Source organism: Nomascus leucogenys, chromosome 6 (assembly GCF_006542625.1).
Source record: "Nomascus leucogenys isolate Asia chromosome 6, Asia_NLE_v1, whole genome shotgun sequence".
NCBI classification, from domain to species: Eukaryota; Metazoa; Chordata; class Mammalia; order Primates; family Hylobatidae; genus Nomascus; species Nomascus leucogenys.
The window spans coordinates 50,282,719-50,354,807 of NC_044386.1; the positions used below are offsets into that span (position 1 = coordinate 50,282,719).

Consider the following 72,089-nt stretch of genomic DNA (forward strand, 5'->3'; position numbering starts at 1 on the left):
CATCCTCTATGCAATCACCTATACATACTATATCTTGCAATAAAGACTTTGATAAGAATTGAGCAGACCTTCGGTCCTTAAAGGGTATCATTTTGGTGTCAAACACTAGATGAATAATCTAAATAGGTATACAGCACATTTGAGAGTCACTGTGACTGTAAACTAAATGGCTCAACAGAATCTGGGTCCTCAAATATATTAGCATGCTCAGGCTGCCATCACAAAATACCATAGGCTAGGTAGCTTAAACAACAAAAACTAATTTTCTTGCCATTCTGGAGCCTGAAAGTCTAAGATTAGGGTGCCAGTATGATTGGTTTCTGGTGAGGCTTTACCCTTGGGTAGCAGGTGAGCACCTTCTGGCTGTGTACTCAGCTGACCTTTCTTGTGAGCAGAGAGAGAGAGTTCTTGTGTCTCTTCTTATAAGGGAATTAATTCCATTACAAGGGTCCCACCCTAGTGACTTCATCTAACCCTAATTACCTCCCAAAGGCCTGCTCTTCAAATACTATCACACAGAAGCTAGGCCTCTACATGTGAGTTTGGAATGGACACAAACATCCAGGAATAACACCATGGTGGTGGAAAATGGCATCAATCCCTGAATATTTCCAAATATCTGGAGTCTTTAATCAAGTGGACAATTTACCCATACACATGAATTTTTCACTTTCTTTCAACTTAGTCTTATAGCTAAAATTCAAGCCAGAAACTATGACATGGATATAAATAGACCCAGAGAATCATTATATATAATTTGGAAAGGGTGTCACTGGCATACATCTGTAAGCAGTTCAGGAACACTTTCAAGCTGTGTTTACATGATATCAAACATCTGGATGAAAACTGAAAAAAAAATAATCAATTTGGATTGGAAACAAAGCAGAAGTATAAATTTCAGTGCACTGCACTAGCCTTTGGAATACTGAATGCAGAGCTGATCCTCTTACCTCAGGAATGAGATAATGGTGCTCAAGAAAGGACACTGAAATGACCAAGAAGGAAAGGGGGCTTCTGTGGGAAGGCAGATTTAAAAAAAAAAAAAACAAACTAATTCCATTATGCAAAAGGAGATGAGAAGGGACAACATCAAAGACTGAAAAACATAAAGAAAATGAATCTTAAAGCACCAAAAGCACCAAACTGCTAGAACTGGGAGCTTTGAGGCTTAACAGCAACGAATTTTATTCAACTAAAAATCCGATAAATCCTGGTCGTCAGGGAAAGGGGCATTCGGAAACTCAAGATTCTAGATAGCCAACAAATCATTCCTTTAAGTATCACAACCTATGTTTGCTTTTCATGTAGAACCTTTTCTCAAATATCATACTTATTCCTGGGGCCTCTTAAAAAGAATACACTCCACCCACATCACAACACTTCAGCCCTCAGTGTGTAGAGAAACTATGCCACATATCTTTGTGTCCCAATGGTCCTTGTTAAAGGTCTCCAGGACCCCAAAATACTTTAGTTGTTGTGTGTATTTTTTCAGAGTTCTGCTATTTTCTCTTTCCATCATTTCTTGGCTTTTCGTTCTTGCAGGATGCCTTGGGATAAGTTTCTCCAGAAGCTGACCCTGAATTAAGGACTTGAGAGCTAGTTGTTTGGGAGGCGATCTCAGGAAGTACCAGGAAGCCCATCCAGGTGCATTCCTGAGAGGTTATTTATTTAACCCCTGTGGACAGCTGGGCTTCAGTCCTGCCGGAACTTCTATAAGACTATGCAGAACTGTCCCACACAAGGGGCAGGAACCCAGATTTCATCTCCAAATCTTGCCCATCTTTCTCTAAGAACCACTCCCTTTAACTCCCAGGAACTATCAAAAGCCTTCAGGCGTTTGCAGTAGGAAGCCATCAGGTGAGTAAGAGGTAAAGTGGGTGTGGACAGGAGCACCTCTCTACACTGCCCTCCTGTTCCCATACCTGATAGAATTTTGGCGTAAAGAAAGAAAACTAGACTATGAGTGAGAGCCTGCAGGACCCTCTCCTGAGTAAAAGATACCTTTTCTGATAGCTTAGGGATCTTTACTTTCTGATTTCTCCCTAGTTCTTGATCATATTTTTTAAAGGTGTTATAACGCAACTGGTAGTTAAAAAATTTTTTTTAGTCATTCAGAAAGTCCAATCTAATTAATTTCTGAAGCAAAGTAAGAGTCCACTAAATGGCAGGTAGTGTTAGGTAAACTCCCTAGAGATGAAAACTGACTTGCTAGTGTTACCTCAAGTAATGGGAAATGACCAGACCTCCTAAAGAGTCAGTGTGCAAGTTAGGGCTACTGTCCCAAGAAGGACACCTGAGTCCAAATGGGGAAACCACGGCAAAACCCAAGCACACTGGTTTCCACACTCTGTGAGGCAGAGCCAAAGGGGAAACTGTGGGTCAATTGATATGCAGGGACCCAAAGCACAAGGGATGCCACGTTACAAACAAGACTCATCCCCTTATCTTTTCATCTTCAGAGGGGAAAGGGACTTGGTCAGCTCTGGCTCAGGAACTGGCAGAGAAGGGAGTATAGGGGCGGGGAGGCATGTGCAAAGCATGCAAGATGGTGAGCTAAGGATGCACAGAGCTGGCATCTGAAGAGGGCCAGCACAGGCAGCCCATCTCTTATTTAGTGCCCCACATCAAATTCATGAACAGCCAGAACAAAAATCCAGGTGTCTTCACTCCAACACAGCAGAAATTACTCAACATTGATTCACTTAGAGGCAAAGCTAAGAGGATATGGGTTCCAGGAACACAAGGGCACGCTGGCCAGAAGGTCCCATGAGGATAATTCAGAGAGAAGGGCCCAAGGCCAGGTCAGAGAGCCAAGACCTCCAGCCATCACAGCAAAGCATCCACTGGCAGGGAGGAGACAGGCTTAAGCTGGGGGAAGGAGGGGCCAGGAGTGTACTCACCAGAGACGAGGCTGCAGCAGACAGAGAGTCAGAGGAAAGACACGCAGGAGCAGGGCAGAGAGCAGAAACAGACTGACATGGCGCAGATGCAGGACATGGCTGGGCTATGACAAACTCCTTGCTGTGTGGACTCCGGGTAGTTCTTTGTTTTGGTGTATATTCAAGACTCTCCTGTGAGTGGGGAGCATAGCAGGATAGTAAAGAGGCTGGCTCTAGGATGGCTGAGAAAGCTCGAACTCTGGCTTGGGTGTAGCTGGATTTGGGCAAGGCTGGATAAGGGGAGACAGCCAAGAGACTGCTGTTGCAGCAATCAAGACACAGGAAAGAGCTGGGAGGAGGGAGCCCGTGGAGATGGAAAGGAAAGGGTAAAATCAAGAGACTCATGCTAGAAATAGCATCAGATGTTGATAGGACTTTGGATGGCAGCATGGAAGCAAGGAAGACAGAAATAAGGGCACTAATTTGGAGACTACGAGCCTGGGGAACTGGGAGGCTATTGGCATTTGGTACAATGGAGACGTGATTGTTGGAAAGATGTGAGGTGAGAATGGTTGCACTGACCTCACCCTCCACTCTATACTAGCAGAGGAGAGCATGTTGGGAAGTGATTCCTGGTTTCAGAGGCTCTCCTCTTTCCTGCCAGTAACTCCTCATTCCTCTTAACTCTTGCAGCAATATCACCTATACTAAGGAAGAAGGCACAAGTCCCACATGCTTATTTCCTTCGACAGAACCCAAATATTTGATCCTTGGACTTATGAATTTCATCAAGAGAAGTTAAAGTATGAGTTACAGGAATGTGGAGGATGAACCGAGTTCCTGGGTTTTCGACAACTATGTGACTGAGACAAAATACATATTAGAAGAAAGTAACACGGAGTTTGGAAGGACAGAAGACCACAGTTCACAGTTCAACTAACTGGAAATATGGTGTCAATGTGTCTGTTTCAGAGGAGAACCAGTCCACTTGAATGAGGTCACTGTGACTCAAACATTATGCTGTAATGTTATCCTGAAAGAGCTTCAATAAATCTAACCACTCATGAATGTCTAGATAACACAAATTTGGCAAGATCTAAAAATTAGCTAAGATTGATAGTGACAGTCAAAGGAGAAAGTTGTTGAAACATTGGAAACTCTCATGGGATGATGTCTGTTAATGATTTGAAATAAAATAAATTTGATATCCTTAGCCATGGAAGGAATTCCCTTCTCTGCAATAGTGTTTGAGGTGTTAAGATGCCCACAGCCACAGTCAAGAGGCCAGAGAAGTAATGGAGAGAGGCCCAGGTGTCTTACTAAGGGATAACATTAACTTATGCCTCCTCAGAGAATGAGCAAAGGCTTATGACAACCAGGCATGGAAGATTGCTCTTTTAGAAGCGTTGATAGCTTCAACCAGGCAGATCCCTCCGAAGGGAGGGATCCGTTTAAGGACAATGCCAAGAAAAGACTTGGTGGGAAAGAAAATGTTGGATAGATAGAAGAGAGGAATGGAAAGTTTGAAAACCCAGAAAAGAAGAAAAGGGAAGGGAAAGGGAGGGAGACGGAGGGAGGCGGAGGGAAGAGGAGGGGAGGAGAGGGGAGAGAGTCTTTGATGAGATGAAGAAATTGAAAAGAGGCATTGGTCAAGTCCTGATTTTGTTAATTCCATTCCAGATGTATATGGTCTAGTAGAACACTTGTGTACAGGAGGTAAAAGGAGAGGAAAGATCAGTACTGGGGAGAGAGATTTGGGAAGTGAGGGTGGAAACCAAATGAAAACTGGATGTAGTAAAGGAAGTAGCAGGAAGTCACTGCTGTCCCGGGCTGGAGTAGAAGGGCTATAAAGGAGCATGGTAATATGATGGGAAATCCTGAAATAGGGCCAGAGACATGGGTCCTGGTCCCAGTTGTTCCTAACTCTGGGCAAACCACTCCATCTTTCTAGATTTATTTCTTCATATCTAAAGTGATGGGGTTAGACTAGGTGACCTTGAACATTTCTTCCCTCTTCTACAGCCCTAGACTGGGCGTAGATGTTATGAAATCAGAGACTTACATAAATGGAACCTTCCAGATTGGAACATGTATTTAGCTTTTCTAAGTAGAAAATGCTTTGAAGGGAGGAACAAAAGGTTTCCACTCAACACTTGGCGAGCGATATTTGTTCTGTAAAATAATTAGTGAGTAAGCATTATTGAACTGGGTTGTCACATAAACACGAGAGAATTAAAAGAAAAAAACAAACTTAGGAGACTCAGTTTTCTCTTCCATAGATCAGAAGGATGACTAACATAAACCACGTCAGGATACTTTTAAAGACATGCATAGGAGGAGAGTCAGCATCAGATGAAAGCATGCCTGTCTGGGGAGTAGGAGCCTTGAGTTCTAGTCGCAGCTCTGCCACTCCCAGGACTTGGACACATCATTTCCTTTCCATGTCTCAATTTCCAAAGGAATCCTAAAAGTCGTGGACTCCAGCCTCCCACAATACCCCTACCCATGGTCATGCAGTTGTAATCATTAAAAAACACTTTCTTATTCCAGTACCACTGGTACATGTCTGTATTAATGAGGTCTAACTAGGAAAATATTTTACATATTTTCTTTTCTTTTTATTTATTTCTTTTTTTTTTTTTTTTTTTTTGAGACGGAATCTTGCTCTGTTGCCCAGGCTGGAGTGCAGTGGCGCGATCTCAGCTCACTGCAAGCTCCGCCTCCCAGGTTCACGCCATTCTCCTGCCTCCTGAGTAGCTAGGACTACAGGCGCCAGCCATCACGCCCGGCTAATTTTTTGTATCTTTAGTAGAGACAGGGTTTCACCATGTTAGCCAGGAAGGTCTCGATCTCCTGACCTCATGATCTGCCCACCTCGGCCTCCCAAAGTGCTGGGATTACAGGCTTCAGCCACCGTGCCCAGCCTACATATATTCTTTTCTTTTCTTTCTTTTTTTTTTTTTTGAGACGGAGTTTTGCTCTTGCTGCCCAGGCTGGAGGGCAATGGTGGGATCTCGGCTAACTGCAACCTCAGCCTCCCAGGTTCAAATGATTCTCCTGCCTCAGCCTCCCGAGTAGCTGGGATTATAGGTATGCACCACCATGCTGGGCTAATTTTGTATATTTAGTAAAGACGGGGTTTCTCCATGTTGATCAGGCTGGCCTCGAACTCTTGACCACAGGTGATCCGCTTGCCTCAGCCTCCCAAACTGCTGGGATTACAGGCGAGAGCCACCGCGCCCCGCACTATTTTACATATTTTCAAAGGAGATCATGCAATGAAGGGAACTGGCTACACGGGTTTGAGAAGCCAAACAGAGGATAGTGAGGTAACCTAGACATTAGCAGCAGCAGGAAGTCACTGCCACCCTGGGCTGCAGGACAAAAGGGAGGAGGTGCTGTTACTGGAGCCAAGGGGTTGGGATCACCTCGTGAAACCTGGAACCACAGCAGGTCCATTTGGTAGGAGCTGGAGTCACAAAGGAGATATAGCAAATGTCAAAGGTGCCAGGATTGAGGGATAGAGGATAGGGTAGAATATTCCTTCCCTGACCTGCCCATCTTCTGCCAGTGCCCCCCACTGGCTGTATCCAGCTAGAAACCAGCTAGTACAGGGGCCCGGCAAATGCAGCCTGTAGGGGTCAGCCCCTTTTCCATACAGAGGATGGAAAGGGCAAGGACAGGCAGGCCAGGACTGGCACAAGATCCAAATTCTCCCTTCTTATAACTTTTATCCATTAGTCCCACATCAGCCTAGAATCTAAGTCTCTACACATTTAAGGACATCCATCCAGTCATGCCTTGTTTGTTTCTTTTTCCTTCTCCAGCCTGACATTCAAACTTTCTCATACAGAATGGTTTCCAAACCTCTTTCATCATCTTGATTCCCCCACCTTGGGGAGATTCCTGATATGCCTCCTTAAAATGTGACACCAGATGTTCATAAGACCCCAGGTGTCTGTAAGACTAGCTCCAATACAGAAGAACTATTCCTGCCCTTATTGTAGCAATAGAGCTATTATCCCACTGTTGACTTATGTTGCTCTTATGGACAACTAAGACCCACATGTCTTTCCCATATGATTTTGTCTTCTCTGACCTGTGTTAGTATGGTAATCTATACCATTGATAAGCACAAGCATCAAATTCTTTCTCTAAATCACTACTCTTGTTGTTGTCTTTAAAAAAAAAAATAAGTAGAATAAACTAGAGCCAAGGGCAGAGCTCTGTGTCACTCCACTGGATACCTCCCTCCTAGGTAACTCAAAGCCATGAATCAAAGCTCACTGGGTAGGATTGTTCAACCTACTCCAGATCCACCTAGCAGCAAGGAAACTGTGTAAGACCTCCTCAAAACTTAAATCACAACATGTGGTATCTGTGACAGTCACTTCCCTTCATTTTGCACCTGAAACACAGAGGGTACTCAACAAATACTTGATACATCCCAAGTCAAATTAAAATTATCTTGATTTATACATTTCATGACTCTGTTTAAAGAAAGTTAACATGGTTATTTTAGCAGGACATGGTAAGGAACCCATGTTGGCTGCTGGTGATCACCATTCTCTTCTTTAACCATTTATAAACCTGTTTGTTTCAGACTTTTGCCAGACAGCAACAAAAAAGTCACCAATTGGTTATTTCCAGAATCAACTCCTTTCTTCCCTTTGAAAACTGGGGTAACATTGCCCCACCCAGTCTTTGGGTACTTTCCTATCATCCTGAAAACCATAAAGACTCTAGCTGCCGCTGAAGCCTTATGGGTCTTGATTCCGTCTTCTCCCCTGTGGGAATAATACTGACCTTTTCTATGCCACAAAGCTGTGTAAGGATCCAGGAAGATGGGAAGGCACTGGGCAGAGTTCAACAGTTACTTAGGGTACCCACATACAAGCTGTGTAGATGCTTGTAAGAACAGCTCTCATACAGCAGTGGAGTCACATCCCACAGCCAAAATGAATGCCACAAGTGAGATCACACACCAAATGTGATCAGGGAGGCTCCCAGTGAACCTAAGATCCTGGTGCTGCTGTTTAAAGGGCTTATAAATAACCCCATAGGGTTGGGCTAGGGCACAACAGAGGTTGGGCCCATAGAGTTTTCTTCTCTCTCTCTCTTTCTCTTCTCCCTTTCTCCTTCTCAATTTCCCTCTCCCTTTGGATCAGTGCTTTTGAGTCACTATAATTGCATTAACCACCAAGAAAGCTATCCTGCCGGCAGCTCAGGAAGCAGAAGCTAAGAACCCAGGAGAACAGCTGAATGCCAAAGTTGCCAGCCTCATCCACCCTCTGCCTCCTACAAGGGGTCTGGACTTGGATGGGGCTGTGTAGAAGACACATTGAACACAAAGAAAGTGTGGAAGGAAACTTTGCATTCTTCTCCTAGACCTATAGAAATCCCCTCTGGGCTCAACTGATGCTGGACAAATGCAAGAATGAACTCAAATAACCCACCCGCTGCCTAGTGGAGATTATACCCATGAAAATTCTTGATAACCTTAAAGTCTTGGGATATATACAGCAATTATTTTGTTAGTTGCAATTTTCTTTCTTGTTTCTCTCTCCCAAGGTAAACCAAGGAGGCTGCTGAAAGTTCACAGGCATTGATTAATGATGTGTGCAAAGATTTAGACACGAGGATATTGATTGATGCTAATATAGCAGAAAATTGGAAACAACTTAACTGCTCAACAATAGAGGATTGTTTAAATACATATGGTGTACTCATCCAGTAGAATATTGTACAGCTACTAAAAATCATGTTATCAAAGAGTAGATGAAATGATGTTCACAACATATTGTTAAAAGGAAAAAGCAATTTACAAAAGCAGAATACTGTACACACACAGAAGGAAACTTCTCAAAAGATATGTTAAACGTGATTGCAATTAGTAAAATTATGAATTAATTTATATTCTTCTTTTTTGTTTATATGTATTTTCCAATTTTTCTAGTAATCTGCATTACTTTTTAAATAAGGGGGGGACTAATAAAAGCTTATTTTTACTGGCGAGAAAGAAATAGGAAAAGCTCCCTTTTTCAAGGCTGTCTTCTAGCATCTTGTTCTGTTAGATGGATATCAAGCTAGCTTGGACCCTGCTCTCCAGCTTACCTACAGTCCCATGGAGGGCCCCTCAGCTCTGGGTAGAAGCTTCCTTGGGACCAAAGTCTACCTTGAGACAAATTATTAAAAATAGGGCCAACCTTTCACCTCTAAGGACCAAAGGCCACTTCAGCCTAGAGAAAACAGCAGTTCTAGAGCTGGTGGGTTTTCAAAGCAGAACAGCAGTCCTAGCATGTGAAAAGTATCTCCTTCCCTCCTCCCACTGCTGAAGGTTTGCAGACAGCTCCCTTTCCATCCCACAAGAGGAGACAGGCAGATGAGTCATAGCACTGGCTCAGATTAAAGGAGTATTATTGTGTTAGCAGAAATGGATCTATTTTATTATCTGTTTCTTGACACCTTACAAATAGATACGCTTTACCCACCAGACAGGCAATTCCCTTAAAAAGCCAACAATTTTGTTCACTCGAGTTAAGAAATGACCAATGAGTGGTAGAAACTCATATGTCTGAAGAGCTGCCAGGCTGAAAAGATGTAGTGGAAACACTGAGGAAGGTGGTTTATAACCCTCAGACTCTAGATTCAAGTCTGCAAAGTGATGCCATTTTTCTAAAAATATACAGAGGAACTACAGAAACCCTTTCCCTTTTTCTCTTTCTTAAGAGTTTCCCCCTGCCCCCAAGAAATATATCAGAACTGGTTTGTAAAAGGAGATTCACCACCTCAGATTTCACTGTTTTAGTGGGGGTGATGGTCATAGGATACTATTTTAAGGACTTCCTTCTCTTACACAGATTTTTCCAAACTGGGAGGAGAGATAAGGTATGTTCCACTAATGTTCCTCATTAAACTCACACACGTGCCAGTAGTCATTTCCCTTTGTCTTGCTGTCCCATGACAACAGATTGCACATCATAGGAAATTGGAATCGAGACCTTATTTAGTTTGGATCTCTCTTCCCCATTGTCTAATTCCACATTCAATTCAATTTTTCATTCTATGTCTGCCTCCTTTCACAGAAATATACTATGAATGAATACAGGAGCAGGTAAATGAACAGGCATTATCTAAGAATGTCACTCAAAGACTTTTCAGGATACCTTGACCAGTTCTTTCTCCCCTCCATGCCTCAAGCATTTATCTCTGGGTCAAAATGTACTAGATACTTAGTGAAGACTTGATGACTGATAAGCATACATGTGTTGTAAATGTGTGTTCTCAGTACATTGTTTACTGTTGATCAAATTCCAGTAGCTTCTCTGTTTCCTTTTTGCTGTTATTCATACATGTCTCTGTGGTCTGTCTCCCTCACACTGCAACCCAGGCTACCTGTCCATTAAAACACAAACAAAACCAAAAAAGCTTCCATGAAGTGCAAGGAAAGGAGGTCTAAGGAAACAGGGAAAGTTTCACATTTCCTGTTATTGAATCTAGGCACAACCTTTAGAGGAAGCTGAATGCCTTTTGAATCCCATATGCTCTGTTCTGTGAAGCTATCATTGTTGTTTTACCTTATAACTGAAAAGCTATTATGGCAAACTTTTTAAATGATCCCAGCTATTTGTTTTTTGAGTATCATCTTGTATCCAAATTTTGCCATTACTTTTTTCTTTTTTTTTTTTGTTGAGACAGTGTTTCGCTCTTGTTGCCCAGGCTGGAGTGCGATGGCACGATCTCGGCTCACTGCAACCTCCGCCTCCCGGGTTCAAGCGATTCTCCTGCCTCAGCCTCCTGAGTAGCGATGATTACAGGCATGCACCACCACACCTGGCTAATTTTGTGTATTTAGTCGAGACAGAGTTTCTCTATGTTGGTCAGGCTGGTCTTGAACTCCCGACCTCAGGTGATCCGCCCGCCTCAGTTTCCCAAAGTGCTGGGATTACAGGTGTGAGCCGCCGCGCCCGGCCACCACTTTTTTCATTAAAAAAAATGCAATTCTAAAATATTTTGTTTTTCTAAATGGGATCCATTCGATCTAAAAATTAGTGTTCTTTCCAGTTATCAAACATTCACTGTGTGCCAGGCATTGGGTAATAGCTTTCACACTCATTATTTCATTTATTTACAAACACCCTATGAAGGAGACACCAATACTTGAGGAAACCGAGGGAGGTTTAGCCATTTGCCCAAGATAACACATCGACTATGGGGCTCTTTTGACCATTTCATTAATATCCATCCAACTTTTATCACTAGAGTCCATGAGCTTGGCCATCCTTTGTTTTCTGAAAACACAAAGTAGAGTGGTATTTGCACTCTGTTAAGCCCACACTTCACTAAAGACGTCAGCCTTCAGGTAGACCAGAAGCCGAAATTCACTTATGACACTGTACCATAGCAGGCAGGAGCAGATCTGGACATCAGAAAGTCCTGATTTCAAGTCCCAGCTCACCCAACTACCGGACGACCCGAGACCACAGGGACATCATCTGCTGTCTCTGAGACTTTTCCCATCTGTAAAATGGGAATGAAAATAAGTTGAATTCTATGAACTTGCCAACTTCCAGCCATATTCTACTTCCAAAAAGTATTTTCAAATGGCGCAACCAAAATTCTTCACTGGGTCATTGTACAGATTAGATGAGGACACAAAGGGAAACGTTCAGTAAGTGGCGCTTTTTAGCAGACTTTTTCTTCTTGATTTTCTTTTGCTCTGGCCAATAGTTTGCATTCTCTGGGCAGACTTTACATGCAGAGAACCCAGCTTGAGGCTTTGTGAGTGTAGAAGCCTATAACAGGGAGGCAATAAGAGCATACAGATAACCAAGAATTAACAACAACAAAAAAAGGCCTCGGTGCTCCATGCACTTCCCCCCTCGTTTGGCTCTTAATTAGTAAATAGGTTTACAAATGTTTTTTTTTTTTTTTCCTTTCGGAAAGGAGGGTGTTACGGAAGTTTAGCACTCTGTGTTTAATCCCATCAACAAAGAAAAGCTTTTAAAATTAATTCTGGCCCCTCTAGTCGCGGGCGCGAAATAGCACGGCTTTGCAGGGTGGCTCCAGCCTTGAGGCGAGCCAGTGTTCAGACTCACCGAGCCCCCGGAAGCCGCTTCACCACCGCTTGCCCCACCTGCCCTGCCCTCGCCGGGAGAAGACTCAAACAGCCAGAGTTAGCATTACCCGCCTGTGTGTTTACTTCGTCAGTAGGTGCCAGGTCCTGCGCTCGGTCCCGCACATGCCTTGTCTTACTACTTTCCACAACAGTCCAACTGTCATCTCCCCCCACCCCGTCCCTTTCCGTTATTCCCCGACCCTCTTCCCTCATCTTCCTAGTGAGAAAACAAATACAGGTCTCGTCCAAGGTCTCTGAGCGGTGGAGTTGGACTCGAACCCTGGCAGCCCCATAACTCGGAACACTCGGAACCTCTCCTTTCCTGCGCGAGTTGAAGCCCTTTTTCACCTAGGAATTTTACAAACTTGGCCTCACCCTAGGGAAGGGGCTCGGCCTTGCAGACCAGCACAACCTCGCTGCGCGAGGCAAGTCCAAGGGCTCCGACGCAGGGCGCGGGTAGGGAGGTGCGGCACCGCCCCCGGAATATTTAACCCCAGCCTGGAACCCGCGGGGCGCCGGACGCTCGGGCTCCTCGGCGCTCGCGCCTCCCCTCCCTCCTCCCGGCTCTCTCCCGGCGCGCCCCACCCTCCGCCCTGCGCTCGCCTCGCGCGCAGGCACCGGCCGGCGGGCGCGGGGAGCGGGGTGCGGGCGGCGCTCGCCTCTGCGGAGCCGCCCCCTGGCCGCTGCCGCCGCGCACCGCCCAGCCCGCGCCGCCTGGGCTCCAGCCGCCCCGCTGTCCGCCCTGAGTGCGCCGCGGCTGCCCGAGCGCCCCGCAGACGGGCGGGTGGCCGTGGACGCCCAGCCAGCAGCCCGCAGCATGGATTCGGATTCCGGGGAGCAGAGCGAGGGCGAGCCCGTGACCGCCGCAGGTACCGACGGGCCGCGACGGCCCAGCCGGGTGGGCTGGGGCTGGGGAGGACGGGAGGCTGGGGCATGAAATCGGGAAGCCGATCCTCAGCAGCCCGACCCCTTTCTCAGGCCAAGACTGAGGATTGCTCCGCGCTGTGAGTTTGCTTTGGGGCTTCCCCCAACCCCATTGCACTTGGGCGTGCGGGAGGGAGGGAAGGTGCATTTAGGGGTGGCTCTTCTTGCTGCCAGTCTCCGGCGGCAGGCTCTGGTCGCCCGGGCTGGGTGGGGGCGGGGAAGGGTTCGGGAATCCGCGTACTGTAGTTTGCTGCAGAGAGGGTTGCAACACATCTGCCTTTTGAAATAACTTTCCGAGCGCGGGCCGGGTCCTCGAGCCTGGGGCGCTGGGACTGCGCTGCGGAGCAGGTGACTGGGTCCAAGAACGTGACTGGGGGCTCTGAACAGAAAAGGCCTCGCGAGTGGTTGGGGCAGGGGTCAAATCACAGCTTGCGGCTGCGGTTCCCGAGGCTGCTAGGAGAGCCCATGCACAGGCGCTGGTCCATCGCTGCCGCGCAGCCGGCGGAGAAGGTCCAGAAGGTCCCCGCAGACTGGTCCCCGAACACGGACGCGGGGGCGCGCGCCTCCAGGCTTCGCCTTTAAGAGGCCCCGCCGGCTTTTCACAATCGATAGTTATTAAAGCAATAGGTGGATGCTTACTTAGGGAAGAAAAGAAAATGAATGTCCTCCCCCGCCTCTCCCTGATACTGAGCAACAGGAGGAAGCCACCCACAGCCGTGGGTCGACTTGCCGCCGGGCTCTGCCCACCTCCACCGGCCCGCTCCGCCCCCCACCCACGGGTCCACGCACCTGGGACCCGCTCGCCCTCCGCACGTGCCGACGGCTCCCAGCGCTCGTGCACCTCTGAAGGTTAGCTGTGGGCCTGCAGACCCGTGACCTGCGGGTTGGGACCCTCCTGTACAGACCGCGGCCCTGGCTAAGCCCCCACTCTTCCCAGTGTCACACTAGAGTACTGACGGTGGGGACCAAGTGACAGAAGGTACCATCAGTCCAGCCGTGGGTGTAGGAAAGGGAGGTTCGGGAACCAAGCAGGACAGCGCCCTGCGTATATTATTAATATCCTTTCATCCTCACAGCCCCTGGCCAGGCAGTTATTTTCATTTTACAGAGATTCCCATAGAGTAAAGGGCTTGCCCACTTCTCACAGCCAGGGAGTAGCCAGGACCCAGTGACGCCCTTCACCCTGCATCAGACCCCACAGAGGGTGGCTGTGGCCCGCACCTTTGGGTGGGTGGGAAGGGCCGAAGCTGGTGGAAAGGAAATGCCAAGATGTGTGTATTTAAGGATTCCTGTGTGTGTGCAAGTGCCACCTGCTTTGCGTAGGTATGTGTGGATATAATTCATAAACATGAGCCCTTTGCATGCCTGTATGTTTCTGTGACTATAAAGTGCTGAGATTTTGCTTCACGGGTGGCTTGTGGATCTCCTCTCATCATTTAAAAGTTCCAGTAGGTGTTTTGTGTGTATCTATTTTGAGAGCGCAAGCGGGAAGGGGACATTGATACTGACACTCAACTCTCGCAAAATCCCAGGAACAACATTCTCTGTGCTACCCTGCCCAACCCTCCATCTCTTCTTCTGGTTGAAGTTAAGGGGTTGAGGGAGAAGGGGGAGGAGGATAAGGAGGCTTAGAGAAAGAGGAAGGAAGAGAAGCCGAGGGAAGGGAGGAGAACCTTCAGAATCCCTGGTACTTGGGTGAAAGGAAAGGAAAAGAATTCTTATGCACCCTGTTGTTTTCTCTCTCCAGCCTGCCCCAGTGTTTAATATCCCTGTTATATTCACGGTCAGTTTGTGTCAGAAGGCCTCTGCGTAGCTGACAGCAAACATCACTAAGGTCAGATGGGCCCCATGAAGAACAGGGCAGCCAGCTGTCGTGAGCTGTCACTATTTGTTTGCACCTTGCTGTTTTCTGCAGTCGTTTCTTCTTTCTGCGTGTGCTTGAAACTCACAAGTTGAACATGTATTTTAATGTCACAAGCCATTCGCTAAATGGCAGTCAGTCTCACTCATTATATTCCATCTTAAAGTATTCTCCTGTATGACAGTGCTTCAAAGCTGGATGTTAATTCACCACCTTGCTAGGGCTGCATCCTGTCAAATGGAAACCATTGTTGCAGATTCAGATACAGGTTAGATGACAGGTGTGTTCTCCTTAGAGATTGACCTTTGTCCCTACAAGAAACTTGACATTCATCCAGGGACCTGTATCTATGAAAGCTGAATGGGTGTAACTGAGAAGTACAGCAGAATGAGTGGGACCTCTTGGAGTACTTATATGTGTGTGTGTACCTGCCTCACAGGGAGTTGAGACGTAAGGGCTGCTTCCTCGTCCATGCCTTTCCATTTCCTGAATTTGTGAAAAAGCCCTGCCATAAGATGGACATTGTAAGGGTAAAAGGCTGGACTCTGGAATTGAACAGAGCTGAGTTTCAGTCTCCACTTCATGAGCAAGTTATTTAACATCCTCAACCTCAGTTTCCCACTCTGTAAAATGAGGATAACAATAGTACCACAGGGGTTTATGAAGATTCAGTATAATAACACATGAGAGGTGTTCCTGGTAATCATTTAGTAAATGGTAGCTGTTATTTTGATTATTACCTGATTGGATTATTTGTTGTAAGAATACTGCTAAGTAATGAACTCCAGTGTTTTAAAATATAACTGCATGTTTAAAACAATTAATGTTGCTGTTGTTATTATCACATTAATATAACTGCCTAAAGAGATTTGTTTTGAATTTTCTCCTTTTCAGTCTCTTGTTCATTATCTCTGGTGTGTACACGTGTGTGTGTGTGTGTGTGTGTGTGTGTGTGTGTGTGTGTGTGTATGCTTGAGGAGGTCTTTTTAGTTTACCTCTTCTCATCTTCATCCATCTTCCAGAGCAAGGCATGAAGATGGGGATATTCCAACCTGCTGCTTTCACCAGCTTCTCCTACACCTCTAGGGAAAGTTATAAAAAAAAGCAGAGAACCCCTTACTCAATCCACCTGCTAATGTGGGGATGAAAGCGTTTCTTCTTTCATGGTGCTTCAAGTGGAAGAGAAGGAGGCAATCCCATGCCCTCCACCTCCCCCATTCCATTGGTAAACCTTTTCCCTTCAAGGTGGCAGGAAGCATAGGAGGTGTGCACCTTCCTCCCTGCCAGTTTTGCCCATCATGGTCACCTTTCTAGTCACCTATTGGCAGAGGACAAAGACAACTCACTTTTTACTCTACCACTTTCAAGAGACTCTTACAAAGTTCCCCCCACTTTGTGCGTGCAGAGCAGATCTCTCATAGAGCAACACGCTGCAGTGGAGGGTGGGGCGGAGGATGAAATTTGTCTCCATCTGCATTTTCTGTTTTTTAGGAAGCACAGAATGATGCTTCTATGTCATTGTGCTGCCTGCATTCTCCTCTACCTTTCTGTCATTTTATGGATCTTTCTATGATTAGGGAAGAGGCAAGGTTTATGGAACACTGGATTCTTTCCAGAGACCCAACTTGGCCCTCTTTCCTTTGGCAAACCCACCATCCATCTCAGAAATCCTAGAGCTTGGTGTATTCACTTGGGAGTGGTTAAGTCTTTCCTAAGAAGCAACAGGGGAGTAAACAGCGACATCAGTTTTTTCCCCTTTCTGGCTTGGAAGATCAAGACAGCCTACCCAGCTGAGGGCAGATAAGCTCCTTCCTCCCACAAATAGATGGTCCAGGGCAATCAAGCTGATGGTGCCCTTGTGCCTGGGTCGGTGCTGCAGAAAAGCATTTCCATGTGATGCAGTCAGAATGTGGTAGGCGAACCACAGGAGAAAAACAGGACTGGGAAAACACCAGGCCCCTAACTCTGCCATTCCTCTCTCTCCCCTCCCCTACATGCTCAGCTTGGTCCATGTGAACCAACTGAAGGAATGGATAGGATTCAATAGGATCCTGTTGAGGAGGTGGCAGGTGAGAGGGAAAGACATTCCAGAAGTCATACAGCTTGAGAAAAGACACAAATAAACAGGAAGGCAGCTAAAATCGAGGGCACATACTGGGGAGTTCTGGGAGATAAAGCTAGGCGAGTACAGGGAGTAAGTTGGTCTTGGCAGGGCCTCTGGAGCCCCCATGATTCTTGAGCAGAGACGTGACCAAATGAAAGCTGAGTTTTCAGAATGTACATCTGGCAGAGATGGAGAGATGCAAGGTTTGCCTGGACTTGGCACCTCAACTCCCAGGGTATGGCCACAACATCAGAGAAGGTAGTGGCACTAAGGCGAGACGGAAAACGGAGGGTGCAAATGGCATTTCAGAGAAATCAGCAACAGAAGTTGGTGACAGATTGTACAAAAGCAGTGAAAGGAGAGGGAGAGTTGAAGGAGACAGTGGCATGTTGTGTTGGGTAACATTCTCTGGAGGCAGGGAAGTGCAGGAGACAGGCTCCCCCACCCCACAGACGCTGCCTCTTCCTTCAGGCACTTAGCAGTGGTGTTTGGGGTAAAGGTTCTTTTCCCCTTTGACATTAAGTTTCGCAGGTGCATTGGTTTTGAGGCACTGTGAGGTTTGAGGGTTTGTTGATTCTCATTGCTAGGTTCCTTGCAGAGGCTGTTTAGTAATCTGTCTACTGACAAATTGAAGATAAATGGGCTGGCCTTCTAAGGGCAAGGACAGCCTGGGAATGATGTGCCATTTGGTTATTAGTCATATTCCCATTTCTTGTTCCTGTTTGTTGAAATTTGCATGGATCTCTGCCTCATCCACAGAGTAAGCTGTAGCTGCTTTGGGAGTCAGGACCTTGTCTTGTGCTTCTTCATGTTCCTGAGATTTTATGGACATAGTAAGTGAATGAGCATCTTGAGGAACCTCCTGAGAACTTTGTCCTAAAAGGCCAGACCAGCAGCCAGAAACCTGTCCTATAAAGTAGACAGGATGCCAAGGCTTTCCCTCAGTGTTTTGTTTTGTTTTGTTTTAGTGTTTCAAGATTTCTGTACTGTCTGGGATTCTGTGTTAGGAATTATGGGAAATGCAAAGAGAGATAAGGACACAGTTCACCCTGTCCTCCAGGGCTTGACATTGGATGAGGAGACAGGGTATGTCTACACAGCCTAAGCCAGTGCATGAAGACTCCTCACCTCCCTTACCTGGCATCATATCCGCAGCCACATATCCCTTGAGACCAGCCCTTCCTATTGCATACTTTATGGTTATTCCTGTGCTGGACTGTTAGTTAACTTCCTAAGGACAAGGACTGGGTCTTTTTCATCTGTATCAGCCCCATGCCACCCATGTCCCCTAAGCATAGTGGCTGGTTGCTGGCTGGATAGGTGGGTGGGTGGGTGGATGGATAGATGGATGAATGGATGGTGTTCTGGGTTGGTTTGCTAGGAAGCAGACTCTGAGATGGAGGTCAGCAGCATGCACAAGGTTTATTTGGAACTTCTGTTAGAATTAATACCTGTAGAAGGCAAGGGAAAAAAGGAGGAAGGGAAGGGAGCAGGACTGGGCAGAGAAGCTGAGCTACCATGTAGACCCAATAGCCTCAGTTGAGCCCATGGGAACTCTGGAGCTAGAATGGCTGGCTCATCAGAACTATTCTGAGTTGGGGTGAGAGGCCAGGTCTTTATACTTTTACACCCCCAAAATAAGCAGTCATTAAAGGCAAGCCATTTCAAGGAACTAGGTATGACCTTGGGTGAGGCTGTTCCCTCCAGCTGAGGGCTTCTGCAGGTAGCACTACCAGCCACTTGTGGAGCAAGTCCTTCATTCCTGAAGGGGAGTCCGTGCAGCACATGGCAGTGGTCACCACAGGTGGCCTCCGCAGATCTTTAGGTCTGTTTACTAGGGGTGGCAGGCCTGTCTACCAGCAGAATTCAGGGGATAGTTGTTGAACTGCAAACTTTGTCTAGACCTCTTTGGGGCAGTTTCAGTTGCCAGATTAAAGTGGCCATTCTAGACCTCATAGCTCTGAATCCAACTATTCAATCCACACAGTTCAGTAGATGCCGGCTGATCAGTTGTTTTGTGTTCAGAGTGGTGCCAGGTGCTGTGATAATATACAGAAATGCACTTAGATGTGCTTCTGCTTTCCAGAGGTTTGTAGCCATAATGGGGAGAGAAAACCCACCTCAAACTGGGTTTGTAAAACTGGGCAGCACCAGCAGTAATTGGTGCAGGTTTTGGAGCATAGGGCAATGTGATTTGAAATTCTAGTGGGAAGGCTTCTTGAGGTGAAGACTGAGTGTATATGAATATATACATGGAAAGCTATATTTCCTGTGTTATTTTTCTCATAAAAAATACAATACTTGCCTTTTTATTTGTCAACAAAGCTAAATTATAGTCACACTTTCCATTAGCATAGTTCCCGAACTGGTTCATTTCCCTCCAGCTATTACCCTTGGCTCCCATTCGAATTCACATGTAAATCTCTATAAAGACACTACATAAATAACTTTGTTTTGTTTTTCAGTCACTTGGCTTCCAACTCTTTATGTAAAATGCCTGTGTAGGTGGATGTTTGGGCTGTATTCTATACAAATATAGAAATAAAAGGATAGAGAAGAAGAATTTAAAAGACAAGTTTCCTCTAAAAATCCAGTCCAAAAAATCATATAAGGAGAGCAAATATCCCCCCGCTTCGTATATATATATTATATATATTTTATATATATTATATATAAAATGCTAGAAAATTATATATATAAAATTATATATATAAAATGCTAGAAAAAATTTATTTTATTACATATCAGAAATGCTCTTTTTAGGCAATGGCATGGGACAAATTCTGAGTCTGCTTTAGAACAATCTTCACGTTCATATTGGATTTCCTAAGCATCATTGCCTGGGAATAAATTTGAGCCTGTTCATGGAAAATCTACAAATGTGCAGACTATAAAAATGGAAGGCTTGGCAGCACAGAAAGTGCTAGACACACCCTAATAGAAACCAGTATTTTGTAACTTAGTTCTCCGGGAAAAAAAGGAGACACTTGGTGGTGTCCAATATTGCTTTAAACTGTTGAAAAACCACAGGGGCAGCCACTGGCTTCTAGGTTGTGTTTCAGAAGTAAAATGTGCTTTCTGGGAAAATATTCTGGCCATGAAAGGAAGCATGTTAGCCATACGTAGCTTCATGGAGACTCCTGGTTTATATTTTTGTAGTAGAAGCATCCAGTTTCACATGAGGGAGGAGATTCTGGAAGGAGCTGTTGCTAGTGAGCACACACGTCCCACGCTCCTGATTTGGAGCCTGTGGGTTATGCTGGGAAGGTGGGCAAATACGAAGTCAAATACGGGAGGTAGGTGAGGGGGGGCATCTGCCCAGCAGGCCTCTGTGGCAGCTCTTTCCTGCCACAATTGAGTCGTGGCTCCTTGGTTTCCTTTGGATAAGACTGAGAAAGTGAGGGTGGGAAGACTGGGATTGGGGGTTACAGGATAAGAGAAACCAGGGTTTAAGAAGTTGTGAGCCGGGTGCAGTGGCTCACGCCTGTAATCCCAGCACTTTGGGAGGCTGAGGCAGGTGGATCACCTGAGGTCAGAAGTTCGAGACCAGCCGTCTCTACTAAAAATACAAAAATTAGTTGGGCATGGTGCTGCATGCCTGCAATCCTAGCTACTCAGGAGGCTGAGGCAGGAGAATCGCTTGAACTCGGGAGGCAGAAGTTGCAGTGAGCCTAGATCGTGCCACTGCACTCCAGCCTGGGCAAAAGAGAGACTCTGACTCCAAAAAAAAAAAGAAGTTGTAGCAAAACAAGATGAGAAATAAGATGGCATGATCCTTGCCAGCCCAAGGTCAGCCCCAGAGGGCTGTTACTGAACATAAAAGTATAATGATGTTTTACTTTTTATTTATCCTATATTAATTAAGCACTTACAATGTATTCGGGACTGGGTTAATTGTTTATATGGTAGTTGATCCTTATACCAGCCTCTGGGCTATGTACTATAAATAGCCCCAATTTATAGAACAGAAAACCAAACACAGAGAGGTTAAGTAACCTGCTCAGGATTGCACAGCTTGTCAGTAGAAATGAAGCCAGTCTAACTCCAGAGACTCTTCTCTTGCACCAGGTAGACTACGTAATTAGATTCATGGATGCCACCAGGCTGTCTTGCATCCCCCACACAGCTCCCACGGTTCCCAGAACCCTGACCGTTAGGCTTCCTCTGTTAGGTGAGGGCATTCTGCCTCCACAAAGGCCTGCTTTAAGCTGCAGACATTCCCTGCATTAGCCCAGTAACAACATGGAGAAGGACTGGCTGACTCCAGATCCAGATCAGGGGATGGTAAAGGGCGATCTGTGAGGGAAGATGGGAGAGTTGGCACAAAGCCACTGCTAGGGGGAAGGCCCTAGAAGGACCCTGCAGCCGTGGGCTTCTTCTGGATCACATGGGCCTGGTGAGAGAGAGAAGAAGGTTTGAAAAGCAGAGTTAAGAGAGATACCAAAGTCAAATACACCCTTTTTCAAAGTGTACTTAAGCTGGGTCCTAAGCCCTTTTTTTCACCCCAGCATTTAGAATCATTTCAGATTTACAATCCCCAGGACATGGTGACCAGCAGGACTTGAGGAGAGAAAATTCAAAAGGTGAGAGTGCAACATAGTGAAAAGAACTTGACATTCAGAGCTGGATGACTTAGGTTTGTGTTTCAAGCATTGTCGCTTAGTTATTGCTTGTCAGTAACATTATTTTCTGACCAAAAAAGTGTAAGCTCATGGTAGAATATGTGAAAACAGTACAAGGAAGAAAATTAGATTGAGCCCTAAGAGAAGACTGCACTATTCCAAGAAGGTGGTCCAAAAGCAATTTGAAAAAGATGTGAGAGCTTTATTTAGGGATAGAGGAGGGTTTAAAAAGAATGAGAGTCCCGTTTCTGAAATGTTGACCTGGGATGCTAAAAACATTTTGTACCACTCTCAGGCAGTGTTAGAACCAGAACTGGAGGCCAGATACCGTGGCTTCTTTGTGTTTACCCAAAAACATGTAATAAAAAAAAAAAAAGAATCAGAGCTATTCCAGGTATTGAGATATCAAAAGGACTTTTGCTGTTTTTCCTTCTGACACCTTCTACTGTGTTCTTGCCATTCCCTCCCATCTGCTGCATTTCCTTTCTTAGGTTTCTCCATCCTGGGCCCATTTGCCACAGGTCAGACCAGTACAGGCCCACGCTAGCACGTTGCCCAGAGGCCTCCTTCCCTTGGGTCAGGCCCACTTCTCTTTCTTAGTCAGAAGAGCCCTCCACAAAGCCCTCAGAAGATTAACGCATTTTTTTTTTTAATACTTGAGAGGCATTTGGTAGGTTTTACAGATGCCCAGTGACAATTGCAAAGGTTAATTTACTTTGAGCTTAAATAGCTACTAGCTTCAAGAAAAGGTTTATTGGCCACTAGTTCTCCAATTACATTTTATCTTTCTTTAGATTGACTTTTTTTTATTGTAAAGAAACTGGCATGTTTGTTCATCCACGTTTGGTCTCTCTACCTTTAGGATTTAACTTCATAATTCGCTGAGTCAAACAAGGCAGGCAGAGCTAAATTTATACAGGGTCAACTTTTAGAGAGCCCACAGCAGTATCTGGTAGGTATCAAACCTGAATTCTTGTGACTCTATTTTTCTTTGTTTCTAACTTCTCTGTGTATAATCCTGGTTTCCCTGTACCTTCTCAGTTGCTCCTCCTGCATCCCTCATTAATACCTTTTTCCTACCTGTGTCCCCTAAGATGGAGCTCTTGCCTTGCTTTTTTCTGACAAAATACTTTATTAGAAAAGACCATCCATTCTTATAACAAAAGCTTTAGCTTTTGGGAAGCTAAAGACTCCCAAAGTTGTACTCTAGCCCAGTCTTCTTTCCTGAGCAAGACTCCTGTCTCCTAAAGGCCCCGGACCCCTCCTCCTCACTGTTTAGGAGACACCCCAACACACCCACATCCAGGCCATCACCTTTCCCTCATTTTTTCCCAACTCTGCTGGTGGCCTTGACAGCCACCAAGTCACTCAAAGTTAAAAGACTGTGAAATCATAGAACAGTGAAAACTCTTCCACACATGTTCTCATAGCAAAACCATGACGTGGATAAAGCAGGTATTATCATTCCTAGTTTACAGATGAAGAAACAGATGCAGAGAGATTAAATTATCCCAATCATAAAGTAAGTGGCAGATTTTTGCTATTTAAAACTGCCCAGGGCGGGGGCAGAAACAAACCTAAATAAACAACTTGAATATTCAGTCAAATATTTATGGAATGATTAAATACATAATGACATTTCCACACAGTGGGATATTATTCAGATGTTAAGAAAAGTTAATTTGAAAAACATTTGATGATATAGGGAAATGTTCACATTATAACATTGTCAAAGAAGGCTCAATAATCTGTGATCCCTGTTTTTCTGTATGTACATATATACATAAATGTGCATACACACACACACACACACACACACACCCCTATACATCTACCCCTTCGTATATGGAGAGGGAGAGAAATCTCCCCTCACATTCACACACATAAACACTTGAGATTTTTTTGTTAATGCTCGAGCAAAATAAACCACTCTGTGATGAGTGCATAGGTAATTTTAATTGTCTTCTTTGTACTCTTCCAGATATGTCTTCAGTGAGTACATGCAGCTTTCAGCTGGTAATTTGCTTTTATAAACAATAGCCAAGTGAGCTGCAGTGCCTGTTCCCCAGCTCATCCTCCTGCAGGCTTGTCCCAGGCCCCCTCCGTCCTCTCCCTTGAAATTTGCTCTTCCATCAATTCCCTGTGTTCCAGTCCTCTGTGGCCCCCCTCACTGGCTCTGCCCAGCCCCCTGCCTGGGGTGATCCAGCCTTCTGCCCTGTTCACCCCCTGCCCTAGCCTCAGCCCTTGCTTTCTCTGGTGCCTCCACCCCCATTACCACCTCCTGCTCTGAGCCCACCTAGCCTAGCCTTTGTGGGCCTCCATGCCATGGACAGAGGGTCAGAATAGTTAATGAGCTTGTAAATATGAGGCCTACAGACTGGCCGAGGGCACTGCAGCATCCCAGTCTAAATGCACCCATGGGTGAGCCTGTGGTCTCAGCCATCTTGACTGTCTTGAAACTCAGCATCGCTGCTGCTTGCTGGCTGGCAGGGGGTCCACCTGGCAGCTCTGACCCACATGCCCTCTGCAACCCTTCCTCTGTCCTTGACCTCTATTCCAGATATGAGTGACATTCACTTCCCACATTTTCATTCACCTATATTAATTTTGTGTTTTTATTACTTCTTAAATTAGAGGGGGAAACAAGGACATTTAAAAGTCTGTTATAACAGGATTGTTAGCTTTTAGGAGGTATTGGTCTGCCACCACCACCGTTAGTCCATCATTCCAAAAAAATTTATTATTGAGGAGTGGTGTGATATTAAATATAATGTGAATCTATTTCTGAAGGAATTAGACTGAAATTTAATTGAAGATTCCTTGTGCATCTTGAAGCTAAAAATAAGAGATCATACGGTGGCCCCAGAATTCCTTACTCCCCTCTAGCCTCCCAAGCAGAGGGAGCCCAGTCAGGAAGCTTCCAGAAAAGGAAGTGCCCACCATTTAGATTCACATTTAACAGAATTTTTAACCCAGTTTTAAATTAGCCCCAGTCACCCTTAATGGTTGGTATTCCCCATCAGCTAGGATTTTGTCTATCTTTATTTACTTTCTTGGTTTATATTATGAAAAATGATTTATCCTTACTCCTTTTTAGGTATAAAATTATACAGTCAGGTGCCGTGTAATGATATTTTGGACGTGATAGTAGTCCCTAGGCTTACAATGGAGCTGAAAATTCCTTGCACCTGATGATGTTTTGACGATCTTGACCCTTTGTCGGCAGAGACTAATGTATGTGTTTTTCTTAGTTTTTAACAAAAAAGTTTAAAAAGTAAAAAAAAAAAAAAATTTATAGAAAAAATCTTATAGAATAAAGATATAAAGGAAAAAATAATTTTTGTACAGCTATACAATGTGCTTGTGTTTTAAGCTGTTACTACAAAAGTCAAAAAGTTTTTAAAAATTTAAAGTTTATAAAGTAGTTTCAGTAAGCTAAGGGTAATTTATCACTGAAGAAAGAAAAATATGTTTTATAAGATTAGTGTAGCCTAGGTGTACAGTGTTGATAAAGTCTATAGTAGTGTACAGTCATGTCCTGGGCCTCCACATTCACTCTCCACTCATTCACTGACTCACCTGGAACAACTTCCAGTCCTGCAAGCTCTATTCATGCTAAGTGCCTTAAAGAAGTGGACCATTTTTTATCTTTTATACTGCATTTTTACTGTACCTTATACATGTTTAGATATACAAATACCATTGTGTTACAGGTGCCTACACTATTCAGTACAGTAACATGTGGTACAAGTTTGTAGCCTAGAAGCAAAAGGCTGTACCATATAGCCTAGGTGGTAGTGGGCTTGACCATCTAGGTTTGTCTAAGTACACCGTATGATGTTCACACAATGGCAAAATCCCCTAATAATGCATTTCTGAGAACGTAGCCCCATCAAGTCACTCATGACTCTATGTTGACTATGCTTCTTCACCCTTCCAGAAAACTCCCCTTATTTTAAAAAAAAAAAAAAAATCACTCTTTCTTAGTTTTCAAGTTGAAAGCAGGAAAGTTCCCTTATTTAGTGCCTTTATGAAGGGACCATCTAGCCATCTTTTCTTATTATTTGCAAGTGAGTAACTATGACCACTGCGATTTTAAAAGGAGAGATCAGGGAATATGAGAGGGAGAATGATTGAGATAGGAGCAAATTGTTGGACAAAGGGAGCATTGTGCCCAAAATGATGGATAGCTCATCCTAAGACCAGCAGGCATGGTAAGCACAAGGGCTGCTACCAACCACCCCTACCCAGGATTTCTCCTCATCCTGGGAGGGAGGTCAGTGATGTGCCGAGACTCAGGGAATGGATGAGGAGTCCTGTTTCCACCCATTCTTAGTGTTTTGTTTTGTTTTCTGTTGTGTTGTTGTTAAAGAACAAACTAAGTAAAAAATAGCTCTGCCAAATTGTCATAACCCAATGAGAGTGGCTGAGGTCTGAGCAGTGTGTGAAGAGGGTGGAGGTTGGTGCTAAGACAGCACACAGGTGGAATCAAGGCCAGGTGAGGGCCAAGAGCAGCTGGTCAGTGGTTCAGGGAATCATGGGGCACATGATAGGAGTGCTGTAGGACAAGTCCATTCTCTCATGAGTCACTGAGTCCCGTCGTGGCTGCCCAGCTTTCTTGGGCCCCTCCACCTTGGAGGGTAGCCTCTCTTAAGCTCAAAGAATCTAAAACTTCCAGAAAAGCTGGGCTCCCCCATGGGCCCTACCCATCTTGTGCACACTCCAGAAGCTCAATATCTCCTCCTGACCTCACCCTGTCCTCCCCATCTCCCTGGTCCCAGCTCTCTGCCTCACCTGGGATGTCTTCCCTTCCCTAGCCCATCTCAGGCCCAGATGCTCCTCTCCGTTTTCTCTGCCTTGGGCCCCCACCCACCCCCACAAGCCCTCTTGAGTGTTAGAGGGACTAAGGCAGTGAAAAATCCAAGTCTTATGGCCATTCCTGGAGTCGAGTCACGAAGCAAAAATCTTAAAAGCTTCCAGAGAGAAAAAAACAGGCCCTTACCAAGGTATATTAGTTTTCTAAATAGCAACACTGAACTTTAGACAACAATGATGCCCTGCCTTTGAATTCTCAAGACAAATGATTTCCAACATAGAGCTCTAGACCAAGGCAAACCATCCATCAAGCGTGCAGTTGGAATAAAGTCATTGTATGATATGTTAGATACCAAAAAATGACTATCATGTCCTCTTCCTGAGATAGCTGCTTACTCAGGCGGCAGCCAACTGAGGCCTCCAGGCCAAATCTGGCCTGCCACCCGTTTTTGTGTGTACATTTTTAAGTACACCTTACATGGTTATTTACACCTTACATGGTTTTTTAAGTACCTGCACAATATCCTCTATTTTGCCTTTTTCTCCTTTACTCTCTGGCTCTTTAAGGCGGTTTGCCGATGCCTGTGCTGGACCAAGTGCTCCACTGAATCGAGGACCAAATTAAGAAAAAGGAGTTGTGAGATCCAAGAAACAGGAGATGGACACCGGAGAGAAGGGGTAAAGAGTGAAGAGAGGACCCAGGATGACTGCGTGTGTCAGGCATCAAGAGAAACATGCCCAGACTTGAGTTGGGGGACAGAGGGCTGCCAGAGATATCTCCAAGAAAAAAAAATGGAAGCAGTTGATTAGTTGATGTGTTTGAACCTATTGAGAAGAACTTTCTATTCTGCTAGGAACTTTAGGAATGAATTGGCACTAAACAGATAAAAAACTAACCAGGAGATTAAAAAGTAGTGTTTAACTCCTGGGAAAGCAAGATGAATAAGAAAGGAAATGCAGGCATGGAAGTCATAGGACACTACACAACTCGGCTATGAATGATAGCTAAATCATAGTAATGTCATCGCTGAAGTTTGATTTAACCAAATGTTGAAAGAGAAGCAAATTGGAAAGTGGAAGGAGAAATGAATGGGAAAGAAAGCTAAGTTTTCACCTTCTGTAGTAGAAAGTTAAAAGCAAATAAAATCAAGAATTAACAGTGTAAGCATGTAATTTAAATATAGAGAGGTAATTATTCATTGAAACAGCTAAAATAGTTTAAAGTATTTTGTCTGTAAGTAGCTAGCATCAGAGGTGTGCTGGGGATGCTACATTATGTTATAAGCCTCCCTTGTGGAATGACTTTTCTTTTTCTTTCTTTCTTTTTTTTTTGAGACAGAGTCTTGCTCTGTCACCCAGGCTGGAGTGCAGAGTGCAGTGGCACGATCATAGCTCACTGCAGCCTCGAATTCCTAGCCTCAAGTGAACCTCCCATGTTGGCCTCCAAAGTGCTGAGATTATAGGCATGAGCCACCATGCTCAGTCTGATTTGACTTTTTAAATAATTGTACCCTGTATTAATTTGAAAATAATTTTCTTAATAAAAAGAAAAGAAGTGACAGAGCAACCTGGTGAGTGATGTGGCAACCATTCCCAGGTGGGAGTGTCTCAGGCCCCTGGTGGTAGGACATGCCAGCTCTCATTATCATTATTGTTCCTGACATGAGTGTGAATGCATTTCAATAAAATGTCAAGAGTGAGAGCCATGCATTCAAGCAATGAACATTCTCTGTTTCAGTCCCTGGCTACAGTTGCCCAGATAAATAAGCCTTGGTCCCTGCCCTCAAGGAGTTCACAGACCAGTGGGTGATAAAATTCCTCATCCAGCTAGTGGATGATTGATTGCTCCACAAGGTGATAAGTGACAGGGCAGGTGATTGCAAAAAGAAATTGCCTAGAAGTCAGAAGTCATTCAAATGGAGCCCTGGAAGCTAAGCAGGAATTGGGCTGGGAAGAGAGTAAGAGGTCAGTGTCCCAGCACAGGAACAGAAAATGCAGAGGTACAAGGGGACCCAGGCCTGGTGCAGGTGAGACCTGCCTGTGGCCTGGAGCCAGGAGCTTAGGGTTTGTAGAGGATAAAGAGAAGACAGATGTCAGTTCAGTGGCCTGGTGTGCCATGCTAAAGAGTTGTCTGGGCTCTGTCTTGAAGGTTATGGGAATCCCCTCGAGGCCTTTTCTAGGGGAGCAGCATCATCGAAGCCTGCTGTCAGCCTGGTGTGGAAAATAGAATGGTAGCTGGGGTAAAGAGATGAGCAAGGAGACAGACAAGCATTCGGGGAAGAAACCATGAGGGTCTGTACTGAGGTAGCGAAAGAGAGGCAGAGGAAGGCAGGTGCATTTAAAGATATTACAGAAACTGAATAGACAGTCGGAGGCCTCATTAGATATGGGGGGTGAGGGAGAGAAATAAGACAAGGATGGTCCCCAGGTTCTTGTCTAGACACAGGCCGGTGGCAGAGTCACGTATAATACAAGGAGAGGACTTCAGGAGGGTTGGAGAAAGGAGCTGAGAGAAATGTTGAATGTGGAGGGGGAGGGGTCAGGCAAGCAGTTATGGATGGGAGAGTCCCCTGAACTGGGGAACATATGGGGCAGGGGTCAGTCCATGGGACAGGGGTGGCAGCTCACACTTGGGAAGTGTCTAGCGAGAGAAGAGGACCCTGAGTGAGCTCAGGAGGACACCCAGACATGAGGCATAGACAGAGGAGGAGGAGGCCTGGAGGAGGCTAACGAGGGCCAGAAGAGGTGGGGCTAGGAAAGCAAGACCAACAGAGGGTCCCCTCCTGCTGGTGGCCAGGTAAGCCGTGTGTATCGGGGTGCTCTCGGCGTTCCAGGATTACAAGTAGTTAGCGTATCTGCCCCCCGGAAACAGTCTTTAGAACCCCCCGCCCCCACTTATATGTGTGACAACCGAAAATGCCCTCCCGTGTTTCCAAACACTCCTCAGGGCCAATTACAAGATTATTTGGTGACCTTGGTGAGAGCAGTTACCACTGAGTCTGTGGTGAAAGCCAGGGAAGGAAAAAACCACAGCTCCTCTGTCCTGCCGTGGCCATTCCCTCCTCAGGCCTCTTCTGGGGCTGCCCAATCGCTATTTATTTTTTGAGGTTTAAATGTATATTATTGAGTTCCTAGCACATGTCAGGGACGCCACGGTGAACAGGACAGTTAAGGTGATGCAGAAGTTTTTTCTCCTTAGTTCAGCTAAAACGGGGTTCTTGTCACATGACCAGGAAAGATGAGGCCCGCAGACACATTGAAAGGTGAGGGGAGCAGAATTTATTAAAAGAAAGCTCTCAGAGAAAAAAATAAGAGGTCCTGCTAACAGGCTTCCACCTCACAGACTGAATTCCAGGCCAGCACACTCGAGCTGAAGAGTCCAGGCTCCTCCCCCTGCCAAAGGCGCGAAATCCCGAGGCTCCGCCCCCTATTCCCCCAGTGCGCATGTGCGCATTATTACGCGAGAAGCTGTCGGGGAAGGGCGGGCGGAGAGGGGCTGTTCTCCCTCTGGGTGGCGGGTTTCATATGGGACCGGCAGTCGGGTCTTTCAGCTTTCAGGCTGTTTTAGGCTTGAATGGGGTGTTTTGCAAGGGACCCCTTGGCTATCTCCTGTCTCTGTCAAAGGTCTCCCCTCTCGGAACTGCCAGGGAACAAACAATTGAAGCCAGGTGGAGGTTCCTTGACTAGGACCCCTTGCAGAAGATGGGAGCGGGGTGGGCAGCAGAGCGTGCTTGGCTTAGGGAGGAGTTGCACTGAGCAAAGCGGGATGAGAGGCTGGGGAGACAGGCGGGGCAGCTGGGATGTGGCACCAGCGGGAAGAGCTGGCCTTGAGGTTTCGGACACGAGTCCCACCCACAGCTACGTCAGCACAGGGCGGCCTGCCGGGGCCAGGGGCCTGGGGGCCTGGCAGTCTGTGGTTTGGTCTGTGGGCACTGAGGCCAACACAGGAAGAGGCCTTGGGGAGAGCCAGCATGACGCCTGCTGACCGCACGCTCTGTGGCGAGCACAGGCCAAGGACTGACAGAGGAGGCTGAGGTCTAATGGAGGAGTCAAGGGCCCCAGGAAAACAGGGGAGGGAGCAGCATTTTGGAGGGAAGCCACAGACAGGGAAAGCTGGAGGCTCCAAGGTCGATGCCCCAGGTGTTACAGAGTGAGAAAGAAGCAGGAGGATTCCATTTACGAAGAATGGCGGGAGCAGAATGGGGGGCGGCTGTAATCCAGCACGGGAGAGGAGGAACGCGGAGGACCCCTCCACAGGCATCAACACACATCTGATGCGTGCCCAGATGATGACAAAAATTCAACTTATCATACTTAAGGGGTTACTATTAAATTGAGAAGAGAAAGCAAATTAGCAGAATCTTCTAGTCTGCTTTCTCATTTAACACCCAGAAACCGGCAGGTAAAAAGATGGGCCCATGGCACACAGTGAGTGCACTGGGGGTGGCAGGGGCAGGGCAGGGCTGGAGGCCGGGCTCTGTCTTCCACTTCCTGCTGCTGGCTCAGTGGCAAAAGTCAGGACCAGGACTGGGCTTTCTCGTTTTCCCTGTATCCGAGGAGCTAGCTACTCCATGGATACACCCTGGCATCTTGATTGTACAGGACAGCCATTCTCAGCATCTTTGAGTGACCACACCTGGTGATTTGGTTGGAAAACAGTGAAACCTTTTGGTGGTACTTCTTTACGTTACCATGAAGTATAAAAAATTCTATTCTGAGCCATTTGTGGCCTTAGAGTTTAATTTAGAAAGGAAGCCTGAGAGAAAGTCACATTTCTGAGAAACTTCCAGGAAGTTAAGCCTCCACAGCTAGTTGGCCCCTCCCGTTACGTGATGTGAATGGGATTCCCCCTGGACTCAGAGTGGTTCCATCACAGTAGCGGTCCCAGCAGAGCTTAGGAGCCCAACCTCAGGAGATCCTGCGGGTGTCATCCCACCTCCCATCTGCTAACAACATCCCTCAACACTGTCATTCCACAGGCCAGATATTGACCATGTCACCAGCAGATATTAAAAATGTGGCTTGACTTGTCTTAAATCCGTAAACAAAACCAGTTTTACTACAGAATATATGTAAGGGAGATTATAAGCAATATATTACATGTCCCTTTCCTGCTGTTCCGCATTCAGATTGACTGAAATCCAAAAATGTCATTGTTCAGGATTCATATTTCACTAAAAAAAAATCAAGTAGAACATTGAGGAAGCCGTAATGCTGTCTGCCAAATCATCTCCCATCCAGAAGTACCTTCTGGTTTCTTCTCCCTCGTGTGTTCTGACCTCTCAAGTACAGCTAACAGTTTGTCTAGTTGTTGTTAAGCTCACTAAGCTGAGGGTTTACATGTTACTACATTAATTAATTAGAGCACCTTCCAGTAGCCTCAGTCCACTGTCGCAGGCCATGTTTTGTTTCTTTTTTCCAAGATAGACTGGAGTTTGTTCCATTTTATTGTTTTGCACATTTTAGGTTCTGCATCCATACTCCAAAAATTACAGCATTCCAAAGACTGACATTTTTATTGCATTAGACTGTTTACTAATTTCACATATTACGGTGTTGGCATGTTCCCATGGCTCTGAATGTGGCATCCTACTGGTGTCCTTGTTAGCAGTCTGGTGTTCTGAGCCTGAGTTCTTGGGTGCCTGCCGTGGTGGAGAAAGTTTGGGAGCTGCCAGCAGAGAGAGAGGATTACCCAGAGAGACAGAACGTGGACTGTGCTATTCCAAGCCCGACAGCTCCTGAGTATATTAAAATAGCTCATGAGTGTGAAGGGGCGTAAATGGGGAGGCTCCAGGGGTGGCAGGAAGGAGGGGTGCTGCTGCCATGGAGAAAGGGTTTACTGCTGGAACTGAACACTGAGAGCGTGGTGGGCGATCCATCTGGCCCCCAGGTGATGCTGCTGTTGTTGGGTCAAAGACAGGCAGAACCCAAGTGGGCCAAGCAGATAGCTCCGTATGAAAGGCAAAGGGTGGACCTTGTGCTTAGTTCAGAAGGCGTTTGAGTACATTCAGTTCCACCTGCACATTGTGAATATGCACCTCCTTCCAGGTGTGGGTCCTGAACTGATAGAATCTGAGCCTCAAAGAACAAGATCAAACACGCTAAAATCACTCATCAGTCATTCATTTACTGAGACATATATACAAGACATATACTGAGCAACTTCTACGTAGTAGGCAGTTCTGCTTATGGGGATTCACAGGTCTTCTGATCATCAGTCCCTAAGAACTCAGCACCGGATGTGGAAAGTGGATGGCCAGTCGCAGTGCAGCACAAGAACAGGGCTACCACTGAGCTGGGTGTGAGGGCCAGCTTCCCTGACAAGAGGGACATAAGGGTTGGCCAGGGGCTTATGGTGGGAGGGGACCTTCAGCTGCAACAAACAACCTGTCAGCTGTGCCTCTTCCACCTGGGCGAGGGTCCACTGGATTCAGCTATGGCACAAGAGAGTCAGGGCATGGCTGGCAGCCAGGGCAGCACCCTTAGGGAGAGCTGGCTTGATTTCTGGTACTGTTTGGCTGTCATCCTGACTATTTCAGCCAGTTGGGTTAGGACAAAACCATTTTTGTGAAGGGTTGAGCTTCCTTTTGGCTTTGAATTGGGCAAGCAGGTCTCTGGTAGGAGGAATGGGATCCTGTGGGCAGAGCCAGAGGTCTGTTCGTGGAGCTCCTCTTCAGTGTCTCCTGTTACTTTGTTACTTAGGAAGGAGCATTAGAAGGGAATCCTACCATGTGGCAATAGGCACCCTTTTTTCCAACAGGCAGCCTGCTGCTAGGTTGTTACTTTCTGCAGATACTTCATAGCAAAAACTGGAAACAGTTTGAAACCTACCAAGAGGGGAACAGTAGAGAAAATGGTGGCATGTGCTATTGTCAAAAAACAATGATGTAGTACATTTGTTGTCATGGAAAGATATCCTCAGAATGTCGAGTGAAATGCAGGTGAGTTTTACTAAAACTGTCAAAAAACAGTTAATCCCCACCTTACATAAACACTCTCAGACACAGAAAAAGAAGGAAAGCTACTCAATCTGTTTTATGGGACTAGTCTTCTCTGACATCAAAATTTGACAAAGATAGTACTATGAAAATGTTATAGACTAATCTCACTTTTGAGTTTAGTTGCAAAATGCAATATTTACTAGTAGAATTCACCAGTATAGTAAATACATATGCATCATGACCAAGTAGGGCTTATCCTGGGAATACAATGATGATTTAAATCAAAAAGTCTTTGAATAATTGGTTAAATTTACATATCATAAGATAAATTATATGATCATCTCAGTGGATACAAAGAAAGTGTTTGCTAAAATTGGATACATTTCTACTTAAAAGCAAACAATGCCTTAGCAAAATAGGAATAAAAGGAAGATAACTTGATAAGGGATATCCATCAAAACTCACGGCAAACATTGCATACTCAGGGAAATTTTAGAGACAATCCTGTTAAAGTTAGGAACAAGACCAGGATGCCACGTAATGCTATTCAACACTATGCTGGATGTTTCTACCGGTGTTATAAAGCAGGAAAAAGAAATAGGGGGTCAAAGAAAACAATCATTTTGTGTAGGCAATGTTGTCTACATTAAAAAGTCCAAGAGATGCTATATAAAATATATTAGAACTCATAACAGAGCTCAGCAAAATGTCTCAATTGGAGATAAGTATACAGGGATCAGTTGGGTTCCTATGCATCATTAATAACCATTTAGAAACTGTAATAGAAAAAAATTAACAGCAGCAACCAAAACTATAAGGTAGCTAGAAGTAAATCTAATGAAAGATAGATGCAAAAGATTTATGGAGATGACTGTAAACATAACTGAAGGACACAGAAAGAGATATGACTAAATGGAGAGACACGTCATGTTAATGGAGAGGAAGATTCAGTATCATAAAGATACCAGTTTAGGCTGGGCGTGGTGGCTCACGCCTCTAATCCCAGCACTTTGGGAGGCCAAGGCAGGCAGATCACCTGAGGTCGGGAGTTTGAGACCAGCCTGACCAACATGGAGAAACCCCATCTCTACTAAAAATACAAAATTAGGCAGGCATGGTGGCGCATGCCTGTAATCCCAGCTACTCGGGAGGCTGAGGTAGGAGAATCGCTTGAACCCGGGAGGTGGAGGTTGCAGTGAGTCGAGATTGCACCATTGCACTCCAGCCTGGGCAACAAGAGCAAAACTCTGTCTCAAGAAAAAAAAAAAAAGATACCAGTTTACTTCAGATTAACATAGAGTGCTCATGGCATTTGATCATGTGATCCTAAAATTCCTATGGAAGAATAAAGGCAAGAATAATCAAGACAGTTTCTAAGCAGAATAAAGTGAGGGTGGGTGGGGGGCACTTCCCTTTAGTCTATCATGACTTATGAGTTATATTAAGAAAACTTGGTTTTTGTACTGAAATAGACCAATGGAACAGAGTAAAAAACTCAAAAACAGATCTATGCAATATAGAAACCTGATATGAAAAGAAGAGGCCTACCAGATAGGTAGCAGAAGTATGAACTATTCAATAAATAGAATAAATTGTGGGGAGAAAAAGATTCCCAACCTCATGCAATATGTACAGATAATTTTCAGATTGATTAAAGACCTAAATGTGAAAAACAAAACCTTTAAACCTCTGGAAAATATATGATTATCTTTTATCACCTCATGGCAAGAGAAGAATTTTTAAAATGAGATACAGAAACCACCAACCATCAAGGAAAAGATTGATAAATTAAACTATTAAAATTTTAGATTTCTGGCTGGGCGCGGTGGCTCACGACTATAATCCCAGCACTTTGGGAGGCCAAGAGGAGGCAGATCACCTGAGATCAGGAGTTCGAGATCAGCCTGACCAACATGGAGAAACCCCGTCTGTACTAAAAATACAAAATTAGCCGGGCGTGGTGGTACATGCCTGTAATCCCAGTTACTCGGGAGGCTGCAGCAAGAGAATCACTTGAACCCGGGAAGCAGAGGTTGCGGTGAGCCGAGATTGTGCCATTGCACTCCAGCCTGGGCAACAAGAGTCAAACTCCGTCTAAAAAAAAAAATAGCTTTCTGTATGACTAAAGACACCATAATAAAGTTAAAATGTAATGCTACAGACTGGGAAGAGATAGTTGCCACCCCTGTGATCAGCAGAGGCTTAGAATCATAGCAAAATATACAAAAAAGAAAAATATATATAATTCAACTGAAAAAATGAGTAAATTATATGAACAAGCAATTTGCAGAAGAGAAAAACCTTAATGCCCAATAAACACAAATATATTGAATCTCACCAGCAATCAAGAACATGCATATTAAAACAAGGTACCATTTTATACCTATCAGATTGGCAAAAATTAAAAAGTTGGATGATTTGAAGTGTTGATGAGGAAGTGCAACCACAGGAACTCAGACACTGCTGCTGGGAGTGAAAATAAGTGCAGGCTCTCTGGAGAGCCATTGGCAGCCCTTGCTGCTGCAGGACTTGGCAATCAGGTTCTAGGTGTAGACCCCAGGAGACTGTTGTGTGTGTGCACACAAGGAGACACTTTTTTCCTTGCAGAAAATGGAAAGAACTTAAATGTCCATCCGGAGGAAACTTGAAGATATATATTTATATAAGCAACTAAATGATTAAACAAGATAAATCTTGAAAACAGGATGTGGAATAAAGAGTTGTAGAAGGATCTGTGTAGTATGACACCTTCTGTGTGAAGTTTAAACATGATGTTGATGCATGCGTACTTATGAAACGAGACAAAAGCATAAAAACGTGGATGGATGAAACCAAAATACAACTTCTGTAGTGCAGTTTGATCTGGGAGCTAGAAGCAGAAGAGAGGGAGCTGAAAGCAAAGAGGGCTTTACCTCTCCCTGTCTTTGAGGGTAAAATATCAAGAATTTTTCCACCTGAGTGGTGACCACACAGTGTTTGTTAAATTATGTTCTATTTTGTCCATATGTTTGAAATGCTTAATATTTAAAATATTAAGAATTGTTCCATCTGGGTGGTGGCTACACAGTGTTTGTTAAATTATCTTTTATTTTGTTTATGTTTATGTACATGTTTTTATGTATTACGTATTTTTATCTATTATGTATATATTTGAAACACTTGGTGGTTTTTAGAAAATTAATTCTTGTGAGGGAAAAACACTGCTCAATCTCCATCTTAAAGTCGGCAATAATTCAGAAAACATTTAAACTAATTGATGTTTGTCACCCCATGCATTGCAGCTCAGTGTGGCAGGCTGAAGCACTGAACTCAGGCAGACTCTGGGGCAGAGTCTGCCCAATCCAGCTCTGCCACTTTCTAAATGGTAGATTCAGGCAAGCTACTTAATCTCTCTTTGCCTTGGTTTCCTTGATGTGAAATGCTGCATCTATTGCTATTGCTGACATTAGTGCCTACTTCATACAGTTGTTGCAAGAATATGATGGCTTAACTGTGCATAAAGCACATGGAAGAGCGGGCACTTTAACTTTATTATTATTATGCCTGAATATGATCTGCCATTCAGAGAGACACTAGTTATTTATTAGATGCAAGGGATTTGGGGGAATGAATAAGCTTCATTTAAAGAAATCATGTAAGTAGATGTTGTTTTTAGTGATGGCTACTTTTCTGCAGAGAGCCAAAAATATCTCTGAGATCTCCAAAATTAACCTGTTGATTTGGAGATGATTTACCCCCCAGTGGCTTCACAAGTATCTGCTTCAGTTAGCTCTGGTAAGTAAAATTATCAAACACTCATTCACTTTTCAGAACTGGCTATAAAATCAATATGAAAAGCAACATCAATATGTAACTGTTGAAATATACAGAATTCCCTCTAAAAATGAAAGCTACATCTATCTTCAAGTCTTGATGAGTATGTTCTATCACATAAGACTGTCCATTTGGTATTTAAAAAAGTGGTGAAATACAACTCCCCTAGGTAGGTGGAGATTCAAATTGAGGCCTTTAATGTTTCAAATGAGTGAGAAATCGCAGTCATTAGGGAGCCAAGGGGAATTTTTCGAAGGCAGATACAGGAAGGCAAAGACTGTAGGCTTTGGTGTCTGGTGAACTTGGGCCCAACTGCAGCTTTGCTACTTACTGGCCACTTAGCTTGCAGTGAATTACTTAAATTGACTGTGCCTCAGTTTCCTCATCTATAAAATGGAACTCACAGTCCCTCTCTTGAGGAATTGTTGTGAGGATCAGATACACGGTATATACCACCTCATGTGCATAATCTGTACTCAGCAGTTGTCCTTATCTCTGACATTACCATTAATTGAGTTACAGATTGCTTAGTGCTGATGGGTGGTGGATTGGAGGCTCTAAAACAAGCTGAGATAATGAGCTAAAAGGTTTTACAGCTCCTCCTGCCAATCTCTCTTCTTTTCAAGACCCAGGAATTGGGGTAGGGGAAAGGTCTTCATCTTGAAGACAATTAAATGCTGCTTTTCAAGTGTAATTATTCAATGTAAGGCATTGAAGCAATCTGAAATTGCGTCCTGTTTTGACTGCCAATACTTTTGTATGTTCTTATTCAGCACCCTTAAAATGTCCAAAAGAGTTGGGAAATTTTGTCATGTTTGGTGCCCCCAAAACACACAAATCCCCATTCCTAGCCTGTAGATGAATGAATCTCTGGGACTGAGCAGCTACCAACTGCAAAGCCAAAGCTCTCTGCCTGTTAGCAGGCCCCAGCCAAAGGCAGGATCTCAGGGGCACCTAAGCCACAGCCGGAGTCAGGAAAGCTGGTCACATGGCAGAGGGGGTGAAGACTGGTGAACCAGCACCCCTGTTCTGCATTTGGTTGTCTCCGGTAATTCACTCCTTCATCCTTCCAACCTCTGCCCCCGTCCTATTGCACCCAAGACTGCCTCTCCCTCCCTACCCTAATTTTTAAATAATTCATTCTCTTGATGAAAGAGGAGGGGTAGGCCAGGTGCAGTGGCTCACCCCTGTAATCCCAGCACTTTGGGAGGCCGAGGGAGGGGGGCAGATCATGAGGTCAGGAGTTCAAGACCAACCTGGCCAACCTGGTGAAACTCCATCTCTACTAAAAATACAAAAATTAGCCAGGCGTGATGGCACGCACCTGTAATCTCAGCTAACTCAGGAGGCTGAGGCAGGAGAATCGCTTGAACCCGGGAGGCGGAGGTTGCAGTGAGCTGAGATCGTGCCACTGCACTCCAGCCTGGGCAACAGAGCAAGACTCCGTCTTGCAAAAAAAAAAAGAAAGAGGAGGAGTGGTTTGATGGTGGACGACAAAGGGGAGAGAGACTCCCAAGAGGGATACAGTGTGGCTGACTAACGCAAATAGAGAATCCACTTTAACCAGCTAAATAGACGTGTCTGCATTTTGAAGGAAGAACCCACTTATCCCTCAAGATCTCTAGTGGGCTAATTATTTCAGGAAGATGGGTCTTTTCATCATCTCTTCCTTACTGGAAAGGGGCAGGATTTGCAGGGGAAAATGGGAAGACTAGGGTAGGACAGGTGAGATTTGAAGTGTCCTGCTAGACAGGGTGGTGTCACCATCTCCACCCAGATGCCCCATGGGTACCTGGAACTCAGGGATGAATTCATCTTCCCTACAGGCTGGCTTCTCCTCCAAGATGTCCATTTCAGTTGGCGGCACCTCTATATCTTTTCACCCTACCTGTCTTTCAAGCTAGAAGAAACAACTCATGGTCATCCTTGACTCATCCCTGAACCCCAGCAATCACCCATGCTGTTCCTTACTCTGCTGTCTCCCTGTCACCCAGAGGACAAGCTAAAGATCAGAAACAGGAGGCATTTAACTATCTTTAAATACAAAGCATTTAACTATCTTTCTAATTGCTATGGCTTCCTACTGCCTTCAGGAAATATCTCGAGGCAAGTAAAAGTGTTTGAAATCCATTCTTCAAGTTGTCCCATAGAAATTTTTGAAATGTCGATGGCCCATTTCTTGTCAGATCTGATTAGATCATTACTTTTCCCTTAAAGTGGGGCTGCAGGAAAGCTCTTGTCAAGAGGAAGGATAATTGTGTCCACTCTGTGTTTTCCTGCTGTTCACATGTGCCTGTATGATTAGCAGCTCATCTTCAGTCCTCAGTTTTGTTTCTTTCAGGCATTTTTTGAAATCACTGGGCTATTTTGCAAGGGCTAGTTTAGTTAGAATGAAATAATATAATCAGTGAGTCTGTTTAACCAAGCACACATAAACATATGCTGAAATAAATCAAAACTGCTGAAAGAGAACAAACAAGTGAGGCATAGACTAAGCACCTCTTCCCACCCCATGTGGGGGATCTTTCCCTCATCCCTCAGAATGCCACACAACAGCGGGGCCCAAATCTGTCTGTGTATTAAATATTAGTAAAGCTTAATTTATCTCATTACAAAAAAGGAAACCTAAATAGAGGTTCTAAGAGTTCCATTTTTTGCACCCCACCAGTGGTGCCTAGTGGAGGCTGCTACCCTTTAAGTCACGGTGTCCCCCATGAGTCCCACAAGCTGCCTGCTTCCTGTGGCAGGTGGTGGAAATTTGGGAGACCTCAGGACTTCCCAGAAGCAGGGGTAAGCTCGGGGTATCTGTCTTCAAGGCAGGTGGCTCCTCTGGAGGGTAGGGAAGGGACCAGATCCAAGAAGTCTTCAAGAATATGCTGTGAAGTTAACCCTGAGTCTGAAAAATCCATTCCCTAACCCTTCTAAATCATCTAAGTTTTACCAGGAGTGCCTTTTAAAGTGTTCCCAAATGCCTTTTGTAAGCCTCAGAAGTGCCACCCTTTCTCACGTAGGAAAGGAACTGGACCAATAAAAGGCACTTTTCATGAGCTTCTAAGCTTTGATCATTTCTCCATGGGAGAGGGGAGGATCAAGGTTTTTTTGCTTGTCTCTAACTCAAAGGCCCCACCATCCCTTAAGGCTTTCATTTCATTCTACCTCCTCCAGCTCCATGTTCTTTCTTTAGAATTCTAGGAATATACAAACAACAGTTTTATACAAGGGATGGAAAATGTTTTCTAGTTTGAATCCACTAGAGATGCAACAACTCAGTGAGTCTCTCTGGAAACCACAACTGTGTGAGGTTCACATTTCAAAACACTACTTAAAGTTCCTTAATGGTCCTGCCCCCACAGCTACTTAGGGACAACCAAAACCTAAAGCAGAGGCAGTGTCTTCTTGAGGAAGCATTTTATCATCATCAAGGATATCCCATCCTGCATACCACCACACCTCACCCCTACAGCAAACACCTTCCTCATCATTCACCCACAGAACAGAAAAGGAGACGGGAAGGGGTGGGGAGGCCATCACTCTCACCACTCGCTCCTGGCCACTTATCAGTAGTGAAAGATGGAGCATGAGAGATGTGATAGGTTCAATCAGCTTTTCTGGCTGCATAAACTGAGCAGAAGGATGGTTGCTCACCATGAAAGTTCAAGTTCAGGCCAGACGCTGTGGCTCAACGCCTGTAATTCCAGCACTTTGGGAGGCCGAGGCAGGTAGATCACGAGGTCAGGAGTTTGTAGACCAGCCTGGCCAACATGTTGAAACCCTGTCTCTACTAAAAATACAAAAATTAGCCAGGCATGGTGGTGTGCACCTGTAGTCCCAGCTACTCGGGAGGCTGAGGCAGGAGAATCACTTGAATGTGGGAAGCGGAGGTTGCAGTGAGCCGAGATTGTGCCACTGCCCTCCAGCCTGGGCGACAGAGCGAGACTCTGTCTCAAAAAAAAGAAAAGAAAAGAAAGTTCAAGTTCAAAGCAGTTTGTGAGCCTGCTCCGTCTTAAGGAGATTTGCTTGAAGTTCTTTCATTTTTTGTTTTTTTTCCCCTAACAATTAAGTGTAAGTGATTGAGTGCCAGAAACTTGGACTACCAGGAATCTCCCTCTGCCCAAGGCTCTTACCCCATCCCTTGGGCCTTTCCTCCCACCTTCCCTGTCTTTTGGGTCCCCTGCCTTGACAGATGATGCCCATTAAGCACTCCAGATTGTTTTCTTCTGGGAACCATCTTCACTCTTAACTTCTGCTTAACATTTTTAGCTAATTCTCTTCCCTGCCATTATCTTAAGCTATTTAGAGAAATGAAGTAATTCTGATGTGTACTGGCTATTACAAATAATTTCCCATTTTATAATTTTTACACAGCTATCCACACCTACATTCAAGTTTTCTACACACTCCTTAGAGAAGTTTCCAAGTCCTGTGAAAAAGAGGGGAGAATAGCTGTCCCCTCACCCTGTCCACTCCCACATCCTGGAGTGATGCTCAGAGCCCCTTTTCTGGGCTGTAGCTGAGAGCTCAGAGCCTGTCATCTTTCATAACCATCATTTACTTTATTTTTCCCAAAATTTATTACCTTGTTCTTACCATGCTGAAGCTCTTCTGCCGACTCACCCAGCTTGGTAAAGATCTTCCTGTTGTTTATCACCATTAGCTTGGCATTTCACCATCTGGGAGAGCTTAGTGTTTTCTAGAAACATGGAAACATCACTTGTACTCCGGCTGAACATCATTTATAAAAGCAGCAGCTCAGACTGGCCCCAGCACTTTTCCATGCCGTGAAGTTCCCCCCTTAAATTATCTTTCGCTTTCTCTCCAAACTAGCTCACTGCCATTGTCACACCATTCTCCCAACATAGTCCTGGTGTGTTTCCTTTCTTGTAAATGATCGAAGGGTCCTTATTCTCAGAGCCTTCATATTATCTTTGATTGAGCTCTTCTATCAATCTTGGTTTAAGGAAGCCCCCTGTCTTTCTACCAGGATGAATTTGCTATCGCTACATAATCACATTTTTATGTCTATTCTCAGAGATTCTGAGGTACTATAAACAATCCATTACCTTTCATGCCTGGAAAATGGGAACTTTTGTTCAAACATGGTTAAAAGAATTATCCCTGGCCAAAAGAGCTTTCCTAGGGCTTGTATACAGAAAGAGAAGTTTTTACCAAGACCCATCCTCCATCTTTTAGTGTTTCCCCATTAATAAACATGGTCCACTAGTTAGGCCTGTTTCCCAAATATCCCAAGCACACTCATGACCTTGACTCCCAAAGCTTAGCTCATGCTCTTTCTCTCAGCCTGCAGTGTTCCTCCTTGGTGGGTCACCAATAGGCACCCTGTGCAGAAGGCTGAGGCAGAAGGATGGTTGAAAGCAAGGCCAAGATTTCCATGTGCAAAAAGTCTTCCAAATGGGACTGCTCCCTCGGTGCCCTCTCTCTCCCTTAAATCATTTGTAACATTATGTATGCATGTTGGAAACAATGGTATCTCCCCAGCTTCCCCATTAAGCTCTGAGAGTTGTGAAAGTGTTCTGTTGACCAGTGTCTTGATTTTATTTCTCTCAATCCTATCCCAGTATTTCCTATAATGCATACCAGAGAATGTGATATATATATATATGTCATATACATATATATATATTCATATGCATATGTATATGTCCAGTAAATGGCGGACTAAACAAAACTATGCAGGTATCTTTACTGTAGGACTTCTCAAAGCCTTAATAAGCTACCTGTTATGGTGAACCATCAAAAGCAAACCATGATATATTGTCATCTACAAACTCTTTTAACTGACCTCAAGACTTTCTTTCCTGGAGCATCTAACAGGACAAGTTCTCTATAGGATACATGTTGGAGGACACTGTCATAAATCATGGGTCCTACATTCATCATGTCAGAATCACTTAGGGAGCTTGTAACAATTTGGGGTAGAGTATGGAAATCTACTTGGTTGTTGTCTTTTCTTAAAGCCTTCCTGGTAATTTTGGCGGTCCATAACATTTGGGTTCCTCTACATGACACTTTTGATCTTTAAAGCTTCAGAGATGCTATCCCGGTGACCCTCCTGAGCCCTCACTGTAGAAGTTTGCACCCCAAATTACTTGCAGGTAAATAATAAATTCTTATACAAGATAGATGGCTGGAAGCTTATTAGGGAAAACACCCAGGGACTTTGTGACTTGGGGAAAAATACTGGCCTATATCCATGACTTTAGAAACCACTTCCTAACATCATAGCTGTCCCTACCTACGTGCAAATCCACCTTCAGAGCCCATGGACTTTACCCCAACTATTCTCACTCATGCCAGTGTGGGCTGTTTCACATGTTTCTGTATTTTGATTCATTGTCTATATCTGGCCTCATTGCAGGATCATATTCAGAGCAAGACCTAATTGAATACTTTTCTCGAGATTTCCTCATAGCACTTGCTACATAGCCAAACTAAGAGTAAATGCTCAATAATTGCAGAGAAAACAAGGGACAAAGGGGACCTTGGTCTAAAAGGGACAAAAGGTTGGCTCTAGAATTAAAAAGCAGGTAGAGCAGGTGGTAAATGTGGCAAGATGGGTAGGTACTCAGCTTCCCCTGCTGAGATAGAAGCTTCTTAAATGGTATAATCTTCCTCCACTCTTAAGTTGTATCTTTGTTACTTCTCGTTCTTCATATGATAAATATACATCACTAGTAGCTCAGGAATAGATGACCAACTTGTCCCAATTTGTATGGAACATTTCCAATTTTAGCAATGAAAGTCCACTGCCTGGGAAAGCCCTCCTTGCTGGAAAACTAGGCATTTGGTCACTCAAGAGGCAAAAATAGTTCCCTAATCAAAGAAAATCAAGACTGCTACATCTCATTCTACCCACCTGAATACATTTCCTATTGCTGCTGTAACAAATTACCACAAATTTAGTGGCTTAAGACACCAATTTGTCATTTTATATTTCTGGAGATCAGAAGTCCGAAATGGATTTTACAGAGCTAAAATCCAGGTGCTGGCAGGAGCTCCGTTTTGTTTTTTTCCTGGAGGCTCCAGGGGACGATCCCCTCCCTAGCCATCTCCAGTTTCTACAGGACACGTTCCTTGGTTCTGACTTCTCCATCCATCTTCAGAGCCAGCCACCATGTCACTCCAACCTCTGTTTTCATCATCACATCTCTTTCTCTAACTCACTCTCCCACTTCCCTCTTTCACCCTCAACTTAATCATGTCTGCAAATTCCCTTTTGCCAAGTAAGGCAGCATATCCAGTGGTTCCAAGGATGAGGATGTGGATATCTCTGGGGGTCATTCTGCCTACCACACCCACTTCTTTCTGGGAGTTGATAGAACACCCTAATGTATTAAATAAATATTTTTAAAATCTCACAGAAAATAAGCTATTTCACTTTGCTTAATCAGTGTTTTTTTAAATTTATGTAATCAAGAAATTCTTCTTTTCTTCCCAAGGAAGACTTCTTAACATTTCATGGAAGTCTGCTGCTCTTGCAGAAGAGTAGGATTCAGAATGGTAGATGCGCAGACTGCAAGAGTCCAGAGACATTCCACAACATGTGCAGAGTTTTGAGGGAACTCAGTTATAGATCCAAATTCCTCTTGACAACTTCAATACATATTCTTTGTACATACTAATATACAAACTCATCTGCCTAAGAAGAAACCTAAGGTCAAGGCGTGGTGGATCTCCCTTTCTTCCACTGTTGTAGCCTCGACCTCCTGGGCTCAAGCAATCCTCCTATCTTAGCCTCCTGAGTAGCTGAGACCACAGGTGCATGCCTGGCTAATTTTTCACTGTATTTTATTTTATTTTATTTTATTTTATTTTATTTTATTTTATTTTATTTTTATTGAGACAGAGTCTCGCTCTGTCACACAGGTTGGAGTGCAGTGGCATGATCACAGCTCACTGCAGCCTCAATCTCCTGGGCTCAAGCCATCCTCCCACCTCAGCCTCTCAAGTAGCTGGGACTACAAGTGCATGGCACCACACCCAGCTAATTTTTGTATTTTTCCTAGAGACAGGGTTTTGCCATGTTGCCCAGGATGGTCTCAAACTCCTAGGCTCAAGCGATCTACCTAGCTCAGCCTCCCAAAGTGCTGAGATTACAGGGTGTGGTGGCCAAGAAAAAAATTTTATTGGACATTTTGCCCCGGGGGTACAAAACCTCCTGGCAAACAAAGAGTTGATGTGAAATTCACATTGCCAGTGATGACTCTTTTGGTAAGGCACCATAACTCACCCCTGCCCATCTTATTTAGAGGTGCATTTCCAATAAAACTTCATTTCTTATGTTTAGTAAGTAGTTATCAAAATTTTGATATTTTATATTATACCTAAAATAATTAAAATGATAACTCACTCCAAAGGAAAATTTTTAATTTTTGCTTAGAGATTTATGGTCCCTGGAATCTTCTTTTAATTTAAATTTAAATTCATATGCATCCTTTGGTTGTAGAGAATTATGATGGATTGATAAATATTTTCAAGCAAAGCACATACATGAAGTTAAAGTGCTGTGGGTGAAGTAGAATAGAGATACAATTTCGAGGAGAAAAAAATGTAACATTTCCAATTTTTAAAGAAGACCTTGTTCATGTCATTTTTCAAGTGTACAATAATGGGTATTATATAACAACGGTACTTATGTTACATTGGACACATTTAAAAGAATGATTTAACAGGTTAATTTGAAAATGTCACTATTTACATTATCTAGAAACTATATCTTTCCTAACTATTTAATCTTAACATGAAAAATACTTGCTGACAAGTTTTAAAATATTCAAGGAGGTACACAGTTGTTAAAATTTCTTATAGGGGCCTGGCACAGTGTACATTCCTGTAGTCCCAGCTACTTGGGAAGCTGAGACAGGAGGATTGCTTGAGCCTTGGAGTTCAAGGCCAGCTTTGAGGCCACCATAGCGAGACCCCCATCTCAAAAAACAAAATAAAATAAATGTTGGTAAATTGAATTATTATGACTTTTTTGAGACAGTCTTGCTCTGTCGATCAGGCCAGAGTGCAGTGGCGTGATCTCAGCTCACTGCAACACTTGCCTCCCGAGTTCAAGCCATTCTGGTGTTTCAGCCTCACAAGTAGCTGGGCCTGCAGATGCATGTCATCACGCCTGGCTAATTTTTGTATTTTTAATAGAGATGGGGTTTAGCCATGTTGGCCAGGGTGGTCTCGAACTCCTGACCTCAACTGATCCACCCGCCTCAGCCTCCCAAAATGCTGGGATTACAGGTATGAGCCACAGCACCCAGCCAATTAATTATTTTTAAAATAAATCTTATATTTATTTTAAATGTGATATGTGAGCTCTGACAACTGGTCCAGAGCAGAATAGAGGAAATGCTGGCAGTACAAACAGCAGGGTATGGAATCAGGCCAGCAGGAAAGCCTCGGGAAAATGCCCACTTAACCCAGCCCAAAGGGTTAAACAGCGCCTGGCACAGAACCAGCACTCCCTTCACTCAGCCAACACCTGCTGTGTGTGGCCAATGTGCCAGGCATTGGGGGTAATTGGACTTAGACATGAGTCCCTGCCCTCAGGCACCAACCTGCCACTGGATGCATACGTAGTTGACCTGCTCCTTCTGTGTAAATGCATGTTGGCTGCATTTCTAGAGAGTCTAAAGACTTATTCTTGGGCAGTTTTTAGAAGCTGTGACTACAAAGCCATGACTCATTTTTTTATATTCTAGAATGGATCCATCTACATTCCACTATTCCTATTAGAATAGTCACCTGAGGAGGCATATACTTATTTCAGTGACAGGGCGATTACTCAACAGTCTTTAAGCTTCATCTGTGGAATTGACTTCAAAGCATACAGTGCAATCTTCTGAATATGCTTAGTGCTTGTAAATATTTGCCTTTGGAGAACAGCTTTGATTTTGCAGAGAACAAAAGCTATTCACACAAAGCTCTAGTGATCATGGTAGATGATGAGACTGGGCAGGAATATCATTTGCCTCAAACTCTGGAATAGCATCAGTCAGGAAGTCGGAGCTTTCTCATAGTAAAGAAGAGTCAGGAGAGATTGTACATTCCTTTTATATTCCGCACAATGAGGGTTTATTCCTCTTAGCACTGAGGCGGAAGGGAAAAGCCTGGCCATATCAGGGTCACTTGGGTGTGAAGTTGCTTAAAGATTCTATGGTCTCAGACTTTGGAAGAGAGCTTGCTAGGGCTGTGGAAGGCCCCTGGTGCTCACTGGTTTAGTTCTGCTGACCCAGAAGGAGCAGAGAGGGAGGGACCAGACAAGGACAACAGAAGCCAGGGCATGTGGCCATCACTCTGTCTGCTCTGCTTATCCAGTCACTCCTGTGTGGACACAAAGCACTGGACAAAAGCTCTTGGGATTCTCCAGGCCCTCATTCTCAAAAGGAATATTGGTTTTTCTTAGTATCGGTTTGATGTACACTGTATTTTACTACTTTCTTATTCTTCTACATTTCTCTGGTATTTTACTCAACGGCACCATTCCCTATGCTCAGAACTGAACTAGGTGCTCTGGGAGACATTGCCTCTGTCCTTGGGCAATTTGAATCTCCTTGGGAAGATAAGAACAATATACACACATACTGTAGAGTGAGGATAGCCAGTGGGTTTCATTTCAGATGTCAGCTCCAGTTAATTGGTGGCCTTGTAGAGTATTTCATCAAATCAAAACACCATCAATTGTAAGATGCCATTTTATGTGTTCTTAAGAAAAAAAAAATGCTATAAATTAAATTATGAACCATTTCTTTCTTATTAGTTAGAATTTTTATTTATACTTATTGAAAGAGGCTTTTTAGACTTCTTTGCATATAATATTGTGGATTTTTTAAAACATATATTGCTCTCATTCATTCATAAAGTAGAAAATAACAGCAAAATAAATTGGGTCTGGTTTTCCTAAGCTGCTTCACTTTCAGAGTACTACTCATCTCTAGCATCTTTGATTTGGAGTTACTGATGTCTGTGTTCCCACAGTACAACTCTCTATGCCATCAAGGGTATTCAGGAGGCAACATTTCTTACAAAAATTTCTCTTGACTTTCTCCCAAATCTCTCACAACTTTTGTGTAAATTGGTGTGCACACAGGTAATAACAACCACAGCACAACAGCTACCTGGCAACATTAACTGAAAGACCTATCCAATTTTCAATATTTCAAAATCAAAAGAATTCCTCTTAGACCCAATGATATGTGGGTTCTGAGGCTCAGTCAAAATGACTGTCGTGATCAACTATCCATGTCTGCCCTGGGACTGGGGTTGACAATGGGGCTACATTGTTGCCATTAAGCAATAATTTGCTCCTGTATAGTTTGCAAAGCTGAATGGTTTCCAGTGTGACAGCAGTGGTAGAGTGTTCTTTGTGAGCTAGTAGAATCAGGAAGTCTTTATGAATGAAATAGGTTTAAAAAGGTAAGATTTGGCCTGGATAAGAGGAGATGACCTCCAGCAGAGGAAAGAGCATAAGCACAGTTTAGGGGATTCAAAAGGGTAAACAAAGCATATCATGTGGAGAGGAAAGTGGGGAAACCAGGCTGGGGTGGGGTTTAATTAGGGAGTGAGGGGATATAAAGACATGAGTTTTTGCTCTAAGAACATAAGTTCAAGTTAGTGTGTTTTACTTGTGGGAAAATAATAGACAGTTCTTATATTTCTAAAACTTTTATATATATTTTTTTACCATAGGTCCTGATGTTTTTAGTTCAAAGAGTCTTGCACTTCAAGCCCAGAAGAAGATTCTGAGCAAAATAGCCAGCAAAACTGTGGCCAACATGTTGATTGATGACACCAGCAGCGAGATCTTTGATGAGCTCTACAAAGTCACCAAAGAGCACACACACAACAAGAAGGAAGCCCACAAGATCATGAAAGACTTAATCAAGGTGGCGATCAAAATTGGGATCCTCTACCGGAACAACCAGTTTAGCCAGGAGGAGCTTGTTATTGTGGAGAAGTTCCGGAAGAAGCTGAACCAGACGGCCATGACCATCGTCAGCTTCTATGAGGTGGAATACACCTTCGATAGGAACGTGCTCTCCAATCTCCTGCATGAGTGCAAGGACCTGGTGCATGAACTGGTGCAGCGGCACCTGACGCCCAGGACCCACGGGCGCATCAACCACGTCTTTAACCACTTTGCCGATGTGGAGTTCCTCTCCACCCTCTATAGTCTGGATGGAGACTGTAGGCCCAACCTCAAGAGGATTTGTGAAGGAATCAATAAGTTGCTAGATGAGAAAGTCCTTTAAATGCCTTCCCTCCTACTGGACTTTGCTGCTTTAAAGTTACAGCACTCAACCATGATCTGGGTGAGAATCAAGAACATAAGCAGAAACCCTTGTCAAAGATGTCCATGTTCTGCCCTGTTCATCCCTCTGATGCTGATTCTGATGCTGAACTGAGCTCAGGTGTGTTTTTCTTCCAAGCTTTCTAGCAAGGTTTCTACTTAAAATCACCTGTGTGCAAGCCTAAAGGACATTTCATCTATTCTAAGCAGAAAGGCTGTTTTGTTCATTACAGTGAGTGCTGTTCATCTCATGGAATGGGAGGAGCACTAAACCAGGAGACAGAGGACATGGATTTGGTTTCCAGCTTAACCAGTTAGGACTCTGTCCTCTGCATTCTGGAACCATGATGCCTGCCTGCCTGCCTCACAGGGCTGTTGTGAGGACCAGATGAGATGATGTATGTTCATACTTTTGGAATCTCTAATTTAAGGTCTTAATATTTTGTCTTCTGAGCGTGAGGGGATAAACCTGGATGTAGACTATTAAGCAGCATAGGAGAAAAGAACAATAGAATCTAATGAACTGGGTTTGCAATCTGTCTCTAAATGCACTGCTTCAGACAAAGTGAAATCCAAAGGTGTGAAAAAGTATAGCTGCAAATTGGAAAAATGTGTTTCAAGAGTTGTCTTTTTGGCCAGGCATGGTGGCTCACACCTGTAATCCCAGCACTTTGGGAGGCCGAAGCGGGCAGATTGCCTGAGGTCCAGAATTCGAGATCAGCCTGGCCAACATGATGAAACCCCATCTCTACTAAAATTACAAAAATTAGCCAGGCGTGGTGGTGCATGCCTGTAATCCCAGCTACTCAGGAGGCTGAGGCAGGAGAATTGTTTGAACCCGGGAGATGGAGGCTGCAGTGAGCTGAGATCATGCCACTGTACTCCAGCCTGGGCAACAGAGCAAGACTCTGTCTCTAAAAAAATAATAATAATAATTTTAAAAAAGAAGTGTTTTTGAGGTCTTAGATGTTCAGGTTTATGATCCTGCGGAGGGAAACTTTCCATGGGGGGGTAGGGAGAGAGAGTTTTCCATCCACAACACAGAAACAGAGAAGCACTGTGCTCCCTCTGCAGGACCAGCCTTCCCTTATCTAAGGGGCATGGAGCTCAGGGAGGCTTTATTCCATATGCACGGGAGAATCAGGCAGAATGAACCCCTACCCATCTTTCTTGGCCTTTCACAGTCATTTTGTGCTGTTTTCTCTGGTTCATTAATAAATTGAAACTGCCCTCCAAACAAGAGATCTTAGAGTTGTGATTCAAAATAAAATTCCTTGGAGTTAAATACAGTGTTAAGAATAATAGGATTGAAAGGAAGAAGAAAATGAAGAGCAAGCGTTCTGCACTCGAACCCCAAGGGGAGGTAGATTCAGGGGAGCACAAGTGGGTGGATCTGTGAGATGGTCAATGGGGAGCTAGCCCACAGACACAAACCACCTTCTCCAAATGTCACAGCCTTGCTTTCACAGCACAGCTTCTGACATCTTTTCATCATAGTCTTAACCAACGTCAGAACAATGTACTTCCTTTCAACACTGTGCCACATTAAGAGACTTGCCCTTCCTCCCATCCTCCTCTGCTTCTCTTCTAATGATGATGTAAAAATACCATCCTAGCACAGCTCTATGGTTCATCGCACCCCACAGTCTATCTCTAGCAGGAGCATCAAGAGATGGTTTGTGGGGAGGTGTGAAACAATGTCCACTGAGCCTCACTGGCCATTCAGCCTCAGCTGGCTGTCATGTCAACATCATAGCAAACCATCTAGTTACGTTCTTCAGCCACGCAGCCAGAATTAGTTCATAGGAAGGCTATTCAGTATGGAATATGGAGGAGTAAGGCCAACCCCTGTTCTCCATATTGGACAAACATGGCCTAGCCCTCTACTCAAACCCAAGGGTTGAACAATGATGCCCTGTGCACACCTGGGCTGGGGAGATGGCTAGTCATTTTCATTTGGCACTGCTGGTGGGAACTACAGGCAGTTGGCTCCCCTTCCTTCCCAGCTGCCTGCAAGGCACCAGTCCAGCAGTGCTGGATTTTCTCATGCAGTCTTCAAGGTTTGCCTTGATGTATTTATCTGACCAAAGACTGTTTTCTTGTTCAAGAGATGGTTCTAGAAGTAGGTTCACTGTTCATTAAGTGGACCATTACAGAGAACTCAGACCCAAGAGGAATGAGTGAACCTGTCTTCTGTCCGTGTGAGATACAGTGGGGAAGAAGGCAGGATCCCCAGCTAAAGAAGGTGATGGGTTCTCTCCTGGCCCTGCAGGCCACAGCACAACAGTGGTGTAGGAGGAAGGCTGAGCTGGGTTCTGACAGCCCACAAGTCTCTAAGGAAACTGGGTCCTTTCTGCTTTGGTCAAGGAAGGATCAGCACCTCCACCAGTGAATCTCACCAAGTGCAATGGCAGAGTGTGGACCAAAACATTTTCTATTACCTTAGGCTCTCTGCTGAGGGAGCCAGTGGGCTGTCTACCCAAGACCCCCAGACTTAGCAGCAGCAACCAGTGGGGAGCTGGGCTACCTGGGCACAAGAACTCCTCTAAAAATACAAAGCCAAAACCAATCCCATGTGCACATTTCAAACATACGATTTGCATCTAAATCAAATGGTTCTTGAGTTTCATCAAGCAGCTGAAAGGCCTACAAATTTCAAATATTTTACATAACAACCTAGTGACCAAAGCTAGCATCTCATTATACAGTCCTATTGGTTTATCCTAAGTACTCTAACCACATCACCTGGTGGCCCTGAAAGGCTATTTTGGCTGAAAAAAAATGTGATAGAGGCCAGCAGATGCTTTGGAAAGCAGGACTCTAGATGTGCATTTGTGCTCAGAGCTCTGTACAAAATCTCAATATGAGAACCCACAAAAGCAGAGTTAGAACAGCTACACTTTTAGGTCCCCAATAACAAACATATCATTTTGCAAAGTGATGGGAAAGCAATTTCGAAAGAAGCAATGGTACAAGATGGCTCAATTGATCTAGCTCTACACAGACTTCAGACAGCAATGCCTGATTCAGCAAACCAAGTAGGGGCATGACATTCCTTAAGGCTGAGGAGTGGCAGGAGCAGCTTGCATAAGTCATCTGGAAACATCACTCGGTCTTCAACCATCCCTGAACACTCAGCTCTGTCCCCACAGGAGGACACCAGGGACTTGTGCTGAAATCCTCATCAAGCCCTTTTGTGCGTGTCCTTCCTCATGTATCTGAGCCCTGCAGAAACACATTCCCTGCCAGCTGCCGCCTGCCATGTGTCTGTACCACTCTTCTCTGTGTTTGCATCTGTGGGTCTTGACACCCTCAGTAACTCCAGGTCTCTGCTCAGCGACAAAATGAAAAGACTTCTCCATCTGTGCTTCTTCAAACTCTCATCTCTCCCATCTGTACATTTTATAGAATCAAATCAGTACATTCATTGGCTGCTCCAATGAACTTATTGCATCCGTTCATATTTTAAAAAAGAAAAGAGCTCGAATCAGGCCTAAGTGCCCTCTGCCCTAATATCTTTTTTTACTTTTTTTACTTTTTAGAGATAAGGTCTTCCTCTGTCACCCAGGTTGGAGTGCAGTGGCATGATCACAGCTCACTGAAGCCTCAAACTCCTGGGCTCAAGCAAGCCTCCTGCCTAAACTTCCCGAGTAGCTGGGACTACAGGTGTGCACCACCATGCCTGGCTAATTTTTTTTTTTTTTGGTAGAGACGGGGGTCTCGCTTTGTTGCCCAAGGTGGTCTCCAACTCCTAGCCTTAAGCAATCCTCCCACTTCATTCTCCCAAAGAGCTGAGATTACAGACGTGAGTGAGCCAACTGTGCCCAGCCTTGCCCCAATATTTTTAGGTCTTTTTTTAATTCAACATGATCCCAGAGGTCAAGACCGAAACCAATCAGTGAAAATTCAACTTTAGCTGTGAAAACATTGCACTAACAGGAGCTATCCAACAATGGACCAGAATGTTGACAATAAAGTTATGAATCAGATGGCCTTCGAGAAGAGGGTTGCCAAGGCCTGCCCAACTGGGAGTTGAATGGTCAACTGGATTTTGCTTGTTTAATCTGACCCTGCTACATGAGCCACAGCCCAAGCTGGACCCAGCTCATGCTCTTTCTTTAGAGGGAGGTCTTGCTTGTTGGCAAGGGCAGGGGAAGGGGAGAGAGAATCTCCTACAACACTGTTCCTCAAAATAGCATCTATGAATCTCTGAAAGTCCTGAGGGCAAGAGGGTGGGGGAGGTGGAGTCCATGAGTTCCAAAATAAGTTTTTAAGTTTTTGTTTCATTCTGACAACTTTTTTAAAAAATTAAAATCAACATAAGTATGTTCCACATCATTTGGGAATGACCTTATAGCCATGTGGTGCCATCTGGCTTCAGTCTGAGTTTCTGAGGTTGTGTTTACAACATCACTCATGATGACTGAGCACGGCAGGTGAAAGAAAAGAATTCAACTTCATGTGTTTAAGGTCTGACATCACCTAGAGGTCTGCAGGGCGAACTTGCAGGGTCTGTGAGTACTCAATTTAGAGAAACATTGCTACGACATATGAAAGTGGAGGCTTGCAGAGAATGAATGTCACCTTCCCCTAAACAGTGACTTATTTGTGGGGGCTTGAAGGTTGAGAGGTGAGCCAAGTGTCGGAAGCACCCATAGGTCTGCATTCTATATGCAGGTCAGCTTCCACATGTTCTGCCTGCCCTTTGAAACCTGGCCAAAAGAAGCTACCACATATGTGTTAGTCTGCTTGCATTGCCAAAAAGAAATACCTGAGGCTGTGTAATTTATAAAGACAGAATGTTTATTTTGTCTCATGGTTATGCAGGCTGTACAGGAAGCATGGTGCCAACATGTGATCCTGGTGAGCACTCAGGGAGCTTTTACTCATGGCAGAAAGTGAAGTGGGAGCAGGCATGTCACATGGCAAGAGAGGGAGCAAAGGAGCAAGAGAAGAGATGCTCTCTTTTAACAACCTGTCTTTTAAACAACCAGATCTCACATGAATTCAGAGCAAGAACTCACTCATTACTGCGAGGGCAGCACCAAGACATTCATGGAGGATCCATCCCCATTGAGCCAAACATGTTCCACCAGGCCCCGCCTCCAACACCAGGGATTACATTTCAACTTAAGATTTAGAGGGGACACACATTCAAACCATATCAACATAGAAATCAAATTAAAGAATTGACCAACCTACGCTGGCAATCCTAATACTAAACCTCAAAGGCTCAAGAGTGTCCACCACTGGACAAAGCAAGCAGTGTTACTCCCAAGGAAAGGAACGGGGAGAAGCTTTTGAAGAGGTCACCTGCACGTGCTCACACTCTGTCCTAGTTCCAGCCTCATCTGCTGGCATGCAGACACAAGTCCAAGGCCTCAGGAGACCTTGTATGCTTCCAGGATCCCAAGAGGTTGTTCCTGAAGAATGAGGCCTGTGGCTCTAAGATACTGGTGATATCAAATTCCTTCCAGCCCCAGAAAAAGAAGAGGTCAGCTGGTGCAAAGACTCACACCCACCCCCAACAGCACTACGGTTCCACTGGTAGCCTTGCCTTTTCCTTACATGCCTTTCCTTTGCTGAGCTGGGGCAGGTCTGTACAGAGGAGGGGTCCTGGCAGCCCACCCAGGCAGCCAGAGTCTGGGCAGCCAGCCCTCCCAGGCCTTCATATAGAGCTCCTTAGCTGACTACTAAGGCCATTCTGGACCAGTTCCTGAGACAAGGGAGTCTGGGGTTTGGCTCCCAACTCAAGGAGCAGCTGGGCAGGAGCCAGAGCTTGGCACAGAGTGAGTGCCAGAGGCTAATGGGGAAGTGGCAATTAGGTTATGTTAGGGAGAGAAGCGCTTTCTCAGGCTCTGTCACTGGTAAAGGAAGAGCTTGTGGGCTGGTCCCCGAGGAGGGACTTGGGCTCTTTCCACCTCTTCCAGCAGCTGGCTTCCCTGTAAGAGGGTCACATTTCCTCTCAGCCATGGGATGGGGCTTCCCCTACTTTGTGTTTCAGAAATAGTGACAACTTGATTTTAGAAATAGATTGTTGGCTTTGGGTTGGGGGAGATGAGGGAGATGGATATTTTGGGGTTTGCTGTCTTTTCAGCTTTCGCAGTCAATAGAAAATGTAGAACATGGAGCCAGCCATGGGTCAGGAGGATTTGTCTTAGCTTGCCCACTAGCCAGGGATTTCCTTATGCTTCACCGCTTCAAGCCTCAGTTTCCTCAACTGCAAAAGCAGGGAGTTGTACAAGGTCTTTAAGAATCCTTCCAGTCCCATAGTTCTTCCAAGCAGCATAGAAGAGAAGCTCTGGGCATTTCTGCACTGTAGATCTCTTAGAAGGAAAACCTATTCATTATTCAACAGAGCAATAGCCTCCGAATTGAAAAATGACTCCTCAATGATCCTCTTCAGAACTTTTGAATGAAGATCTTAGTTGATGGATTTCAAAGGGGAAAAGCTTTAAGCCAGAAAAATGAAAAGTAAAATCAAGACTCCATAAACACCAGAGAACTACACACTGTGGGCCCAGGGAGTCAGCCAATTAGCCAACTCAGCAGGAGCCCGCTGGGGTTCAATGTTAGGCTCAACCCTCTAGTGAGACATGCATTACAGATCGAAATTGTGTCAGACTCCAGTAACAGGTCTCTGGACAGAGAACAGGGTATAAGCAAAGTCATGAATAAGTCATTATTGATTTGAGTCAAATATCATAGGATGCTATGAGAATTATTTTAAAATATATTAATGAAGCCATTCCACCAACAAATGAAACATTTTATGGAATTCTCAGTCCTTTTTTAAAAATAGCTTTATAAAGATATAGTTCACATAACATACAATTCACCAGTTTGAGAGTACAATTCAATGGTTTTTTGAATTGTGATGTGTTATGCACTACATAAGGACATTTTGGTCAATAACTGACCCCATAGACAACAGTCGTCTCATAGGATTATAATGGAGCTGAAAAATTCCTGTCACCTGGTTATGTCTTCATGATCCTGACCCTTTGTAGGCCTAGGTTAATGTGTGTGTTTGTTTCTTAGTTTATTAACAAGAAAGTTTAAAAAGTAAAAATTTTAAAAATAGAAAAAGTTTGTAGAATAAGGACATAAAGGAAGAAAACATTTTTTATAGCTGTACAATGTATGTGTTAAGCTAAGTGTTGTTATAAAAGAGTCAAAATATTTTTAAAAAATTTAAAAATTTATAGTTTCAGTAAGCTAAGGTTAATTTTATTGAAGAAGGAAAAATATTTTTTATAAATTTAGTGTAGCCTAAATGTACATTGTTTATAGTTTATAGGGGTGTGCAATAATGTCCTGGGCCTTCAAATTCACTCAACACTCACTCACTGACTCACCCAGGGGAACTTCCAGTCCTGCAAGCTCCATTCATGGTTAAGTGCCCCATACAGGTGTACCACTTTTTATGTTTTCTACTGTATTTTTACTATACCTTTTCTATGTTTAGGTATTTTAGATACATAAATACTTACCATTGTGTTACAGTCACCTACAGTATTCAGTTCAGTAACATGCAGTACAGGTTTGTAGCCTAGGAGCAATAGGCTCTACTATATATCCTAGGTGTGTGGTAAGCTACACCATGTAGGTTTTTGTAAGTACAGTCTATGATGTTTGCACAACAATCAAATCACCTAACAACGCATTTCTCAGGATGAATCTCTGTCAGTGTATGAGTATTCATTAATATGTGCAACCCTAACCACAGTCAACTTTTGAACATTTTCATTATCTCAGAAAGAGGCCCAATACCTTATCAATCGCCTCTCTACCCCCATGAGACCTTATTAGCAACATAAAAGTTGATTTTCTACCCAAAATATCACAAATAAGAATTTCTCAATATTGGAACTGCTCTATGGTCTTAGATTCAGATCAAGCAAATCCCAGTTATATGCATGACTGACTCATTTTGCCGAACCGCATCCTAGATTGAGCCTCAAGCTCCGTGTCCCCCACCTCAACATTCTCTTGAGATGAAGCCTCATCAGCCTCTTAACAGGGGTGGCCTCTGTGGGGAAGTAGGTTCTGCAAAATGTTAAGGACAACCTGGCTGCCAGAGGCTGGCCACTCCCTCATCATCCTGCAGCCCCATTGAGGATGCAGAGTCAATAGCCATGTGCTGGGGGTGCCATAGAAGGAATTCAGGCATTACATAGGGCAGAGGATCTCAAAATGGGGACTGTGAAACACCTGCATCAGAGGTCCCAGGGATGGGGAATGGCTTCATTAAAAATGCAGAATCCTGGGTCCTACCCCAAATCTACCAGCTCCAAATTTCTGGAGGCGGGGCTTGGGACTCTGAATAGTTAAAAAGCTCCTTGGTGATTTTCAGACACAGTAAAGTTTGCTGACCCAGTATAGAGGGCTCCACTTGAAATCATTTGCATCTCAAATTCTGTGGTTTTCAGAATGTAACTCATGCCTGAATTGTTTTTACTTCCCGCCCTTTTCAGCTTTGAAACTGAGTCCATCTCCTTTTCTTCCTTTGTGTTCAGGAAGCAACCTGTGGGCATGTGCTCACCCCACTACTCTTCACATGCTTTCATCACCCTGGGGCTGTCAGCAAGCCCTATTCTCACTAGCTGCAAGTGCCTGAAGGACAGCTATCTTTAGGCAGTCATTTCCAATGCGAAGAGCCATGGGAACCATGAGAAAAGTGACACCAGTTGGCCCCTATGTCCTGGCAATTGTTGCATTTTTTCCATTTCTCACCTCTCAATTAATTACCTTTAGTAACTGTTTAAAATTTTTCTTCTAAGGTCAATGACCTGGGATGCTGATCTGGAGATATAATTTCCAGAACTATATTTGACCCATATATAAAGAATAAACAGAGAGAGTCCCTATCCCTTGAGGTAAATGTCATCTTCTGCTAGGCCTCTCTTTGGCCCTTTTCTTTCCAAGGCCTCCTCTCCAGTAATGTAGGATGATCTGGAAACCCCAGTGTAGAGCAGGATTGCTCCTGGAACCTGGAGGCAAAAGGGAGCAGAAAGAGCACCCCAGGTGACATTCCTTTCTTTTAGCCAATGGAGAAACAACATCTATAAAAGTTGAACCCGGGCTGAGATCAGCCAGCCATGAGACTCCCAGATGGGAGGCAGAAGAGAAACCAGGGACACACAGGGACAGAGGGGAGAGGCCTCCAGGAACATGTACATGTTGTTCCATGTGGTTGCAAGTTGAACAGGGCTACCAATCCCTTTAGCTTTCCCTTACCAAGCTCTCTTTGAGAAAAGGGAAGAAGGCTTCATCTCAGAAAAGGAACTTACAGCCAATGAACAAAAAAAAAAGGAATATGGGGAGCCCAGCCCTGTGTGGGAGTTATTGCTCCCAAGCCTCCCTAAAGGGTTAGGTTCCCCTCACTGCAGGTGCCCTAGCACAGGGCAGGACTACAGGTGCTGGCATACAAGGCCATTCCTGTCAGGGGTTCAGTAAGGCCCTGCAAAAGTGAGGGCCGGCCCTGATCTCATGCCTCTAATCTGACAACAGGCAGCTCACTTCTGGAGAGATCAACCAGCTGCTAGTTCAGGTATCAGGCCACACCCTGGTCATCCCACAAACTCAAATGCCCAGAACTCAGCGGGGCACTTCTCTTCCTTCTATATGGATGGAGGCTCCTTCCCTTGTCATTTAGTTGGGAGGGACAGGAATTGAAAGTGTTTCCCTCCTACCGCTCAACACAATAACAGACACCTTCACTCTTGGAGCTCCTGCCTACTCGGCCCTTTCCCTTGTCGAGGTTATATGTGTGACCTTCAGCTTTCCTGCTCCACTCTCTCTTGGGTTTTCAGGTCACCGAAGAAGAGGTCATGAAATCTGCTCAGTGATGGGCATCAGTCACATGCTGGGACCCATCAGTCCAGGAGAACCAGGGACCCATTTCTTTCAGTACCTCTAACTCCTCACCTTTTGACAATCACATATCCTTTCACACTTTGCCTAATTTTCTACCTCTGTGATCAAAATCCCAAGGAGAGGAGAGACCTTCATGCTGTTTGTGCACACGTGTGTGGTTACACAAACATCTCCTTTTCAAACTTCCAAAACCATAGTAAAAGATATATTTTCCCTTTTTAAAATTAAATCTAGTTGACAAATTTCTCAAAACTCCCTCTGAGTTAATTGCAAACAACAGGATTGCTTGAAAGATTTTTGGATAAACGTAACATCTCCAGGATCTTGAATGTGGAGAACTGGCCCATTAGCACACATGCTTGATGCCTCCCGGCCTGGAGCAAGTCCTTCTACCATCACTGGGAGGAGGGAAGAAGAGGTGATATTTCACTTCCCACCTCTCCCCTTGATGCCTCTCACTTACCTCCTGAGTCATAGTGGTCTCATTTGTGGACTAATCGATGCCATCTTGGTGTATTGGAAGAGATACTGCAGCTATTGGGAGAGATACTCCTTCACCCAGGCAAGAACTGCAGCTTGGCCAGGCTGCTGAACTCTCGGCCTTTGGATCTGATTCCCCCTGGCTTCCCTCCCCCACCTTGGAACTGATCAGGGAGAAAAGGCCTACAGGGGTGTGGGTGACCCTCACAGTGGTGGCTGGCCAATTCCTCACTTGCCTGTGAGTTCCCAGAGGAAATGCAAACAAATCAGACCACACTTGGCTGCTGGCCAAGGAATCTTTGAACCTCTTCAATAAAAAGTCTTTAAAACTTTGGTTCTGACCCAAATCTTTTGCTCCAACATAAAAACTGCCAGGCCTTAAGAGTTTCTGTTTAGAGAAACAGTGTGTCTCTGGCATTTGAATAAGGGTGTTTCTCTTAGAAACCCTCTTTGAGTTCCACCATGTTCCGTAAGCTCACTGTATCTCACCTTCAGCCTTCAAGCCTCCCTGAATATCTAGCATGAGTACCTACACCTCTTGCAGCAGTTTTCTTTATAAGCCCCTAATTGTGCATTGTAAAAAAGGCCCAGAGGTTGCTGAGTTTCCCCTGAAACTGAGACAAGAGAGAAAAAACTCTCCAGCAGGAGGCATTTAAAAAGGTATTGGTCACTGATATTTGTTATCCAGCGTGGTCCTGGAGCTGCCATCATTTTAAAAAATAAAATAAAATAAAATGTTTAAGGAACTGGTGCAGCATAAGGCATAGTTGTTTCTTTTAGAGTAAATGATACATTATTGAATGGTACATTTTCATTCCCTATTTGTTGCTGCTTAATCTCCAAAGCAGATTATATGGCACATAGCTGTCTCCAAAGTCTTATCCCTTATCTTTATAAATAGAGGTCTCAGGAGGGAGAACCAGGTTTTTCATACCTAGGCCTTCCCCTTCATCCCATGTGTTCGCCAAATCAATACCCTCACCACCTCCACTTCCATACCTTCCTGGATATAATTTTATTGAGTCTACTTTTGGCTGTCAAGAGGAAGTCTGGAGGAAATCAAAGCAATTGCCAGGAAACCACTAAACAGGTCCCCTTTTAATCTACCCCATCACCAATTTACCTAAACAACGTGGATGAACATTCAGACAGCCACTGAACTCTTCCTGGTGTGTCTCCTGAAAATATAGACTTGAACCTTCTCAACCTGAATTCTGTCTGATCCCCAACTTGCAACACATGTGGAAATCAAAGGCATTGGGAAAGTTCTCTCGAGAGTTGCACGTTGCTGGAAAAGTAACCTGGGAGCAGGAGAGGGCTCCAGACTCAAGGACAGAAGAGAGAATCACAGCTCATACCTAAGGCATATTTTTTAGAAAGCTCAAGTGAACAATAATTGTTAACCCATTCCCTTAATTAACACCTTCCTAGAATCCAAACTGTTCATTTTCACCTGAATAACTTTTAGTGACAATAGATGGGAACCGACCCTGTTTCGCAACTAATTTTCTTTTATGGCACACTTCCAGAGGTGTCGCAGGGTATTACATGTTGTAAAATAATGTTTTTTGCTTGTTTGTTTGTTAGTTACTCTTAAAGTGCCAGGATAAATTTATGTGTACATAAATTTGCTGGGCCTAGTATTTTAGAACACCACGAAATTTTTTATAAAGGTGGACATTGTCAACCCAAGAGTCAAACTCTGTACAATATTTGAAAAGATTTATCCTGAGCCATATATGAGTGATCATGGCCCGTGACACAGCCCTCAGGAGGTCCTGAGAACATGTGCCCAAGGTGGTCGGGGTGCATCTTGGTTTTATACATTTTAGGAAGGCATGAGACATCAATCAAATACATTTATGAAATACATTGATTTGGTCCAGAAAGGCGGGACAACTCGAAGTGGTGGGGTCAGGGGTGGTGGGGGGTGTTTTTTGTTGTTTTTTTTTTTTTGAGACATAGTTTCACTCTTGTTGCCCAGGCTGGAGTGCAATGGCGCGATCTTGGCTCACTGAAACCTCCACCTCCCGGGTTCAAGCAATTCTCCTGCCTCAGCCTCCCAAGTAGCTGGGATTACAGGCACCCACCACCACACCCAGCTGATTTTTGTATTTTTAGTAGAAACGGGGTTTCACCATGTTGGCCAGGCTGGTCTCGAACTCCTGACCTCAGGTGATCCGCTCACCTCAGCCTTCCGAAGTCCTGGTATTACAGGTGTCAGCCACCCTGCCTGGCCGGCTATAGGTAAATTTAAACATTTCCTGTTGACAATTGGTTGAGTTTGTCTAAAGACCTAGGATCAATAGAAAGGAAAGTTTGGTGGTAGAGACCAAAGTTTTACTATGCAGATGAAGCTTTAACTTGCAGGCTTCAGAGAGAATAGGTTGTAAAATGTTTCTATCAGACTTAAAATCTGTATTGATGTTAATGCCAGAGATATATAATGAGGCATGTCTGACCCCCACTTCCCTTCATGGCCTGAACCAGTCTTTCAGATTACACATTAAGAGCCCTGGCTGAGGAGGAAGTCCATTCAGATGGTTGGTTGGGGTTGAGGGGTGGGGGGCCTTAGAATTTTATTTTTGGTTTACAGCATCATTAACTAGAGATTAAAAGAGGTTCTAAAGATGCCTGCTCCATTCCCTATTTAGGCATCCTTTCTTTTTAGACTGGTGATAATACACATAGCATCATCTTCACCATCACCACCACAAAAAAAAATAAAAAGTTTGCTTTAGCCACCCATAAAACAATTTCATATTCTGTCATAATATTTGTGGACTAAATGTGATACTTGACCTCTTTTTGTTCTGTCTTCATTTTTTCCTATCATTATTTTTATATATTTACATGGAAACTTCTAAAATTGGCCAGAACCATGTTGGAAGAGACAAATTATGAGAGCAGATGAAATAACACGTTCATAGATATTTATGATGTTGTAACTTTCTGAAGCACAATAAAGTCAACTTATGAGGATAATATTGTCTTGCTAATGCTAGTATTTACGGCAAGTCATAAATGAACATGTTGGATGCCTATTTTGGGTAATGACTGCTTTTAGAGCGTTGGAAGAATTTCTCACTGTGGGTCACTCTGTTTGACATTACTCCTTCCTCTAGAAAAATTCTGGATGGCTGTTTAAGAGGAGGATGATCCTGAAGGAAGGCAGCCAAGGCTACATACAATGTAGTGTGGTCATTATCACGTTCTAGGTGAAGATTTCCGTTGTTCTCAGGTTGTAGCCTGGAGGCAGTTGAGGATTCATAAAGCCCTGTACTTGCTCCTGCTTTTTTCCTGCCCCTCTCCTTTCTCTGCCTCTATCTTTGTTCTAGTTTTCCCTACAGCCTGATTGCTTTGGAGCTCAAACACAAACTGCTTGCCCTGTCATTTCTCCACTTGCCCATCACTGACCTCTCCCCAGCCATGAAACCCAAATTCCTCCTCCATCCTACATGTATACTCCTAAAGAGTAAGACTTAAGCTATTCTGTTAATCAGCAGGCCTTGCTTGGAAGTCCACTTCAGATAAACAAGTGCAAAAAACACTTCTTCTGTTCTCAGTCTATCGTTTCTCTGAGCCCATCTTGTTTCATTTTCAGCTTCCAAAATTTTGGTCATTTTGAGAAAATGGAAGTCTCCCAGCAGAAAAGACCAACTTTATGTAATGACTATATGCTTGGTGAAGTTTTAGGAATTCCCAGGAAAAGCCTGAAATTCTAACACTGGGACTTCTTTTAGGTAGAGCATTATGTGGCCATACATTTCTGTGCAGTGTTTGAATACTTCTGAGAAGGACATGCAGTAATCCATTATCATGCCCTAACCCCTTGGCACATCTGGATGTCAAATAGATAGCTGTTTTCTTGGAAAACAATGCAATGGGACACTAATGTAGTGAGTTTTGATAGAAGATGGAGGATGAGGTGTATAAAATACAGAAAACCCAGGAAGGGATGGCTCAATCCCACTAAATAGATCACTATAATAGGGTGAAGTGGGCAACATTAAGCACCTAAGAATTATGACAAAAAGGAAATAGAGAAGGAGATCTGAATCAACCAAGGTTCAATCAAGAAAATGGCACTCCAGGGGGGTGGGGGGCAAGGGGAGGGAGAGCATTAGGACGAATACCTAATGCATGTGGGGCTTAAAACCTAGATGATGGGTTGATAGGTGCAGCAAACCACCATGGCACATGTATACCTATGTAACAAACCTGAACATTCTGCACATGTATCCCAGAACTTAAAGTAAAATTAAAAATATATATATCGCTCCCAAAGTTTCAAACATAGAATTTAATATAGGGAATTGATTACTAAGTTGATGGAAAGAGTTGAGAAGTCTAACAGGGTACAGTGATACACCCCAAAGATTAGCAATAGCTGGGGGTTGCTACCAACCCTTAGAACAGGAGGGATAGAGAGGAGAAACTTATTTTCAGGAGCTCAGGAGGTCCAGTTTGAATAAAAAATTGTAGATCATAGGCATGTTACCACCTCCATTTACATGTAACCTCCCTTTACAGGACTCTCAGTTTAGGGGTAAAGATTTCTCTATAGATTACTTAAAAGATTAAAGAAAGTCATTGTATCCCATGGAAACAAGTCTAGATCCCAGTAGGCATCAAAGAAATGTTTGATCCTTTTCAGGTATTTGAATAAACATGAAGGAGAGGAATAAATATGATCAACCCTTGCCCATGTCCTCTCTTACTCCAGTGGGCTCCCCACAGGCCATTAGAGGTAGGGAGACCATATATCCTGATTTGCCAAGGACAATCCCAATATATATCTGTTTTCCTGGCATCCTATCTTGTTTAGCATATGTCCTGGAATTTTCATCTTATAATGAAATATTATCAACAATTGTATTAAAATGAGCTGGGATAGGTTTGGTAGACTTCCACTTTGCACTTCCACCTTCCACCATAGTTTCAGGTAATGGTGTGTGAGACTCATGTGCAGTGAACAGATTTCTCATTTTAACACATTGAAAGATGGCCATCTATACTCATACCTCTTTTCCAACTTTTTATGATACAACGTAATTAATATATCCCTTTCAAAATTGGTTTGCAGAATGTTCACTGATAAAACTAAGTGCACTCCTATGCCAGTGACTAGGCCCAGCTAACTACTGGGCTTAGGTGGTTGTGGGGAAAGTATGTGTCACTCTTGCCCACCTGTTATATCATGGCCATTGCCACAGCCTTTTCAATGCACAAAGCATTCAGACCACTAATTGGAAGAGTCAGCGAAAAGTTGTTGGAGTTGGCGTACATGAAATACAAGAGTAAACAAAAGATGAAAATGAAAAGAAAGTTTCCCAAATGCTCTTGATATTTTGGTTTTCTCATTTATTATATGATGTGAATCTATAACTATTTATCTCACTGTTTGGCAACAATTTTATATTTTGTAGTAAACCCTTTCAGCAGCAATGAGCTCAAAAAATAAAAATTTAATGAAAATTAAATAATCAAATTTCCATTTCACGAGAAAGTTGATGATGGATACACAACTTGCACAGAATGTTTATATTTACCATCTACCTCTGTGATAGTATGATCGCATGAGAATTAGAAGCAGCATCAGCTTCTCCTTCAGAAATTAGCACCCCAAGACATCATATGCAGCTGGAGAAGGTGTGTTTACCTATCACTCTGAAAAGCACAACTTTTCATTTAGATCAAATGATGCTCCCCTTAAATGAATTTTGGTCATTTTTGATTCCAAGTTTTCTCATGCATGGACAAAAGGTAAATTAATAGCAGAAGTACACTGCAAACAGTTGAATGATGCCTAGCTTAATACCAGTATCACTAGATGATTCAAATATAAAATGAGTTAATTCCCATAATGCCTCAATTTTTTTCATCTAATTAAGTCTTAAAATGTTTATTTTGCCAAAAGTGAAACACTTGTTGTAAATATTATTGTAAATTCAATTAAAAATTTGGCATCAAGGATAGAATTATTTATTTTTGCAATGGTAATATAAATACAAATTGTGATAAAACTTATATTCTTACTAGATTGAGCAAAAATGTATTTTGAGTGGATTGCGGTGCATACATAATTTATAACTCAATATCATAAACCAGGATATTCTACCGATTGAAGCAGCATCTGTACTTATCATAGTTTACATATATTTTATATATACACACTACAAAATTTTCTGATAAAGATGATTCAGTATGACAGTTCATACTTTTTCTCTTTACTATCCATCATCAATTAGATTTCCAATATGTCTGAGCCGCTGGAAAATTAGTTTTGAAATCAACTAAAGTATCCTAAGTGGCAATGAACTTTTACATAAATAAGATCTCTAAATTTTGGTTGTACTTGGTTGAAAATCAGCTGGAAGTTTTTAATCAGGGCATCCTCAGAGTGCCAAAAACTTTAATTTTTGAAGCTTATATCAAACTGTGGATAATTATCAATAGATACATAAAAAGGATTTCACAAGACCCAATACTATTTCATGGTAAACATACTCAACAAACTAATAGAAGGAAACGTTCCATAGTTAACATATACCTACTGGTGATAGACTTGCTACGTTCATTTTTAACTACTTCTATTCAACATTGTATTAGAGGTTCTAGTCAGGGCAATTAGGCAAGAAAAAGAAAAAAGGCATCCAGATTGGAAAGAAAGAAATAAAACTACCTCTATTTGCAGAAGGCATGATCTCACATATAGAAAACTCTAAAGAATCTACAAAAATACTACTACAGCTAATTATTTCAGCAAAGTTCCAGGATACAAGATGAATATATAAAAATCAGTTGGATTTCTATCTACTAGCAATAATAGTCCAAAAATGAAATTAAGAAAATAATTTCTTAATTGTTACATTACCACCCAAAAGAATAAAATACCTAGGAATAAATTTAACCAAAGAAGCTGAGGTTAACTACCAAACATCATAGACAGAAATTAAAGAAAACCTATGTAAATGCAGACATCCTGTATTCATGGATTAGAACACAATACTGTTAAAATGGCAATATTCCCCAAAGTGATCTACAGATTCAGTTGAATCCTTATCAAAATTCCAACTGCCTTTCTTATCAGAAGTGAATGAGTCTATCCTAAAATTTATATGAAATTGCAATGGACACAGAATGGCCAAAGTCATCTTGAAAAAGAAGAAAAAAGTTGGAGGACTCACACTTCCCAATTTCAAAAGTTACAACAAAGACACAATAACCAAGATAATGTGGACAGACATATAGATCAATGGAACAGAATCAAGAGTCTACATCAGTGGTCTCCAACCCTTTTGGCACCAGCGACCAGATTTGTGGAAGACAATTTTTCCATGGACAGTTGAGGGGATGGTTTCAGGATGAAACTATTCCACCTCAGATCATCAGGCATTAGTTAGATTCTCATAAGGAGCGCGCATCCTAGATCCCTCGCACATGCAGTTTACAATAGGGTTCACACTCCTATGGGAATTTAATGCTGCAGCTGATCTGACAGGCTCAGGCTGTAATGCTCGTTCACCAGCTGCCCACCTCCTGCTGTGTGGCCTGGTTCCTAACAGGCCACGGACTGGACCGGTATCAGTCCACAGCCCGGGGGTTGGGGACCCCTGGTCTAGATAATGAATCCATATATTTATGGTCAATTTATCTTTGGCAAAGGTGCCAAAGACAACTACTTAAATGTAAGAGTTAAAAAAAAAAAAACTCTAACAAGAAAATATAGGTGAGTAAGGGCTTCAAGAGGACTGGCTAGAGGCACACAGCACTCACCTCCTCCACAAAGAACCAAAATATGGGGTGGAGCCAAGATGGCTGAATAGGAACAGCTCCGGTCTACAGCTCCCAGCATGAGCGACGCAGAAGACGGGTGATTTCTGCATTTCCATCTGAGATATCGGGTTCATCGCACTAGGGAGTGCAGACAGTGGGCGCAGGACAGTGGGTGCAGCACACTGTGCGCGAGACGAAGCAGGGCGAGGCATTGCCTCACTTGGGAAGCACAAGGGGTCAGGGAGTTCCCTTTCCTAGTCAAAGAAAGGGGTGACGGACAGCACCTGGAAAATCGGGTCACTCCCACCCTAATACTGTGCTTTTCCGATGGGCTTAAAAAACGGCACACCAGGAGATTATATCCTGCATCTGGCTCAGAGGGTCCTATGCCCACAGTCTCACTGACTGCTAGCACAGCAGTCTGAGATTAAACTGCAAGGCGGCAGCGAGGCTGGGGGAGGCGCGTCCGCCATTGCCCAGGCTTGATTAGGTAAACAAAGCAGCCAGGAAGCTCGAACTGGGTGGAGCCTACCACAGCTCAAGGAGGCATGCCTGCCTCTGTAGGCTCCACCTCTGGGGGCAGGGCACAGACAAAAAGATAGCAGTAACCTCTGCAGACTTAAATGTCCCTGTCTGACAGCTTTGAAGACAGTAGTGGTTCTCCCAGCACACAGCTGGAGATCTCAGAACAGGCAGACTGCCTCCTCAAGTGGGTCCCTGACCCCCGAGCAGCCTAACTGGGAGGCACCCCCCAGTAGGGGCAGACTGACACCTCACATGGCCGGGTACTCCTCTGAGACAAAACTTCCAGAGGAACGATCAGACAGCAGCATTCACGGTTCACGAAAATCCACTGTTCTACAGCCACCGCTGCTGACACCTGGGCAAACAGGGTCTGGAGTGGACCCCTAGCAAACTCCAACAGACCTGCAGCTGAGGGTCCTGTCTGTTAGAAGGAAAACTAACAAACAGAAAGGATATCCACACCAAAAATCCATTTGTACATCACCATCATCAAAGACCAAAAGTAAATAAAACCACAAAGATGGGGAAAAAACAGAGCAGAAAAACTGGAAACTCTAAAAAGCAGAGCGCCTCTCCTCCTCCAAAGGAACGCAGTTCCTCACCAGCAACAGAACAAAGCTGGATGGAGAATGACTTTGACGAGTTGAGAGAAGAAGGCTTCAGACGATCAAACTACTCTGAGCTACAGGAGGAAATCCAAGCCAAAGGCAAAGAAGTTAAAAACTTTGAAAAAGAATTAGACGAATGTATAACTAGAATAACCAATACAGAGAAGTGCTTAAAGGAGCTGATGGAGCTGAAAGCCAAGGCTCGAGAACTATGTGAAGAATGCAGAAGCCTCAGGAGCCGATGCGATCAACTGGAAGAAGGGGTATCAGCGATGGAAGATGAAATGAATGAAATGAAGCAAGAAGGGAAGTCTAGAGAAAAATGAATAAAAACAAACAAACAAAGCCTCCAAGAAATATGGGACTATGTGAAAAGACCAAATCTACGTCTGATTGGTGTACCTGAAAGTGACGGGGAGAATGGAACCAAGTTGGAAAACACTCTGCAGGATATTATCCAGGAGAACTTCCCCAACCTAGCAAGGCAGGCCAAGATTCAGATTCAGGAAATACAGAGAACGCCACAAAGATACTCCTTGAGAAGAGCAACTCCAAGACACATAATTGTCAGATTCACCAAAGTTGAAATGAAGGAAAAAATGTTAAGAGCAGCCAGAAAGAAAGGCTGGGTAACCCACAAAGGGAAGCCCATCAGACTAACAGCTGATCTCTCGGCAGAAACTCTACAAGCCAGAAGAGAGTGGGGGCCAATATTCAACATTCTTAAAGAAAAGAATTTTCAACCCAGAATTTCACAGCCAGCCAAACTAAGCTTCATAAGTGAAGGAGAAATAAAATACTTTACAGACAAGCAAATGCTGAGAGATTTTGTCACCACCAGGCCTGCCCTAAAAGAGCTCCTGAAGGAAGCACTAAACATGGAAAGGAACAACCAGTACCAGCCACTGCAAAATCATGCCAAATTGTAAAGACCATCGAGGCTAGGAAGAAACTGCATCAACTAACGAGCAAAATAACCAGCTAACATCATAATGACAGGATCAAATTCACACATAACAATATTAACTTTAAATGTAAATGGACTAAATGCTCCAATTAAAAGACACAGACTGGCAAATTGGATAAAGAGTCAAGACCCATCAGTGTGCTGTATTCAGGAAACCCATCTCATGTGCAGAGACACACATAGGCTCAAAATAAAAGGATGGAGGAAGATCTACCAAGCAAATGGAAAACATAAAAAGGCAGGGGTTGCAATCCTAGTCTCTGATAAAACAGACTTTAAACCAACAAAGACCAAAAGAGACAAAGAAGGCCATTACATAATGGTAAAGGGATCAATTCAACAAGAAGAGCTAACTATCCTAAATATATATGCACCCAATACAGGAGCACCCAGATTCATAAAGCAAGTCCTGAGTGAACTACAAAGAGACTTAGACTCCCACACAATAATAATGGGAGACTTTAACACTCCACTGTCAAATTTAGACAGATCAACGAGACAGAAAATTAACAAGGATACCCAGGAATTGAACTCAGCTCTGCACCAAGCAGACCTAATAGACATCTACAGAACTCTCCACCCCAAATCAACAGAATATACATTTTTTTCAGCACCACACCACACCTATTCCAAAATTGACCACATTGTTGGAAGTAAAGCTCTCCTCTGCAAATGTAAAAGAACAGAAATTATAACAAACTGTCTCTCAGACCATAGTGCAATCAAACTAGAACTCAGGATTAAGAAACTCACTCAAAACCACTCAACTACATGGAAACTGAACAACTTGCTCCTGAATGACTACTGGGTACATAACGAAATGAAGGCGGAAATAAAGATGTTCTTTGAAACCAACGAGAACAAAGATACAACATACCAGAATCTCTGGGACACATTCAAAGCAGTGTGTAGAGGGAAATTTATAGCACTAAATGCCCACAAGAGAAAGCAGGAAAGATCCAAAATTGACACCCTAACATCACAATTAAAAGAACTAGAGAAGTAAGAGCAAACACATTCAAAAGCTAGCAGAAGGCAAGAAATAACTAAAATCAGAGCAGAACTGAAGGAAATAGAGACACAAAAAACCCTTCAAAAAATTAATGAATCCAGGAGCTGGTTTTTTGAAAAGATCAACAAAATTGATAGACCGCTAGCAAGACTAATAAAGAAGAAAAGAGAGAAGAATCAAATAGATGCAATAAAAAATGATAAAGGGGATATCACCACCGATCCCACAGAAATACAAACTACCATCAGAGAATACTACAAACACCTCTACACAAATAAACTAGAAAATCTAGAAGAAATGGATAAATTCCTCGACACATACACCCTCCCAAGACTAAACCAGGAAGAAGTTGAATCTCTGAATAGACCAATAACAGGCTCTGAAATTGTGGCAATAATCAATAGCTTACGAACCAAAAAGAGTCCAGGATCAGATGGATTCACAGCCAAATTCTACCAGAGGTACAAGGAGGAACTGGTACCATTCCTTCTGAAACTATTCCAATCCATAGAAAAAGAGGGAATCCTCCCTAACTCATTTTATGAGGCCAGCATCATCCTGATACCAAAGCTGGGCAAAGACACAACCAAAAAAGAGAATCTTAGACCAATATCCTTGATGAACATTGATGCAAAAATCCTCAATAAAATACTGGCAAACCAAATCCAGCAGCACATCAAAAAGCTTATCCATCCCTGGGATGCAAGGCTGGCTCAACATATGCAAATCAATAAATGTAATCCAGCATATAAACAGAACCAAAGACAAAAACCACATGATTATCTCAATAGATGCAGAAAAGGCCTTTGACAAAATTCAACAATCCTTCATGCTAAAAACTCTCAGTAAATTAGGTATTGATGGGACGTATCTCAAAATAATAAGAGAAGGGATGACAAACCCACAGCCAATATCATACTGAATGGGCAAAAACTGGAAGCATTCCCCTTGAAAACTGGCACAAGACAGGGATGCCCTCTCTCACCACTCCTATTCAACATAATGTTGGAAGTTCTGGCCAGGGCAATTAGGCAGGAGAAGGAAATAAAGTGTATTCACTCAGGAAAAGAGGAAGTCAAATTGCCCTGTTTGCAGATGACGTGATTGTATATCTAGAAAACCCCATTGTCTCAGCCCAAAATCTCCTTCAGCTGATAAGCAACTTCAGCAAAGTCTCAGGATACAAAATCAATGTACAAAAATCACAAGCATTCTTATACACCAATAACAGACAAACAGAGAGCCAAATCATGAGTGAACTACCATTCACAATTGCTTCAAAGAGAATAAAATACCTAGGAATCCAACTTACAAGGGACGTGAAGGACCTCTTCAAGGAGAACTACAAACCACTGCTCAATGAAATAAAAGAGGATGCAAACAAACGGAAGAACATTCCATGCTCATGGGTTGGAAGAATCAATACCGTGAAAATGGCCATACTGCCCAAGGTAATTT

The 72,089-nt window shown here is 43.8% G+C and overlaps 1 protein-coding gene across 1 annotated transcript; it reads left to right on the forward strand.

The window, feature by feature from the left end:
• The first annotated feature begins 12,517 nt into the window (after positions 1-12,517).
• Positions 12,518-50,618, forward strand: TNFAIP8L3 (TNF alpha induced protein 8 like 3). The gene is made up of 2 exons (XM_030813794.1): positions 12,518-12,866; positions 48,781-50,618. The coding sequence occupies exons 1-2, from the start codon at positions 12,815-12,817 to the stop codon at positions 49,341-49,343; spliced, it is 615 nt and encodes a 204-aa protein (XP_030669654.1). The 5' UTR covers positions 12,518-12,814; the 3' UTR covers positions 49,344-50,618.
• The last annotated feature ends 21,471 nt before the right edge of the window (positions 50,619-72,089 follow it).

Coding starts and splice junctions, on each gene's coding strand:
- TNFAIP8L3 (XM_030813794.1), top strand. CDS start 12,815: ATGGATTCGGATTCCGGGGAGCAGAGCGAGGGCGAGCCCGTGACCGCC. Junction 12,867..48,780: donor CGAGCCCGTGACCGCCGCAG/GTACCGACGGGC, acceptor TTTTTACCATAG/GTCCTGATGTTTTTAGTTCA.